Source organism: Eublepharis macularius, chromosome 19 (assembly GCF_028583425.1).
Source record: "Eublepharis macularius isolate TG4126 chromosome 19, MPM_Emac_v1.0, whole genome shotgun sequence".
Lineage (NCBI taxonomy): Eukaryota > Metazoa > Chordata > Lepidosauria > Squamata > Eublepharidae > Eublepharis > Eublepharis macularius.
In genome coordinates, this window is record NC_072808.1 from 17,597,988 (window position 1) to 17,656,857 (window position 58,870).

The 58,870-nt window shown below is 47.3% G+C and overlaps 4 protein-coding genes across 6 annotated transcripts; 2 read left to right on the forward strand and 2 right to left on the reverse strand.

Moving 5' to 3' along the window:
* Positions 1–10,683: 10,683 nt before the first annotated feature.
* Positions 10,684–13,108, forward strand: LOC129346522 (chemokine-like protein TAFA-1). The gene is made up of 4 exons (XM_055003865.1): positions 10,684–10,831; positions 11,691–11,831; positions 12,728–12,852; positions 13,036–13,108. Exons 1-4 carry the CDS (start codon positions 10,684–10,686, stop codon positions 13,051–13,053), a joined length of 432 nt encoding a protein of 143 aa, XP_054859840.1. The 3' UTR covers positions 13,054–13,108.
* Positions 13,109–14,360: 1,252 nt separating this feature from the next.
* Positions 14,361–26,620, reverse strand: TIMM17B (translocase of inner mitochondrial membrane 17B). The gene is made up of 6 exons (XM_055003515.1): positions 26,533–26,620; positions 21,341–21,440; positions 18,988–19,051; positions 17,187–17,315; positions 16,967–17,077; positions 14,361–14,556 (listed from the first exon to the last, which is right to left on the reverse strand). Exons 1-6 carry the CDS (start codon positions 26,556–26,558, stop codon positions 14,468–14,470), a joined length of 519 nt encoding a protein of 172 aa, XP_054859490.1. The 5' UTR covers positions 26,559–26,620; the 3' UTR covers positions 14,361–14,467.
* Positions 26,621–26,834: 214 nt separating this feature from the next.
* PQBP1 (polyglutamine binding protein 1) lies at positions 26,835–34,425 on the forward strand. Of its 3 annotated transcripts, none has more exons than XM_055003623.1 (7): positions 26,835–26,923; positions 28,703–28,824; positions 29,394–29,505; positions 30,941–31,050; positions 32,124–32,234; positions 32,414–32,474; positions 34,216–34,425. In XM_055003623.1, exons 2-7 carry the CDS (start codon positions 28,758–28,760, stop codon positions 34,370–34,372), a joined length of 618 nt encoding a protein of 205 aa, XP_054859598.1. In that variant the 5' UTR covers positions 26,835–26,923; positions 28,703–28,757; the 3' UTR covers positions 34,373–34,425. The 3 variants fall into 3 exon arrangements, with proteins under 3 accessions (XP_054859598.1, XP_054859599.1, XP_054859597.1); XM_055003624.1 differs by lacking the exon at positions 26,835–26,923 and adding an exon at positions 27,190–27,278; XM_055003622.1 differs by lacking the exon at positions 26,835–26,923 and adding an exon at positions 27,913–27,933.
* A 1,164-nt stretch (positions 34,426–35,589) lies between these two features.
* On the reverse strand, positions 35,590–57,488 carry SLC35A2 (solute carrier family 35 member A2). The gene is made up of 5 exons (XM_055003511.1): positions 57,371–57,488; positions 53,758–53,940; positions 52,187–52,338; positions 50,026–50,747; positions 35,590–36,624 (listed from the first exon to the last, which is right to left on the reverse strand). Exons 1-5 carry the CDS (start codon positions 57,423–57,425, stop codon positions 36,597–36,599), a joined length of 1,140 nt encoding a protein of 379 aa, XP_054859486.1. The 5' UTR covers positions 57,426–57,488; the 3' UTR covers positions 35,590–36,596.
* Between the last annotated feature and the right edge of the window lie 1,382 nt (positions 57,489–58,870).

The window sequence follows — 58,870 nt, forward strand, 5'->3', positions numbered from 1 at the left end:
GGAAATGTTATTTTAAATTATGCAGGATGGAGAGTAACAGGGACCCCTTGTCTAGCTCAGCAGTCTCGCCCCACTAAGGAAAGACGCCAGGCAGAACCCGAAGTGTCAGCTGCGTGGAACTTTTCATACCTCTTTGACTAACGGCAGGCCCGCCCCTGTTGCCTAGGAAACCAACCAAACGGCTTCGGGGAAGCGGCGACGGGCTCCTGTCACGTGACAGAGAAAGCGCCCTTCCCTTTAAAGAGACAGTAATGAATAAGCCAAGAGCAAGACGATTCATGTTTGCAAAGCTGGTGGCTGTAAAAAGAGTTCATGTTGGAAGGATGCTTCGAGGTCCTCTAGTCCGACCCCCCTCCATACACCTTTTTGCCCTCCTCCTGTTCACGAGACACAAAAGCTCAGTGAGTGTCTGAAGCTTCCATTGTGTTGCCAACTTCCCGGGGGGACCTTGCTATCCCCCGGAATTATAACTGATCTCCAGGCTACAGAGGTCGGTTCCCCTGGAGAAAATGCCTGCTTTGGAGGAGAGACACTATAATATTATACCCTGCTGAGGGTCCCTCTCCTCCACTCACCCTCCCAGGCTCCGCCTCCCCAAATCTCCAGGAATTTCCCAACCCGGAGATGGCAACCCTAAAACTGAACATGCAACATCTGCCTGTCTTGCAGCAGTTAAAAGCACAGAAACCCCTTTAGAAAGAAAGGTGGCAATGCTGTTAGCCTTGGCTTGGGGATCTTGGTTTGGGGCTATTTGTCACAGACCCTTCCCCAGAGATCTGTCACTGGTCTCCAGGGCTGGATGAAGCCATGTTGAGGCCCTGAACTATGTCAAATTTAACAGACCCCCATGGTATTTATTTAGTAAATCTTAGGCGAGTGTACTACCTAGAGGCCCTTTGTATTCTGAAGTCCTAAACTGCATTTTACTCGATTTGTGTGTACATCCAGTTCTTCTCGTGTGCAGTCTGTAGCCTCTGAAATTTTCCTGCTTGACCTGGCATTTAATAAGAATGGGATATAATTTTAATTTCTCCATAATTTCTAGACTAATCTGGATTTCTACTCCCCTCTCCATTATTATTAGCTGCTCCACAGCCTTCAAAAAGAACAGCAGGGTGATGCAAATGGCTAAATAAATGACAGGGGTGCATGATGGAGTAATATTGTCTACTCCAGCTGGAGATTTAGGGGCAGAGCCTTGGAAGGGGGCTTAGATGCCAGAGTACCCCCTCCAAAACAGCCAAGGCAAGCCAGGTTCAAGGCAGGCCTCCACAAACACGGTGCCAGGATCAAGTCAGCCTCCAAATAAGTAAAAAGCATTTTCAAGCTTAGGGTGATTGGAGGATTGGCAACATTTCCCCCCTTAAAATTCAGTCATTTAATACATTTCTATCCCACCACCGCACCTAGTTTGAATCAACAAAGCAGCGCACAGCCACAAACTTTCATCCAAAGAACCCTGTAAAATCACCGTCTTGTCACTCCCCAGTTAAATTTCTCGGGTGTAACTGCACTTGGATGGATTCACATCATTGTTTTGCTAAGGGAAATTTGGGGAGATTTGGGGGGGTGGAGCCTGGAGAGGGTGGGGTTTGGGGACAAGAGGGTCCTCATTAAGGTCCAACCTCCAAAGACACTATTTTCTCCAGGGGAACCAATTGCTATGGCCTGGAGATCAGTTGTAATCCCAGGAGATCTCCAGCCACCACCTGGAGGCTGGCAAGCCTAGTTGCTCCACCATGCAGTGACTATTTACTATCCTGCCTTGCAATACAGTGCCACATCCTGCTATTGCACATGCATGGATTGCAGGCTAGCATCACTGGAGTTCAGCTTGCTAAAAGTCACCACTTCATCATGGAGAAAACCCAAAGGAGAGGAATATATAACATTCCTTGAAATAATAAAAATACTACATGGATCTGGGAAATAGTAGGAGATAATGTCTCATGAAAGGAATACAGGCTGATTGATTTAAGTATACACACATTCCCTGAAAAAATATAACATCTGGGGTTTCTAAGGGTCCCGTGGAGACAGAGCTGGGCAGCCCCTTGGGGCTTAATCTGAAACAGATTGATTCTCTCGGTCCAATAATGTATTTTTAAACATGTGATGCAATGGTAAACTGTGCCTCTGAGACTGTACAGACTGCATGTAGTCACGACCAGTCCTCTTCTGTCCTCCACACCCCAAGACAGAAGTTCTATCTTCCAAATCCAGACGGATGGGAAACCGGCCGAGTTTACTCGCTGAAGTCTGCACATCTTCAGAGGCGTTATCATTATATTTCATGGGTCCTAAAACAGATTCAGGGGCTGAGAGATTCGGCTTGAAATGAAGCCCTGCTTAGCACACAACTCAGTCTCCTTTCTGAAGTTTATTTCTGGCCCAAAAGACCTGCAAGGATTGGTGGTTTTCAGCCGTCACATAACATTTCCCAAGAGGCTACCAGATACATGCTTCGCATGACCTCGTTAAGCAAACCTGCTGCCGCTGCCTTTTCATTTTAGGCCTAATTAATAAACTGTGCTTTCCACTCCACCCCCTTTCTATCACAGCTCTCGCTTCAGAAATGACGGGTCAGGAGCAGATCTGGATTTAAGCTCGGAAGACTCTGTCACATTTGTTCCCCCGTGCCCTAATTTTTGATACCAGATCCTCCACTGATTAGGAGTGCTTTTAAAGCTCCGTCAATATGTATGACACTTAGTAGCAAAAAGAGACAGAGAGAGCTCTTGCCCCAAGAAGCTTACAATTGGAACAGACCGAGATGAAGGCAGGGAAAAGAGGAAAAAACAATGTGCGTTAGGCTAAATAGATCAGATTCACTAGTGCCCATCAGCAGCTTCTGTACTCCATGTAGATCTGATTGGCAGTAGAACTGCTCCAAAGAAAGCATGAGGTCAGGACTAGAGATGGGCATGAAATACGAACCAAAGTTCGGCACAACCTGGGCAATTTTTTGGTTCGCAAACTGGCGGTTTGTTGGAGCTCATTTCGGGTGAACTGCGACAAACCGCTAATTTTTAGAGCGGTTCATATAGTTCGTTTTTCAGTTCATCAGTGCAGACAGCCTGGCGCCAATCAATCTGTTACCTAGGCAACGGGGGGATGGGCTTTTTGCAGACCTTCTGTAGCCCTGGAAGTGATGGACCAATGAACCAAATGAACCAGTTCACGAACCAGGCAAGTTCATGACGGTTCGTGGTTCATGATATGCGACGAACCACGAATCACCATTTTCCTGGTCTGTGCCTGCCTCTAGTCAGGACTGTTTGGAAAGTTTTATTTTATTTTGAGTGTGCCCAATGCAGACTCACAGCAGTTTACAGCATGCAAAAATAGCAACTACAAACAATTATCAGTCCCACCCCTCCAAAATTAAATACAAGTTACCAAACACCAAATCTACCTGCAGTCAACAGACTAATCCACAGGGTGGATTGAAAGAAACAGTCCTATAGGGAAACATTTTGTACCCACATAGGCACTCCTATAGGAAGGGCATTGTAGAGTGCAGTAAGTAGGGGTCTGCACCCTATGGCACAGAGGCAAATACAGCTCTATAAAAAAAGAAAATCAAATCTTTACGTTATGGGATAAGTGGAGGGACAGGGCTTTTTTTCTGGGGAAAGAGGTGGTGGAACTCAGTGATGGAACTCAGGACCGCACAATGATGTCACTTTGGGTCAGCTGGAACAAGGGGGGAGCTTTTTAAAGTTTCAATCGCCCTTGGCAGAAATGGTCACATGGCTGGTGACTCCACCCCCTGATCTCCAGACAGAGGGGAGTTTAGATTGCCCTCCTAAACTCCCCTCTGTCTGGAGATCAAGGGGCGGGGCCACTGGCCATGTGACCATTTTCAAGAGGTACCAGAACTCCGTTCCACTGCTTTTCTGCTGAAAAAAAGCCCTGTGGAGGGGTATTTTATTTATCTAAAACATTTCTTAGGTTCCTTTCCACCCAAATAAGGTCCCCACAGTGGCAACTTTTCAAAATTACAACTTTTCAAAAATAAAACATACAAAATCAAGTGTATATAAAATAATTCAATACGAATATAGGAGTTCACATAACGCCATACCAGGGAAGAGGGCTAAACGGTCATTGGGGGTTAAACAAACAAAACAAAAAGTTTTGTTACTTTCATCTAAAAAAAAAAAACTGCTTCAGATACGGAGGGTAGATGGGAAGCCAGAACAAACACTATGTGAAAGGAATGGCAAGCAAATCCAATACAGAGTTGAAAAAATGCAGAAACTGAACATAAGCAATTCCAGGGCTGACATTAGACCACATGAAGCACGAGTAGCTCATAGGAGCACATGTTTAAGACAACAGGTAGTACGTAAGGCAACATAGTGGTGAAGTCTATGGTTCTTAACTCATTAGCGAAGCATCTGAGAGCCCCTCCCTACAATACAAAAGCCTTTTTGAATAATTTGGTTTTGCATTGTTTGCAGAAAGCTAGGAGAGTGGGGGCTCTCCTGACCTCCTAAGGCAGGCTGTTCCACAGGGTAGGGGCCACCACAGAGAAAGCCCGTGTATGGGCTGCTGTTGATTTCGCCTGTGTGCAGGGTGGCATTTGCAGGAGACCCTGTTCAGATGAGTGAAGCTCTTTGTTGACCTCGTGCTCTAAATGTTGACTTAGTTTGGCTCTTTAATTATAAAAGGTTGCTGACCTATGAAATAAAGGAATGTGCAGCAGCGCTAGCCACAAAGTCCTGGGATAATAGAATCAAAAGGATATGGGGAAGAGATGCATTAGGAATGTTCTAGACTCAAGTTTGCTTTAAAGCATGCATGTATGTACATGCACACCACCTTTACATAATATGCTCCGTAACAAACCAAAGGAATGTCATATTTCCTTTTAAAATAAAAAGTGGATTCTTAGCCTAGAAAGAACAATGTAACTTTTTTAAAAAAGTACACCCCTCTGGGACAGTCAAATAGCTGCCTGTTCAGACTAGAAGCCTTTAGGGGCAGTGCAAAGTACCCAAATGCATTCTGTTGGCTTCCAGCAGAAGCTGCACTCTTCAATGGGAGAACAAAAGGAAGCTGTATTCACCACTCTGTATTCACAATATCGTCCTTCAAGGATCCAACTTTTAATGCTTCACCCCAAAGTGAGAAGCAGTGAAGACAAAGAGAAAAAAAACCTGGTGAAGATCTATCCTGGGCTCATCTCCCAGAGAGAATGGGGCTTGTTTGCCAAAAACTGTAGGAGGAGGCCATGCGTGGGTGTGTTAGGAAGGCTGTCTGGGCAGGAGTAGAAGGGGGCGGCCTCAAGAGAGACAGTCTGGATCTCTCTCTCTCTCACACATACACACACACTCACACAATCATTCAAGTTCAAAGCTGAAGAATAGACAGATTCAAAAACTCACACAGATACAGTGACATCTGCCAGGCTACAAAGGGAAGGCTGGGAGCCAGGACGTTTGGTTCTTTCCCCAGATTTGGGTAGGAGACCAGATTAGTAGCTAAATTCCAAGGGGGCTGTGATCAGGGCAGATCAAAGCGACAAGAACAGCTCTTTGGTTCCAGGACGTTGTGCTCAGGGCTCTTTTCTTTTTTCTTTCCTCTGAGCCGGGGGAATAGAAAGTCAGAACACCGAGGAAGATGCTTAAGGGGTCAAGGAACCCCTCCGTGGCTGGGACAGAGAGGTGAGAAAACTTCAGCACCAAGGACAGAAGCAGAGGTAAGCTCAACGTTGACGTGCACATCAGTTACTTTATGCCTTGAGGAACCCAGGGCTTGAGAAAGTGAGCAATTGGCTCCAAAGAAATGGGACGGGATTGGGGGGGGGCATTATTCAAGTTTCTTAAGCATTTTGCAGCTTGGGGGAGCTGTAGATGTCTTGACAACACAAAAGCAGAGAAAGAAGTTATCATGTGTATCTGGTAACTAAATGAACTGGCTGTTTTTAAACGAGGCAAGCTTTCAGACAAAATTAAGATGCAAGATTATTTTACTCCCAGGCTGTTATGCTCGCTCCCAGTATATGTACATGATGAACCTCTTGGAAGTTTTCAAAGCATACAGCATGTTTTAAAGAACTACTGATTCAAACTGAATCTTTCATCTATTCAAGTCTTTTTGCACCTAATTTCTCCTGTTGGATGTGAAACCACCAGAGCATAATAATAGACAGGGAACAAAGAGATTCAGGACAAAACTCTTGTGTAAACATAAAGCTTCTTGAGTGGGTTTTAGCATCGTGATCTTGCCACTTCACCTGCTTTGGAAGGAATGAGAAGAGAAAGCCATTCTGCAATATCCCCCAGGACAGACAGTAGTTGTGCAGCTTGACTGCAAGCCAGTTTCTACATGCAGGCTGCAAACCTAGGTTTGTTTATCTGAATACAGGTCCTATTGAAATGAGTAAAACTTGTACAGGAAAATTGTGCCAGGGGGAGAAATGACAGGAGGCAGGTAAGGAGGCGAAGGAGAGGCAAAGGCGAGAGGGGGAACAAAGATTTCTTCCAGAATATTTGCATAAGATCTCACTGTCACAGTAAACCATTTGCTCCCCTCCCCTTTCCCTCCCATGTTGTTCTTGCAGCCGTTTGGTGCCAACCGACTGGCAGCGAATGGAAGGCAGGCAAAAAGGCAGTTCTGTGTCTCACGGTGGAGAGCTATCTTGTGGAACTCACTGCCACATGAATGTGGTGATGGGCCGGTGGGAGCTGGGAAAACTTGCGGTTAGGTCTGTCGTAAGTTACTTAACAATCACAGCCCAACGGGACCTCACGAGTTCAGAGGCAAAAACACCTTTGATTGTCAGACAACAGGGAGCAATCAGCAGGTGAGAGGCACTGCCACGCAGGCTCTGCTAGCATGCTACCCTGTAGGGAACGTGAGTCAGTGGTAGAGCCTCCGCTTTGCTTGCAGAAGGTCCCAAGTTCAATTCCCAGCATCTCCAGTTAAAAGGAACAGGCAGGTGTGATATGAAGGACCTCTGCCTGAGACCCTGGAAAGCAGCTGCCAGTCTGAGTAGGTAATACTTGGATGGACCGATGGTCTGCAGCTTCAGGCGTGTGTTCATGTGACCATCTGACTGGCCACTGTTGGAAAAGATGTGCTGGGTTATATAGGACCTGGGTCAGATCCAACAGGACTGCTCTATGCTCAGCAGCTGCATATCATGCAAGGAATGGCCCTCCCATAAGCCCTTGCCGAGAGAACAAGGGCAACATGACATCATTATAACAACAGGCAAGTTCCTCCACATTTCCCGAATGGTTGCATCCTATAGCAGCGACAGGTTGACTTCAATCTGGACAGGCGATTTTTCTTTTTAAAATCAAAATCCTCAGGGCTCACCACGGTGTTTTCAATCGACAAAGCAAGAACTCAAGCTCAGGTTCTCACCAAATCTGCATTAAGTGAACCTGGAGACACATTTTGGCAATAAGAACATTTGACATGTTCAGAACAAAGGATCTATTGGCAAGAAACCAAGCGACTGGAAGTGTACCACAGGCTACCTTTGAGAAGCTTGAGCTTAGCACAGGCTAGGTAATCCTGAACTACCACTGAAGCGCGGACATTTCAACAGTAGTTTCTGAGCTGGGACAGTGCAAACATACCCACTGATTGATGGTTGTTGTGGGTTTTCCGGCTGTATGGCCGTGGTCTTGGCATTGTAGTTCTTGACGTTTCGCCAGCAGCTGTGGCTGGCATCTTCAGAGGTGTAGCACCAAAAGACAGAGATCTCTCCGTGACACGGAGAAAACCCACAACAACCATCGTTCTCCGGCCGTGAAAGCCTTCGACAATATACCCACTGATTCACTACCAGATTGGAAAGGACTGAAGGATTGGCAACTGACTTGCTTTGGCTTGTTGATGTGCAGATATCCTTTTTGAGTAAAACAGATTTGCATTTAGCAGCAGTACAAAACACAAAATGCTCCCCCCTCTAGTCTGCTGGAGGTAAAAATAGGTTACAGAGATTCAAACTTGCTTGGCCTTGGAGTTATCTTCTGAGCATCGCTGTATCTGTGGAACCTCAATTGAGGACTTACCACACTGTGTTTTAAACTGTCCCTTATACCAGGAACCAAGGGGAAAATTTCTCGTGAATATTTTATCTGGTCTCCATCTTCTGCCCGACTTTGATGAATTAAATTTTATACTTTCAGATACAGACCCTTTTATTTCGGATAGGGTGGCCCTCTACACCCTGGCTGCTAGGAAAATAAGGGCAAATGTGGTAACCAGGAGAGTAAACACCCGATATTGTTGTCTTGTAAGCTGCTAGAAACTATTCGGTTTTAATGTTGTTTAATGTTTACAGTTTAGGTAAAATGCATTTTATAGTGATTTTATTTATATGCATGTAATTATATCTGTATTCTTGTATTTTTTTGTTTTTTAATGAACAGTTTTGGATTGTGAAGGCCTATGGCCACATACAATAAATTCATTCATTCGTTCATTCATTCTGAGCATCTCTGACTGAACCTTGAGAAACGAGTGGTTTCCAAAACATCCACAGCCAACTTGGCTGAAAGGGTTTGCTCCAAGATGTGTGGACTGCCCACAGCTAAGAAAGTGAGGAATCACCAGGAACCACTCTGAAAAGTTTTGGTGCAGAGAGGACTGATATTCCAGAATGGAAATGCGCCCCCCCCCCTCACACACACAATGGATTCTGCAATCCAACCTGAGCAAGCAGAGGGACTTAGCATCTCCAATTGGGGTACGTCTGGTGTGGTCTGCTCTGAGGCCTCTGGTGTGCTGACGTGACTACCACCTCATTGCCCCACAGGCAGTGGGAGCAGAACATAGCGCCCTCTAGATGTGTCCCAGAGTTTGCTGTTCCCACATTTTCAAAAGCAGGCCCTGAACATGCAGGAGGCTTTAACTCCTCTCTAGAAATGCTCCTCCCCAATTGGAAGTTGACAGGTTCCAGTTTTGATTCTGTTTGGAGCAAAAGTTCCTCATCTCTCTATTCACCTCCTGCCTGATGGAACCTAATTTCAGGGGTTATGGGCCGGGGGCGGGGGGGGGGGGGGAGACAGAAAGTCACTCAACCTTCATCTTTCCGAGATTACTCCTCAAAGCAGTAGCCATACTTAGGGGCAGCTTGAACGGTCCTCTCTGCAATCATGGGGCTGTGGGACCTCTTTGCAGACAACATCACCGTAATATTTTGACCTTGCTACTTCGTTTGGGGTTTTCCCCACTTGTCTTAAGTAGCTTTTGAGGGCCGTTCCACAACCCACCAACCGTGTTAAGAGGAAATGGGAAGTTGGTATATTGGCATTCGAGTTCTGGAAGGAAAGGGAGAAACCATTAAGCACTCAGAAACCGTGGTTTCCTGGCTCCAACCACACTCGGGCAGCTAAAACGTTCTCAGGTACAGTTCCACGCTACTGAAAATGTTTTAGCTCTAGACTTGAGGACTGCATCGCGTGCAACCAGTTCCCTGCTTGGATATTGTACAAACCACTTTATCAAGTCAGACAAAAGCACATTCTTTTAGCTGCCCAGCAGCTGCCTCGGCATGGAAAGTTTAGGGTCTCTTTCACCATTATTTCTGGAATTAAGAGGAACACAGAAGCCCCATTTAGGTCTTTGACCTAATACCTTCACTTCTTAAAAATCAAACATACCCCATGACATACTTCATTGCACATGATATACAAACACTGAGCAGCCACAGCAAACCTCAGTTTCCCACACTGTGCACAAAAAAAGCAGCATGAATGTGGTCATTTAACAGACAAAATGGTGGAAGGAACACAAAAAGTGTTTTTTCTCCTATATCCATATAGGAAAGCATGGGATGGGATGCCCCCACATTTTTTGTCTTTCAGAGCAGTTGTCTCCAGCCATGTTCCCTCTTTCTCTTTCCATTCATATTAAATTCCCAGGAATGCAAGACATTTATAAGATTCGTCCTCCAGCCTCATTAGGCAGCCCATTCTTATGTTCAGAACATGCACATGGGACATAGCTTAAGGGGCTTTAGAATGCAGGCAGAGGAAATAGCATGCTCAAAAACTCCCTGCTCACAGAAAGTTAGCTCATCAAGAAGGCTAGGCTGGGACCTCGCTCTATCTCTCTCTAAGGGGTGGGGTGGTAGAACATCTGCAGAATGTCCCAGTTTCAAACTATGGTGTCTCCAGTTGAAAGAATCAGGCAAATACATTTCTCTCACCATTCAATTTTATAACATCATGTGATCCTTTGCAGATACTAGAAGGATGTTATAAAATCGGATGTCAGATATTTATTTGGATGGGAACATTGTTTAACTTTGATTGTGTATGATTTGATTACTCAGTGGCTAGAGTATTAGGCAGACACTTCTCTGAATTTAGTATTTATTGCTGCATTTATTGACCTTAAAGCACAGTACACTTCCAACAGTAACGTGTGAAGTTCTTGTGTCTACAGAGTGAAAGTTTTGTAGCATGGTGCACTTTAATTATAAAATGGTTAAAGATCAGCAAATTTCTCTGCGGGAGATCTTGTGTCTTTCCACTGCTATGGCAGAAACGACGGACAGAGACGGACGAAGGATCTGACTCCGTACAAAGCAGCGTCTCGTGTACATATAACAGGCCAACTTCCACAGAACAGAGAACCAACGAGCATTACCAAACGAATCCTTAACAGAATCTGATCTCCATCTCTCTCCCTTCCTTCTACAGCCCTACCACAATGTGCCATTCCATGCCAGTAATCTTAGTAGTCTGGGCCTCCCTTCTGTACCAAGGCATCTGTGCTCAGGAGTTCCCCGTACACACTCCGCGGCACCATCACGATCAGTACTGGTACCAGTCTGCAGTGGATCGAATCCCTGTGATCAGTAAGTAGCTTTATAAAAAAAAAAGTTTAAAAACATTTTGGTAGTATGGGGGGCTATCCGCTTGTGAAAGCACACACACACACAAACAGGCAAACACGGTCTCTGAATCTGCAGTGGTGGTGGAAAGTGTCATCGAACCACAGCTGACTTATGGCGACCTCTGAATAACAGGGGTGGTTTGCCATTGCCCGTCTCTGCTTAGCAACCCCCCCCCCCATCTTCAGAGATCTCTCATCCAATTACTAACCAAGGCCACCCCTGCTTAGTTTCTTAGACCTGATGAGATTGGGCCTCACTAACTTTAATGTACCTTTTTTCGCTCTGACATGCCAATAAAGGTTTTGTGTGTGAGCGTGTGTGAGATTGGGCCTGTCTGAGATATGCAAGTCAGGGCATAAATCTGCAGAGGCCCAATTAAAAGCAGGGGGATAAGGGAGAGAGAAAATGTATGTTTCTTTTCAGTACCTCCAAGCAAACCACCCCTGTTAGTCTCTTGCCGTGAAAACTCCACCGGGGGGGGGGGGGTCACCATAACTACGACTTGAGGGCAGGACTTCATTTCCCAAGCTTTCTGCAGTTCTTTTGGCTCGAAGCCTTCCCTGTTAAGTTTCAGCAAACAGAAAGCAAATCTGTTCCAGCAAGCAGCCAAGAGGAGAGAGAGAGACGCGCCAACTGGCACATGCCGAAGGGGAGGCATATGTTTAGAAGATACCATTTCAGAACAGAGGCTAGACACCTGTCCTTTTCAGGCTGGGTGGGAAAAGCAGGCCAGAGCGCAGAGCTGCATTTGGGAGGGGGGGCAAGAAGGGATGTTGATGACGTTGCCTTCTTTGACTCGCTGCTTCCTCGCCCCTCAAAGGTGGAGGCACCTGCAAGGTGATTGCCATCCGCCGCTGCTGTAACCGCAATCACATCGAGGAGCGGTCCCAAACCATCCAGTGCTCCTGCCTGCCCGGGAAAGTGGCCGGGACGACCCGTGGCAAGCCATCTTGCGTGGACAGTAAGTGCATTTGCTTGACAGCCAGGACACTCTTCTCCGGGTGGAAGGAAACCCGAGAGGATAAGGAAAAAGCTAGAAAACCCCAGAATCTGTCTTCTGTGGGAAGGCAAAATGTCCTGACTTGAAGTTGCCTGACAAGACTGAAGGCCCCAATGTCAGCCATTTTCTTTCAGGGAAGAAATCAAGGTGCAGCTAGATGTCAACCCCCTGAGTGACACAAGATTGCCTTTGAGGGCTTGCTCCACCTTCTCTATCCTCAGCAGATCCACAGAGGTCTATTTCCCCCTGTGGACCCTGTGAGGAATTTTTTTTAACTACCCCACTGCTGATTTTAATTTATTTATACCTCACGCTTCTCCAGAAGCTTACAGCAGTCTCCTCGCCTTCATTTTATCCTCAGAACAACCCTGTAAGTAGGCTAGGCTGACAGCGTGCGACTGGCCCAAGGTCACCCGGCAAGCTGCCGTGGCAGAGGGGATTCGAACCTGGGTCTCCTAGATCCTAGTCCAACCTTTACACCGCACTGGCCAGGAGAGCTGCTCAGTCTGGCCCAGCTAAAGAGAAGCCCCACTTCCTAGAAAGAGGCACATCCAAGGCAGTTTGGCAGCAGACACCTGGGGGAGGAAAGGGAAGCAGCGTCTCTGACTTAGCCTGTTCCAAACATCCTAGGAGATCATTTGATCAAAAGGTGAAGCAGGAATCTTTTCAATAACTAAAGGTGGATGGACCCCCGAGACCCTTCACACAGAAACATAAAACCTTAAATGACATAAACTTGACAGTCACAGCCTTTGGGCAGTGGGGTTTTTTTTGGCGGGGGGGGAGGTAAGCAGAGAAAGCAAATATCCCTCATGACAAGCAGCGATGGGGACAAATGTCTGCTATCCACCCTGCAGCCTCCATCGTGGCGGGGAAGTGGTGGTGCGACATGCAGCCCTGCCTCGCCGATGAAGAGTGCAAGGCGCTGCCTGACAATTCGGGCTGGATGTGCCTGCTGGGAAACCGCATCAAAACCACTAAGGTATGAGTCTCTCACATGCTGCCCCGGGATGCGGCAAAGTCCAGGGCCTGCCAAATTTGCACACTGCTGCTTCCGCTAACCTATCTCAGAGGCCAGGGGGGAGGGCAGGGGGAGACTGTCCTGTGGATGGACTTGGAGAGGCTTGGAGATTAGTCCGACAACATGCCCTATCGTGCTTTCCAGATCCATCCGAGATACTGAGGCCTGAAGGACTAAAGCTTTCAAATGACCAAGACTAATGCCTGATGATGGTCACAGCTACTGGGGCAATGAATTTCCTCGCACAACCACTGGGAAGAAAGAAGCAGCAGTTGAAACATGCAGAGGAAACGATGCTACCAAGCTGTCTATCGGGGAAAGATCAAGTTCAGGGGGCTGGCACTGACTGATTTTGAGCAACTTCTGAGGGATTCCACTGCTGCTGGGTAGCTGGTGGAGACAAAGACTTTTTCACCCACAGCTAGGAACGGGTTCAAACTTTTCCACTTTCAGCAGCCACACTGCTACAAGGGAAACTCAAAGCGACGCCACCTCTGGGAATGCCTACATGTGTTCTTTTCCTCCCTTCTCCCCACCCCGTTTTGGCAGACGCCTAATTAAACACTCCAGGACAGAAACCAAACAAGTCCATTTGTATTTACACCTGGGACAGAATACGTACAGTCTCTTTTTTTTTTTTAAGGATTTTTCAATACAAATATAACCAAGAAGGCAGGGGATTTGCAGTCAAAGACGGGCTGCTGGAACTGGGTACTGGCTAAGCTCGAGTCAGCACCCCATTCTAATGAGTATCACAGATAAAGTGTTTCTTTAAAAAAAAAAAAGTTCCCTAGCTGTAAAAATATGCCCTGGAAACCAGACTTTTAAAACCAGAAAACTGCAGCCTTTGGGAGATCAGAGGCAGTTTGGGTTAGATGTGGCGTGTCATGTTGTGTCAACCGGCATCATTTGGCATCTAAAACTGGGTGAAGGGCTTGTTATATTTGCTGGATGTGAACTGTGGGTTAGATGTGGCGGATCCAAAAGGCTTGCGGTCCCAGGCAAGCAGAGAGAAAAAAAGACCGAACACCAGGTGGGTGGGTTGAGCTGGACCGATTCTTGCTGCAGTCTTGCTGGAGGAGACTCGCAAAGGTGTGGCTCTCGAGAAAAACAAGGCACAGAATGTGTTGCCTGCAAACGTTTCTGAGCCGAGCTGGGAGGTGCTCCCCAACACACAGAGCAGACCCCCCCCCACCCAAATCTAAAAGCCAGGAAAACATCCCTTGCCAAATAATTCGTCGCTGCCAATTAATTTTTACCAGACCCCCAAAATCTAACAAACTAAGATCAGCCTGCAGTTGTCAGTTGCTTTCTTCTATGGAGGCCATGGCTCCTTCAGTATACATGGAACAATTCCCGAATTCCAGCACCCCACGGGCTTGCAGAGGTAGATCTCATGCTGTTCGAGCTCCCCTATCCCCCCCCCCAGTTTATTTTCCCTCTGAAGAAGACTCTAGAAATCCCATCCATCCAATGCATTTTTGTGTTATTGAGTAACGGCCTGGAGTATCTTCCAAAGGAAGCTTCTGCCCTGCCCCTACAAAAAAACCTGAAGGAAATCCAGCCCCACACAGCTTCATTGATAGTGTCCATAGCCTGGGTATCCTGTGGTTGAGGAGCCATCCTTGGGAGGCAGCTGACCGGGGTCTTCTCCAAAGGGATTGGCTGGGAAGTGAAAAAAAAAAAAAGAAAGCTTAGTACACCAATAGGGTGCAACCATTTATTTGGGGGTGGGAGGGACACAGTCAAGAACTACTCTTCTTTGGAATGGAAAATAACGGAGACTGCCACAGTGGAGCGAGAAGCACGGATTCGGACGAGGGTGATTCACTGACAAAGGAGCGACAGACATGCCGCCAAAACATTCAAAACAGTTTGAAGTTTACAGCTACGAAAGCGTGGAGGAGGGTGTCAGACACTGTGGGAACAGAGTGCAACTTTGGCGTGCATTTGCAAAACCCTGGGCAAGACACCCACTATTATGATGAGCCGAGTAGGTGCAGAGAAGGTTCTACACCTTGTAAAGACCCCCAAGTAGAATTGCAATGACCCCCTCGGCAGTGCACCCCCCCCATCTTTGTGGGGCGCTCATCAGTAGATGCCACACACTGGTGGGCATATTTTGTCTCTGCAGCAATGCTGTCATCAAGAGCAGCATTTCGTCTCTCCCCCCCAGCCCCCACCGCCTGTAACTGCAGCTGTTCACTCACAAGGGAGAAAGCAAAGGGGGGGCTCTCAGAGATGTTAATCATTGAGGAAACCAGACATGATCCCTGCCCACAGCAACATTGGTATCCAGTAAGGATTAGATCTTGCCTTCTTTCAACCAACGCCAAGATTTCAGCACCCTCCCCAAACACAGCAGAATTCACCGGGAACTTCGCAAGGTGGGGAAAGAGGTGGTTTGGCTTCCAATGGGGACAGGGTGGACTATACTACATCCAAAAGAGGTGGGTAGGCAATCACATTCATTCATTTTTATGTTAGTAGAATACTGGTGGCCTGCCTTTCGCCAAAGCCCCAAGATTGCCAACAAATTTCAAACCCAACAGTCCCCGACAAACACACACACAGCAAAAACAGCAACGCCCGCGTCCAAAATAATATAAAGAGCCAAGATCAATAATTAAAGCCAGAGAGCCAATTTGAGCAAGGTACAAATCTAGGAAGCAGAAATCAACGGAGTGATGTATGAGAACGTCAGGCGCCCATCAAATCGTTAATCAAATGCTTGGCCACAAAACCAGCTTTTGACGAGGGCCTTCGGGCACTGAATAGGGGCCGCGCAAATTTCCCTGCTTCCATAATTTCCAGCGTTCCCTTGTAAAAAGAGCTCCCTACAAAACTAGCACAGCATTGAGCAGACTTGGCTAAAATCTCTGCTATTTTTAAAAAAAACTGTAATGTGGGGAACATTCAAAACACAGCACCTGCAAACCTACCGCCCCATCCTGCCGCGTGGGCCTGAGCGACAGCTTCACACCTTCCCCCACATATCACCCCCCTGGGCTGTATTTCTTTGGATGCTGTGACATTAGTACACAACAGAATATGGGAACGATTCTTTTCATATAGGCGAGGAATGAGAGCGTATGAAGCTCTTTTTTACCGAAACAGACCCTTGAACTGTCAAGGTCAGTACTGTCTATTCTGACCTGCAGCGGCTCTCCAGGATCTCAGAGAAAGGTGCCTTGCGCTACCCAATCCTTTTAAATGGAGATGGCAGGGATTGAACTTGGGAACGGTCAGTGTGCAAAACAGATGCCTGCCAGTGAGCCACGGCCCCTCCCCAAACCTTCTACACCAAGGCAGAATCTTGGTCCGGAATACCCAGAGGACCGCTTCTTTCCCTCTGTTCCTCCACAGCAGCTTTGCTCATCTGAACAGGGTCTTCTGCAGGCACCAGCCTGCACATGGGCAAAATCAACAGCTGCCTGTACACGGGCTTTCTTTGTGGTGGCCCCTGTCGTACAGCCTGCCTAAGGAAGTCAGGAGAGCCCCCACTCTCCTGGCTTCCTGCAAACGATGCAAAACTGAATTATTCAAAAGGGCTTTCGACTCAGAGAGGAGGGCTGTATCGTAGGGAGGGGGGCTCAAGATGCTTCACTAACAAGTTAGGGACCACAGACCTCACCACTATGTTGCCTTATGTTCGATCTGCTGTTTTAAGGGCGTGCTCCTATGTGCTACCTGTGCTTCAAGTACGATCCTACTGGACATTCTGTGTTGTTGAATGTCAGTCCTCGAATTGCTTATGCTCTGTCTCGGCATTTCTTCAACTCTGCATTGGATTCCTGCTAATGCCATGTCTTTGTAATCTTGCATTTATTTACCCTATGGCATTGTGAACTATCCTTGATACTGATTGCACTAATCTCACACTACGTAATCTGCCTCGAGTCTCAGTGAGAAAGATGGACTATAAATAAATAAATAAATGCTGTCATCAGCCCCCGAAAGAATGCCCCACACAGCCTTCCCTTCACAGCTGAATACAGACCTCTTAGTTTGCTACACCCGTCTGCCCCCTTGTAAGAGGAATTCTCTTTGCCAACATCCCGCAGCCCCAACTTACGGTTCTGGAACTGCTGGGCTGTGTATCTTGTTAATAAAATCCCAACGCCTTCTATTAGGGCAAGCAGGATTCCGCCCATCATAGCTGAACCGACCATGGCCAGTGGCCCACCTGAGGGAGAGAACAACGGGTATAAAAGCCCGGGCTTAACTTTCCACCGCAGAAGCCAGAGGGAAGGGGCAGCGACGTTGTGTTTGCACCACCAAAGGCCGCCACTTACTGCGTGAGGCCAGCACAGCCCCAGTGAGTGCCCCGCTGGTGATGGAGTTCCAAGGGTCCTCCTTGCCCCGCATCTTCACCAGGCCGCAGTCGATGGTGGAGAAAAGCCCGCCCCACACTGCAAAGCTGCCTGCGAGGAAGAACAGGGAGAGCATGTGGAGTCACCAGCTGGACGCAATGCTGTTCGTAACTGGCACTGACACAGAGTCGAGTTCTGTGCCAAGCCTAGCCAAATGTTCAGCTTTGATCATATCCATTTGCTTCGGGCAGCGTGCCAAACTGGGCTGAGACAGGGCAGAATTTGAGGCTCGCGGGCAAAGAAACAGGCAGCATCAGAAAAAAAAATTAGACAGGTAATGAACAGGCATCAGGGAATAGCAGGGAAAGGGACCATGCCTGGAGCTCCCTAACAGCAAACCTATGGGGCAAAGAACAGCCTTCTACAGACTCCACCTACAGAACTTCAGGTGTAACTCCGGAACTATAAAGAACAGAAACATATTTTCATTCTGATTGGGTGGGGTTTAAACTGACTGTCAGATCGAAGTTTCGTGCCTGATCAGTAATTCTCAGAGGTCCAGGATATTTCCAGTTTGAGACCACCAGCTACAATAAATGACGACACTTGATGCACATAAAAACAAGCTGTGAAACACATTCAATGCCAATAAATATGTGTGCGTCTAAGTTCAAGGCCCCTCTTGAGCTGGAGGCCCAGGCCGAATGACTCCCTTGCACTGCCCACCCATCCACCCCCCGCCACTCCCACACGGCCTGAAACTTAGAATTCTACATAAGCACGATCATACTGGCTCACACACACTGCTACCTGTGCGTCTTATGTTTAGACAGACAGGGTGTGAAGAAGGGGCCTTCTGAACAGCTGTCTTCTTCAACCAACTACTGAAGAATCACTAAGTCCCATCACCTTCCTGAAGCACTGAAGACCAACTTGTCTGCACTGATTTTTGCAACAAAGAGTTAAGCCAGAAATGGGTGGAAATGAAGCTTCAGTTGGATGACGTTATTCTGTCTTGCTGGGATTTATTTTCACCCACTCTCAGCCTCTATGATCCAGAGGAGTTAGCCGTGTTAGTCTGTAGTAGCAAAATCAAAAAGAGTCCAGTAGCACCTTTAAGACTAACCAATTTTATTTTATTGTAGCATAAGCTTTCGAGAATGAAGAGAACTTGATTCTCGAAAGCTTATGCTACAATAAAATAAAATTGGTTAGTCTTAAAGGTGCTACTGGACTCTTTTTGATTTTGTCTCAGCCTCTATGAATCTAAATGCCCCCCCAACCTTTTTGAGCCTGTGGCCTTCCTTGGGAACTCTTGACACAGGGTGGTGGGTGCAAACGGCTGCCGCAGGAGGCTACACACACACATAAAGGAAGCCCAGGTGCAGGGGAAAAGAGGGGTAATTTTTAAAAATGCAATGGGAAAGAATAAAACCGACACTGTGACAGCAGCTGCCTCTGACACAATGTTATTTTAACCTGCCCAGCCAATTGGCTCTCCAGAAGCCCTGCAGGGCAAATGTCCAATGTGGCCCCACTCACTTTCTAAAAACATTTGAGGGGCACCAGGAAATAAGTTGGAGACCCCTCATCTAAATAAAAGACCCAGCCACTCTGCATACCCGCTTAAGCCTGCTACCTCACTTGGCCGGCAAGCTCTACGTTGCTCCCTTCGCTTGCCCTACACTTGCAACTGTTAGAGCCATCTGTTGAGTGACAATGCCTGTGTCACGCGTACACACATGAACCCTGCCGCACAGCACAGCCACACCCTTCTCCTCACCTCCGATCTGTGGCGCCCTGACTCTGATAGCGTTGACGCTGCCTTTGAACCGATGCCGGACACCCTATAAGAAAAGAAGAAATCAATCCCACAGCTCTTCTAAGATGGGGGTCTTCACAAAAAACAGGGAGGAAAACTGTGTTTTAAAGGGCTGCCACTTCAGGATGCAGAAAGCAGCCGAGGGAGAGCAAGAGAAGGAATCCACGGCTGCCCCAAACCCTAAGAGCAGGACTCTCAAGCCCCACACCCCAATACTGTTGTGGACCCAGAAGCCACGATTCTCAATCCAAGAAAGGCAGAGGGAAGCACGCCCTGAAAGCAAATTAGCATGTTGTTCTGCTTGAAAACTTAGAACGGCTTGACTACAGCTTCGGCAGCCCAGGATAAGTCCTGCCCCTCCCCATACACACAGCGAGTTCTCTTTTCTGCATTTCTTGGGAGACAGAAGTGCCCCTACTGCTCTGCAGGGAGCAGAAAGGTGTGGAGGAAAGCCACAGCTGACCAGGACCGATCTCTTGTTTTCCAGGATGCTGAAAAAGAAGTACAACAAGCCAACCCCACCAAACTGGAAATCTGCGATTGAATTATCTTTACATCAACCCTTAAAAATGTAGGCTGATGGGACAAATGAACCTGCCCTGTACTGAATAAGCAGCTCTCCAGGGTCTTGGGTTGAGGTCTTTCACTTCACCTACTAGTTGATTCTCTTAACCGGAACGGACAGAGATCGAACCTGGCACATTCTGCGTGCAAAACAGAAGCTCTCCCATTAAGCCACCTCTCTCTCTAATTATTATTATGCCCAGAGCTGGTGGGTGTCATGTGGGCAGGGCTTACATGTGGTTTCAAAGCCATTTGGAGCACCTCTGAGGCTCAGTGTAATGCCACACCCAAGCCCCCTCCGCCCCTATTTCGAGTGTGGGCCAGGTTCAGCGTAAGAACAAATTTATGTTGTCAAAATACTGACACCTCTGCTTAAGAGCCTCTCTCTTCCCCCCCCCCCCTTCAAGCAAACAACTGCGGAGCTTTCCCCCCAGCTGCAGCTGCAGCTGCAGACAGCACATACTAGAAGCAGGCAACTGTCTATGTCACAGGAACAGCAGAAGCACTCAGCGAAAAAGGGAGACTATAAACAAGCAAACAAGAAATAAAGAGAACTCTGCATCTGGACCGTTAACTCTGAAGGACGTTGAGCAATGCTTACGGCGATGATGGTAGGAGTGGTAAACATGCTGGATCGGAAATGCCAGCAAGTCATTTGCACTAAAGATACAGTTGGCATCTCACCTCCTGCCCATGTCTTTTCTGATTTAGCCACAGAAAGAGGGGGAGGATCAAGGGAGCGACAGCCTTCAATGGCGTTTCGCAAATCAGCTCGCAAATCGGCTGGCAATTGACCTGTTGATCAAGACTCCCTCCTCCCTTCCAGTCCAAGGCCCCCTGGAAAGTTCGTGGCTAAGCTGAGATCTGAATCAAGAAGTCCTTGGTTTGTGGCACAGTCAATGCTCCTGCTCCACACTGGCGCTCTTTGATGTGTCCAGCTGGCAGTGCGCCACAGACATCGACTCCCACAGAAATGGGCAAACCCTGATGGAAAGCTGATCCTCAGAAGCGGGCGTGTGCAAAGCATTTACAGGCTTACCTGTAAATGTATTTCTACTGGGGGGACGGGTAGTGGGGTAGCTTTCCTCCTTCTCTGTATCTTGCTTTGCTTGGGCTGAGTGGTGTTATCAGTGCAACTGGTGTGGCGTGGGAAAAGACCTTGGGAATTTCAGCTCCGCATCTCTTTCAGGACTTTCGCGCCAACTTCAACTGACTCTTGGTTGGACTGAGGGGACTGGAGGTTTGACCTCTCGGGGAAGACTTGGCTTTGGCATTCCAGGCAATTACTCTGTACTCGTGCACTACTAGGGAGCATTATCTGATAAAGACCTTGAACTCACACAGCCGTGTTTGATGAAGTGGAGAGTCTGAGAGAGTCCCCCAGCCAGGCCTGACGAACGAGCCTGTGATTTAGCACATGCGGCGACCACCTTAGCCGGCCGCACAGCGATACGGTCACAGGGCCTGCAGAAAGGCTGCAGCCTAGATCACCCTCCCCTTTCAAACTAACGAGCCCAGCTACAAGAAAGGCATCGTTCTCCAGGGTCATTTCTCATTTTCACGACTGTTACTATTATTATCCTGAACATGCTGCCAAAGCAAAGCTACACAGAGAAGTCTATTGTGGAGTTAATTCCACAATAGGAAGGGAAATATTTTAAGACAGGCACCAAAATAAACCCGGATTCCTCTGTGCCCTTCCAGCCCAGTCAACTGCAGAAAAACGGGAAAGAGGAAAGTTAAGACTCACCACTGGGGCATTGCGGAAGCCTTTCACCGCCTGGAAGACTCCCCCACCTATCAACCCCATCGTGAAGGCACCACCGCAGTCATCCACAATTCGCCAAGGGCTGCCAGGAGGAAGGAGAAATTAGCATTGGTCATGTCTGCAAAAGGCTCTGAAAAAAGGAGTCCAGGACAGACTCTGTAATAATACCAGGCAAGAGGAAACCTTCCAGTAAAGAGGCTGCATGGCAACGAACAAAAATAAAAGAATTAAGGCAGCATGTGCCTCATCTTAAAGACTAAAAGAGGTATTGTGACCAGAGTACACTTCATCCAGTGCATGAAATGTTACCCTCAGTTGGTAGATATATACATACAAAGGTCAAACAGAAGAAGGGGGAGGGATGTTACTGCAAAGGTAGGACAGAAGGCTCAGCAACAACAACAACAACAACAACAACAACAACAACAACAACAACAACAACAACATTCAATTTCAATCAATCAATCAATTACTTTATTGGCATTAGAAATAATAATTCGATTTATATGCCGCCCTTCAGGACAATTTAATGCCCACTCAGAGTGGTTTACAAAGTACGTCATTATTATCCCCACAAAAAAACACCATGTGAGGTGGGTAGGGCTGAGAGAGCTCTGAGAGAGCTGTGACTGACCCAAGGTCACCCAGCTGGTTTCAAGGAGTGAGGAATCAAACCTGGCTCTCCAGATTAGAGTCCTGCCACTCTTCACCACTACACCAAACTGGCTCTCAATGCAAGAGACTGGCGTGTGGCATAATGATAAAGAGCACAACTCAAAATGAGAACCAGACAAAAGAACAAAGGAACCAGCATGGGTGCAATCCACACCTAACTGGTGACAAATTGATAAAGCAAGAGTGAATATACACATCCAACAGAAAACAATAGTTTTGTGTTGTGAACTAACCACTCCCAATCTCTATTATGACCAAAGATGATAGAATTCACACACCAAGCTGATACAAACTCAGCACTTTTAAACTGCGGGGATTTTTTTTTTGCAGAAGTGTGTCAGCATCTAATAGTGCAATGCTAAGAAGAGTTACTCCAGTCTAAGCCCATTGAAATCAATGGGCTTAGACTGGAGTAACTCTTCTTAGCATTGCACTGTAAGTCTGTTACTTAACAGCTTCTCTTTCCATCAGAGATACAGGGATGGATCTGCTCAGCTTTTCTGTGGGCAAAAGGAGGCACGGCTCAACAAAAAAACCGCTCTGCCTAGGATAAAAGCTACATAGGGTGGAAGCTGCAGAGAGAAGAGATTCTGTCAGATTCTTAACTAGAGATTCCTTGTTGGTTTGCAGTAACAAAATATCATTACTGGCCTCAAACCATTTCTAAAAAGAAAGGCCAAACGATACCGGTATTAAGGGGAAAGGAAGCCAACAAAGAAAAGGCTCTGAAGGGTAAGCTCTGTGGCACGCGTGAGGGGCTGTTAGAGAAGAAAATGGCAGCGTCTAGTTCAGCATCCTCTCTCACACAGTGGCCAACCAGTTGCTCTAGAAAGAGAACAATGGGGCACAGAGACTGAGGCCTTCCCCTGATGTTGCCTTCTGGCACTGGGTTACTACCTCTGAATGTGTGTATTATGTGCCATTAAGTCGCCTCCGACCTATGGCGATCCTACGAAGGAAAGACCTCCAGAACGTCCTATCGTCAACAGACTTGCTCAGATCCTGCAAACTGGAGGACGTGGCTTCTTTTAACGAGTCGAGCCATCTCTTTTTGGGTTTTCCTACTGCCTTTCACTTTTCCTAGCATTATTGACTTTTCCAGAGAATCTTGTCTTCTCATGATGCGACCAAAGCACGAGAGCCTTAGTCTGGTCATTTTAACGTCTAGGGAGAATTCAGGCTTGATTTGATCTTGTGCCCATTTATTTGTCTTTTTGGACGTCCATGGTATTGGCCAAACTCTCCTCCAGCACCACATTTCAAATGAATCAGTTTCCTTCCCGTCAGCTATCTTCAATTTCCAACTTTCACATCCATACATAGTAATGGAGGATACCATAGTTTGGATTATCTTGGTCTTGGTCCCCAGAGAGACATCTTTATCTTTAAGGAGGTTCCCTTTACTATCCACGGCTAGTAGCTGCTGACAGACCAGTCCTCCATGAATGTGTCTAATCCCCTTTTAAAGCTGTCTGCGCCTGTGGCCATAACTACATCCTCTGGCAGGGAGTTCCACATTTTAATCACTCTTTGTGTAAAGAAGTATTTCTTCTTGTGTGTCCTAAATCTACTACCCATCAACTTCATTGGATGCTGGTGAGTTCTAGTAGTTTGGGAGAGAAAGAAAAAAAATCTATCTACTCTCTACCCTATGCATATTTTTATAAAACTTTATCATACCCTGCTTAGCTGTCCCTTCTCTAAACTGAAAAGGTCCAAGCTCTTCAGTCTTTCCTTATAGGAAGTCAAAGTCAAAAGAGTTTATTGTCTATAGCCATAGGCCGTCACATTTCACCAAACATTGACTAATAAACAATTAAGTCCCTTATCACAGTTCATACAGGTTACTAAAATTAATTAAAACAATACAGTATGCCAAACTATCCCAGTTTTTGTTATCTGACACTGATAATCATGTGTCCTATAGAGTCTCTCAGTTTGCACTCGCAGCCAAAAAGATAAGATAGGAAAGATAAGATAGGAAAGGCACTCTAATGCCTTAATCATCTTGGTTTCCCTCTTCTATACTTCTGTATCCAACCCACACTTGCCTCCCTGGAAGCTCGAAACATATTTTAAATACTCAGCCAAGTGAAGCCGATAATGTTTGTACAAATTACCCCAGACACCAAAGCTTGCCTGCACTTGAAATAATCATTGTGAGTATACAAGCATGCATTACACAGGTGGTTTCAGGTATAGGTACATTAATGTTGGATGAACAGTGAGAATTCATGCTTCACACACTTGCTGCAAGAACTGCTGCCATATGAAGTGAGGAAAGAGTCACTCCAAGGGAAGCCAGCCGGGACTGCTGGTATAGACAAAACCAGCTATGGTCAGAGATAACCAAGTGACATCATCTAGCAGTGAACTCCTGACAGAGTTTGAATGGACACAGAATGGACACAGAAGCTTGGAAACGCAATGCCAACGATGCTCAGGAAAGATCTCTCATTTATTTACACCCTGCCTGCCTCTGCAATGAGAACCCAAAGCAGATTACGTCGCTCTTCCCTTCTCCATTTATCCTCACAACAACCCTGTGAAATAGCTTAGGCTGAAAGTGTGCGACTGGCCCAAGGTCATCCATGGCAGACTGGGAATTCCATGACAAAGAAGAAAAGGGGGTGGAGGAAGAACCTCCACAAACTCAACCCAAAGAAGACTGGGAATTCAGACCTGGGTCTCCCAGGTCCTAGTCTGATATCCTAATCACTGTACTACACTGGCTCTGTCTCTCATAGCAGAGCACTACAGGTGAGAAGACAGCAGAAATCCAGATATGAAAAATGTGGAGGGCCCCCAGGACTAGCAGCTAAACTTGGTTCAGAGAGTGCCGAGTTTGCATTCTCACTCAGTCTTGAAGCTCACAGGGGGACACTGGGCTAGTCAATATCTCTCAGCCTAACTTACCTCGCAAGCTGGTTGCAAGGATGAAACTGGATAAGCCCAGGCACAGTGTCCAAAATTTCTCATAGGAAAAGCACAAGGCAGACAACAATACACAAAAAAGGTGTGTATTTATTTGGAAGGACTACAAACTAAAATTTGCCTGTTGTAAGCAAGATTAAGTATGGGAATTTACTAAACACAGTTAACATGTGAAGCAGCCCACCTAGGAAGGGGAAAAAATCTTGGGGACTAGTAACTTCAGAGGATTTAGCTGCAAGCGCCACTGAAGTGTTTGATGTTCAGGATTAGTTTAGCAAAAGAGCAAATAAGATAGTAACCTTGTGCATAGCTATATAGCACATCAGAGTACAGATAGACTGAGCGCTCCCCTCTCAAACTACCAGCAGTTCAAAGAAAAGAAACCCATACATCCTGGACTAACATCTCTCAAAAAAAGATTAGGCTGGAACTTTTGGCATTTTTCTATTTGAGGATGTGGGGAGGAGCATCCAAGCACACAGCTGCCAAGTGGCACAGCCCAGAAGCAAACCTGCCACTTCACCTGTCCTCATAGCTCCAGGTTGGGAAATTCCTGGAGATTAGAGTGGTTGAGCCTGTGGAGGGGAGAGTTTGAGGAAGAGAAGGGCTTCAGCGGGGTATAATGTTGTCCACCCTCCAAAGCAGCTATTTTCTCCAGAGCATCTTGAAGCCCCAATTAGATTTCCAAGGTGAGCTTTGGCTCTCAAAACTGACAGCCAGTTTGGCTTAGTGGTTAAGAGTGGCAGGGCTCTAATCTGGAGAACCGGGTTTGATCCCCCACTCTTCCACTTGAAGCCAGCTGGGTGACCTTGGGTCAGTCACAGCTCTCTCAGAGCTCTCTCAGCCCCACCCACCTCACAGGATGATTGTTGTAGGGATAACAACATACTTTGTAAACCACTCTGAAGGGTGGTGTATAAATCAAATGTTGCTATTATTATTATTATTATTATATTATTATTATTAAAGCTGGTAGCTGGTCTCTAAGACACTCCTGGACCCAGATCTCGCTCTTTAGCTGCAGACCAACACGGCCACCCACCTGAAACCATTTCGTCCAAAGGAACTGGTCTCTGTTCCCTGGAAATCCGTGGCAATTTCAGATCTCCAGACCCCACCTGGAGGTTTGCAACCCTACATTGTCCAAGGCAGCCCAGGATTAAGGTCAAAACTGGGGCAAACCAAGAGTCCCGGGAGAACGGCTGCTAGTCAGCCCGGATCCCAGCAGCCCGGCCTCGGGGAGCTCCTTTTCCCCGCGCTGGAGAGACCAGCCCTCGGCCCCGCGGCTTAAAGAGACGCCGAATCCTCAACAAGGGGCATTGTCATCTCCTCCCCCCGCCCTTTCCTAATGGACTCGACCGGCAAAGCAGCCCATGCGACGGAAAGTACCAAATACCCCAGCCGGGGGGAGAGGGGCAGAAAAGGGAGCCTGAGGGAAGAAACCACGTCCCCGAAGGGCGGCCAAAGGAAGCTCGAACCCTCCCGGCTTCGAGGAAGACCGGAGGGCAGAGACCGCGGGCCCCACCGCTCCCCCTTCCCAAGGCGCGCCCGTCGCTCGCGGTTACCAAGGTTCCCGGGCATATTCCTCCATCTCCCCCGGCTGTAACTTCCACGGATCACGTGATCAGGAGCATTGGTTGGAGCGTCGCGTTTGAATTGCGTCGCGGCGCGACTACTGGCCGGCTAGGATCACGTGAAAGGGTTTCCTCCCCATGTTCATCTCTGATTGGCTAGATTGGAGCGGGGGCGGGGAACAGAACCCGAGGAAAAACCCGAACGATAATCTCTCCCATGAAGGGAAAAAGGTCAAGAGATATCATGTGACAAGGGTGCTGCAGAATGTGCCTGCGGATTGGTTGAAGGGTGTCACGTGCAGAGCGATGACCGGTTTCCTGATCGGGACGGTGGCTTTCTAGGGACAAAAAGAATCGGGAGGCCCGGTTGAAGCGGGGAAAGGTGCGTTAGTGGGGAGAGAAGGCGGGGAGGGAACGGTCAGGGGGCTCCTTGCCTGAGGAGAGACTCGGTTTTCACTGAGCTGGTAAACCTCGTATCTGTGTAGACTGTAGCTGGTGTTTCACGTGCTGGGTTATTCCTGCCTGCAGAGAGAGAGAAAAAAATCCTTGTCTGTAGAAAGCTAGCATGTCACGGTCTCAGGGACAGGATACTAATTAAGCCTTTAAATAACCTTGTTCTTCCTTCTGCGCTGGTAGTCCAAAGTGGCGCAGGTTTGCCCTCTCCCCTAGGAACTATGCTTAGGAAATCTGGAAGCAGCCAGTAAAGTTAACCAGAACTAAGGATATCAACAGACTAGGTTAGTGTTTGCTCTCTCTGTTCCAAATTTTCTCCCTGGTTCTAGTTGTTCCAGAAGGGCCGTGACACAGCCTCTTATTATTTATTTATTTTATTTGTGTCATTTATAGTCCGCCTTTCTCACTGAGACTCAAGGTAGATTACACATTGTGAGATTAGTACAGTTAATATCACGGACATTTCCATAAGCAATGCCATAGGGTAAATAAGTACAAGTTTACAAAGATGTAACATTAACAAAAAATTCCATACAGAATTGAAGAAATGCTGAAACAGAGCATAAGCAATTCTAGGATTGACATTAGACGACATGAAGCAAAGGTAGCACATAGGAGCACATATTTAAAGCAATAGATAGTATGTTACTAGCCTTAGAATGGCGTCTCTAAGGTTTCAAACCACACCCTCAGCTATTCTGTATGGTCATTACACAAAATAACGATTGCTGCCCATTTTTGTATTTGGAGCTTCCGTCCCAGAAGACCTTCCCCGTTATCTTTTATCTGCCCTTTGTATACAGAGCCCAGAAATAAATTTCTTGGGGAAATCTTTAAAAATATTGATTCATTCCTTTTCTGTGGTGGAAAAACTAAGTCTCCTTCTTTCGGATTTGCATCTGTACCACTCTTAGAGAGTAGAACAGTTTGCTGTGACAGGTAAGAAAATCTGGGCTTGAGCTGCACTTAATGGTTGAGACTCATTCACCTGCATATATTGATGGTGCTAATGTACTTTTATGTAGTCTTATCAATATAATTTTATAGTTAATTTTTCATGCTTTACTTACGTAGTTTATTGCTTTGGTCTCATTCAATAAACATTCTGATTCTAGCATTGTTTACTGTCTACTTGGGTATCTTCTTAACTTTTAATGAATTCATTTGCCTTTTGAAAATCCAGAGTGGTTTAAAACATCTGATGGGTGGTAAATGCAGAGAGAGAATTCTTCAAACAGTATTGTGGCAAATAGTATTAGCGCATCTTTAAATAGATCCCACTTAAAGTTTGGTTCCTGGAAAAGTTTTAACAAGACTTCTGGAAGAATATATCTTGTTTGTGAGTGTTGTAAGACAGGACATGGAGATGATACACTGCGAAGGCATGATGGATGGGGAAGAAGCTGGAGTTTTGATAAATGAGTTGTGACAAGTTAGTGAAAACTGAATGGTGAAGGTGACTAGGCTGGTTCCAAAAAGGCAAGCAGGTCTGCAGCTGGAACTGCAGGAACTGGAATCAGAAGTGCCTTTAAAGGCTGCAGATGGTCCTGGAACCAGATAATGGTTCTTCCAGGAAATGCATGTAGTTGTGCAGGAGAATAAGGAAAGGGTGTGAATTTCTTTCAGAAAGCAGGGAGGGAGGAAGCAATGATGACTTCAGTGCCAGAGATGAAATGTAATGAGGTCTCCTTTGTGTGCTTGGAAATAGGGACGCCTGTGCCGAAGAAAGACTTCTCTGCCTGCCTGCATTTGTATCGTCCCTGATGCCACTGCCTGTGGCGCTTCAGTCCCGCCTGGCAAGGCGAGGGCTGCTGAAGCATGTAGAACCAGGTAAGTACAGAAAGTTTGCTGTTAGTGGTTAAGAGCAGCAGGGCTCTAATCTGGAGAACTGGGGTTGATTCCCCAGTCCTTCTCCTGAAGCCAGCTGGGTGACCTTGGGTCTGTCACAGCTCTCTCAGAGCTCTCTCAGCCCCACCCACCTCAGGGTGATTTTCATGAGGATAATAATAACACACTTTGTAAACCGCTCTGAGTGAGTGTTAAGTTGTCCTGAAGGGCAGTATATACATTTGTTGTTGTTTTGTTGTTGTTTTGTTGTTACTTGCCAGCATCAGGGGCATTTCAGAGGATGCTTAAAATAAGAACTGTTAAACTTGTATTCTTAAAAGCAGCTCTGGGCTGCAGTCTAAAACTCTGTCCTGAAGGGTCTAATAAAGTTAGTATCTCCTCTGGCCCTTCAAATTTTTGGTGCTTACCTTTTCTAAAAGTAAGTAAGTGCCCTAAATTGCTTGGTCTGGGACACTTGGACCATTTCCTCCCCCTACTGTCCAGTTCACCATATACTTATATAATTTTCTTTTAAATAAACTGGCTACTGACTTGGCCTCTTCTCCCAACAGAGCCAGAGGAGGAAATCATCGCAGAAGACTATGATGACGACCATGTGGATTATGAAGCCACCAGGATTGAGAACCTGCCACCAAACTGGTACAAAGTAGTTGACCCGTTCTGGTAAGCGCCGTTTAAGATTTCTACCTCAAAATTGCCAGTGTTCAGTACAGTGGAGCAGCAAAGATAGCTCCAGCAGCTAATTTATCTGCTTTGCTTGACCAACAGGAGGGTTTTGGGTTACTAGGCAACTACCAAAAGATCTCTCTCCATTAGTAAGGTGAGGAACTACCTTGCAACATGTTGTGACTTGCTTGGAGGATAGGAAACCGCTGATCTTTTTTGTTGGTTTTGTGAACCCTCCATGAGAGCTCTCTAAATACTTTATTATGAAAACTGGCAGTTATTTTGTGGTGTTATCTTGTGGATATATCATGCCCTTCCAGCAACACATTTAGCAGGGCCTTGCATAAAGTTTTATTCTCACAACAGCCCTGCGAAGCAGGGGAAACGGAGGGAGAATACTCTGAGATCACCAAAGCAACGTTGTGGCTGAGCAGGCTTTTTGTACAAGGGTCCCTTCAGTCCAAGCCCAACAGTCCAGTTGTACCAAACCAGCATGATGTAGTTTGGGGGGTTTTTTTGTTTCATAAAGCTTCTGACTAATGATTTTAGTTTTGAGTGTGCATGAGTCTGTTTGTTGTCCAGTTGTCACTATGGCTATCGTCATGGACTTTGGGGGGAAAGAAAGAGGAGGTCTGGGACCCCCAGTTGCTGAATTCAGGTGGCAGTGGTACTTGAAGAGGTAGTTGCTCAGGGATTTATAAAGAAGAGAAGGATATGGGTGAACAAAATGGTCAAGTCAGAGCACTGGGTCCAACTAGGTAGCGTCCTCCCAAAGAGAACAATAGGAGGGCACCTTAAGATAAATGTGAGTGTTAATAATCAATAAAATTATTTTCATTGGTAGTCCACTGTTCTCTCTGGGAACCAAGGTGAATTGCAGGTGTGATACAAAAAATTCCTATCCATGTGAGTGTATTACAAGATACAATAACATCTGGATCTGGTGCTGAGGACCTTTGAAATCATAGGGCCTCATGTGTGCCAGACACTGGGGACACTAGACTGCCGAGAATAGCTATGGGTCTTCTTCCTTCACATATGATCTTCCCAGAAGCATCAGAGATGAGATGCTGGGTGAAACTGGCCGGGTGCCAGCAGTTCTTCTCTCCACTCCCCATCGTGGCCACTTTGTATTTCCATTCTAGTTCTTGATCTGTATGTTCTACTACACAAGGTTCAGGATGGCGTGGGTGTTTAGAGGGTTGGATCTTTGTCACAAGTGGGAGAATGAGCAGGTTCCTATGTCTCCTTCAGCCGTGTCACATCCAAAGTGCTGCTGCTCTGTCTCTTGGGAGGCAGGAGGGAACAACTGCTCCTTCCCCAGAGGCCCCCACCCTCCACAATGCATGTTGCTGTACATAACAAGGATGCTCTGGGTATGGAAATGTTGGCACTGGTGAGGAATGAAACCTTTCTTCATCTTCCTCCACAGCGGCTTCCCTTACTACTGGAACATCGACAGTGATCTGGTTTCCTGGCTTTCGCCCAATGACCCCAACTCTGTGATCACTAAAGCAGCCAAGAAACTGAAGAGCAACTTTGGTGAGACTGCCAATGGGTGGCATGAGCTGGCTTGAGCTGAACTAGAATGAGAATCCCCTGAGGCTTCTACACAGGTTGCCTGACTGAACTAGAATGAGAATCCCCTGAGGCTTCCACACAGGTTGCCTGACTGAACTAGAATGAGAGTCCCCTCAGGCTTCCACAAAGGTTGCCTGACTGAACTAGAATGAGAGTCCCCTCAGGCTTCCACACAGGTTGCCTGACTGAACTAGAATGAGAATCCCCTCAGGCTTCCACACAGGTTGCATGACTGAACTAGAATGAGAATCCCCTCAGGCTTCCACACAGGTTGCCTGACTGAACTAGAATGAGAATCCCCTCAGGCTTCCACACAGGTTGCCTGACTGAACTAGAATGAGAATCCCCTCAGGCTTCCACACAGGTTGCCTGACTGAACTAGAATGAGAATCCCCTCAGGCTTCCACACAGGTTGACTAACTAGAATGAGAATCCCCTCAGGCTTCCACACAGGTTGACTAACTAGAATGAGAATTCCCTCAGGCTTCCATACAGTTGCCTGCTCTGCCCAGACTGAATATTTTCTCTCCACTCTAACTAAAAACTGCAGTTCACTCCACCCACATGCTCAGTCATCAACCAATCATCTCACTCACTCATCCCTCTCTTTCACCCCCATTCTTCATCTGTACCACCCCAAGCATTTAAAAACACACACACACTTAAAATCATTACTGTGGGGACAGTTGGAGCGATCAATTTCTCAAACAATTCTTGGGGTGGGGGCCAGAAGGCAGAAATCCTCATTTCTCTTTCCCCCCTCAAGGAACACAGAGAGCAGGTCCGTTTTGCTACAGAACAGACATGATTTTGAAGTGGACTGGGGAGGAATGATAGCATGATTGCAGCAGGGCGCTTCAACCCAAGTGGCCTGCAGCTATCTGCATATGATTCACAGGGCTGGCTGCTAATGCCTGCCTCTTGCTGGTCTAGAGCCAAGGGCCCCTGTCAGTCCACTCCCAAGCCTGTGGAGCTGGGGCCTTGCTCTTGAGAACTGCAGCACAACACACACACACCCCACCTGTTTTCTACAGATGCTGAGGAAAAAATGGAGCGCCTGCACGAGAAGACAGAACGGGAGGAGGTGAAGGAGCGGCGACACCACCGGCGGGAGGAGCTGGCACCGTACCCCAAGAGCAAGAAGTGTAAGTGCCCTTCATCCCCGGCAGGGCTGCTCCTGAGTTGCTCACAGCCTGCCAGAGGTGCCCGGTGACATGTTGCATCCTTGAACATGTTTCTTGGGAACTGGGCGGGGGGAGGGGGCGGGGTCGTAACAGGGAAGGAGCCATACATTCCTCTGGCTTTCTTTGTCTGTGCTCCACAGCAAGCCGGAAGGACGAAGAACTTGACCCCATGGATCCCAGCGCTTATTCCGATGCCCCACGGTGAGTCTGTCGAGAATGGGAAGAGTGTGTTTGTGTTGAGCACTGCCATTCCTACAGGTCTTCTCAAACAGTAGGCATAGGCGCCTGTTTGGTGTAGTGGTTAAGAGTGGCAGGACTCTAATCTGGAGAGCCAGGTTTGATTCCCCATTCCTCTGTTTGAAGCCAGCTGGGTGACTGTGGGTCAGTCACAGCTCTCTCAGAGCTCTCTCAGCCCCACCCACCTAACAGGGTGATTGTCATGGGGATAATAATAACACACTTTGTAAACCGCTTTGAGTGGGCGTTAAGTTGTCCTGAAGGGCAGTATATAAATCGAATGTTATTAATGTTATGTTGCTCAGGTGTTCCTAGTTGTAGGGAACATTCCCAATTTCCCTTTTTTAAAAAAAAATAGCTACATGCTTTTCAGTGTTGCCAGGTCTTTGTCTGTTCTCCACTGGCCTTCCATTATGGTTTCTTTCCAGTAAACGAAGTATGCTAAGGCGGGCTGATTTTGTGGCACTTCAAACCCAAATGGGGACTTACGCAGTGGAATGTTTTCCCTCCTCCAAAGAATCAGATTCCTCTATAGAGAAAAATGAGAACGCTGGAGAGGAGTTTCTCAGGGCAGTCCAAAACAAAAAAAACCATACACGCAAAGAACTCTGGCTAATGCAGCAATTAGACAGCTGTAGTAGGCAAACCTCAGGAAGACATGAGAACTGGCCATACTGCAAAAAGCAGTGGAGTTTTGGGCTTTGCTATTAAAAGTATTTAAAAGGAAAAACCTGCACCAAGAAAAGTTGAACTTCCTATCCTGGACTAATAGTGCAAATCTCCTTAATGACTTTTATTCGTATTGTGTAATTTCACAATGTTGTTGTGCATTATTTGGCAGGCTTTGGAAGGAGCAAGGATCTTTGCAGCCCTGTTCCCATCCCTTGGAAAGTTTAGGTGGCCATCTTTCTGGCTTTTGATTTTTCAGCAGGCATTGCCCAAACATTTTAAAACATATCTTTTGCAGCCGTAAGGGCTAGAATGAAACATCTTTTTTTCCCCCTTAAATGAAAGCAGAGATTGTCAGGATAATAATAACTGTGCTTATATACTGCTCTTTTAGACAGATTAGTGCCTCACCCAGAGTGGTGAACAAGTTAGTGTTATTACTATCCCCACAATACAGCTGGGGAGTTTGGGCTAAGAGGGGTGGCTCACCCAAGGCCACCTGCTGAGCTCATGGCGCTAGTGGGATTCGAACCAGTAGAGTGCCGATTGGCAGCCCAAACACTTAACCACTGTGCTGCAGCAGCAGTCTGTGCTGTATCCTGTGCCCAAGATGACATGTAGAAGTGGTATTGTTTTGTTTCATTGGGTTAGATCCAAAGAATCGTGAGCAGAGTGAACTGGTGGAATGGGGGGCTTCTTTGTTTTCTGAAATTCAGCTGCTGGGAGGGTGAAAACCACCCTCCCCTCCTCTGCCAATTGGAGCGCTGCTCTGCTTCTCTTGCATCTAAGCTATTGCTTCTCAAGGTGTTGGCACTTTAAGGTGTTCAAGATGTTGGCACTTTAAGATGTTCAAGGTGTTGGCACTTTAAGGTGTTCAAGGTGTTGGCACTTTAATTCCTAGGGGTTGCAGGGAAAGGGGTGTTTCTCTCAAAGCAGGAGGGAGGTTGGAAGGCGCTTAAGCCCAACACTTGGGATGGGGAAAAGGCATCGTGAGGCCAAGAGTGTTTCTGACATCCTCTCCATCTCTTACTCCAAGGGGGACCTGGTCCACCGGGCTGCCCAAGAGAAACGAGGCCAAGACTGGCGCAGATACCACTGCCGCTGGCCCCCTGTTCCAGCAGCGCCCCTATCCAAGCCCTGGAGCTGTTCTGCGGGCTAATGCTGAAGCGTCCCGGGCCAAGCAGCAGGACTGAGAAACCCCCTCCTTTCTTTCCTAATATATTTCGTAATAAAGCTGGCAAAACTATGTTTCGAATGGCTTTGCTTTGACACAACAACCAATGTCCTTGGGGGACGCTCAAAGGTGATGATGGGTTACTTCCGGGTGTGACCTGCAGGAGTCACTGTTGCACCACAATAGAAAATGACGGTATCACTCTAGGGCAGTGATGGTGAAGCTTTTTGAGCCCGAGTGCCCAAACTGCAACACAAAACCAACTTATTTATTTCAAAGGGCCAACACTGCAATTAAACCTGAATACTGAGGTTTTAGTTGAGAAAAAACAACTCATACAGTTGTCCGAACTAATTAACATCTCTCTTTCTCTCTCACTCACTCATGAGCCACGAATGAAAATAAAGCAAGTTAAATGAAAGCTGCTTGCCTTTCTTTACACTAGCAGCGTCTTGCAAGCACTCTCTCTCTTACTCACTTAGGAGACACGATGCAAGTAAAGCAAGTTAAATGAAAACTGCTTGCCCTCCTTTAGAAATCCAGGCCCAGCAGCCCAGCTGCTGCCTCCGCTTCCAGCTGCTAAAGAGACTGGCAGCAGGGAGGCAGCATTGGGGAAAAGGAATCACGTGGGCAGGGCCAAAACCCACGTGATCGCTTTTCAACTATAGGGGAACTCCATTGCAGCACGTTTCCCCTCCAAATGAGCCCTGGACTTAGTGATCCGGCGACATGGCTTGCGTGCCCACAGAGAGGGCTCCGCGTGCCAGCTGTGGCACACGTGCCATAGGTTCGCCATCGCTGCTCTAGGGGGAACCTGATCTTTTCGCATCTTCACTGAAGGCACCAGCACAGCCTGTCATTTCCTTTTGCTTCCCTGCACGACGTTCCACTGTCAAAAAGCACTGGCTAGGCTGGGCCTGCTGCAGGGCTTGCTGGCAGAGAGTTCTGGGTCTTTTGGTGGAGCCCCAACCGCCCTGGCCATGCTCCCATAGCCCTCTGTTTCTCCTTGCTCTATAGTGGAGCATTGGGGGTGGGGGGGTCTCTCAAGGCAAAATCCAGCAAGCATCACATTACAATCCCTTCCAGATAGCCCTAGATGGCGAAAATGTGTCTCTCCTTCTGTACAGCCATTCAGTTCTGAATCAAGAACTCCACACTCACCCCAGTGCTTATAAATTCTGTATTAGTTTCTGCAGCAATGAGTGGAAGTAACAGAGTGAGTATTTAAAAAGATAAATATATGCTGATTCTGAGTACAGAATGCTTCAGCACCGTCTTCATAATCTATACAATTAATACTGAGCGTGATGCAGCAGCCCCATAGAGAAAAAGGGGGGCAGGACAGGGAGCATCTACGTGCATCACCCAATGGAGTGCTGCCTTTATACAATGGGAAGAGGAAAGTTAGGCACAGTGAGGGCAGGAGGAATAAGGCATCGGTTGTCTTCTGTCATACACAAGCTTTGGGTCTCTTCCCAGATTCCAAGAGGCTCATTCTTTTCAGTTGCCCTTTGGAGGCCTTAATTTGTGCTGAATAAGCACTTGATGTGCTTTCAAATATTTGCTGGGCTGTAGGAGGCAACGCAAGGGGTAATGGCTCGGCTTTGATTTTTCTGCCTGGGGAGGAGCAGCACGAAAAAGGAACTTAAGCTAAAGGATTGGGCTCTGGTAAATGTAATGTCCTCCACTCCTCTGTCTGCTCCAAAAGGTAATAAACCCATTTGCAAAGAGTCTTTATGCCCTGGCAGGGAGGAATGGTTCTCTCCCAGCAGCACAGACAGATGATGGTCCCAAACCTTGGATACTCCAAATGGAACTTTTGTAGCCTTTTGTATGCCCTTCAGGCATCCTTGATGGCTGCATTGCACTAAGCCAAAAAAAACATTGTGTTTGATATCAAAGTTGTATGCGTGGTGGAATATCAATGTCTCATTCACACAACTATGTCAACTGTTACCAAAGGGCAAATGTGCGTGTGTGAATTGGGTCTTGGGAAAGAGCAGTGTAGGATAGGAGCCATATGGCTCCAGGAATCGGGGCTGAGCTGTTATGGTGTGTAATTGATCATCTCAGGCCATGGAGGTGCCAGAGAAATCACGAAAACACAGGAGGGGTTGCACCTTCGTAAAAACAACATGGCGATGAATTCTTTGGAGTCCTACAAGCAGAATTGATACCCTTCAGGCAAAGGAAGATCCAGAATTGACCCGCTGTCATCAACTGAAAATGTGCATCTTCTGAGGTTAGGAGCCTTTTTCTTTCGGTGGCATCCTAGAAGAAAGAAAAAAAGCAGGAAATACACAGTTGAGTGAAGACAGAAATAAGTTTCAGGGGCTGTTTGCCTGCTAAGAACTACCCCCTTGACCCTAAATGCAATGGCCATATAAAGAGATCTTGTCCGGAGTTTTAAAAGGCAGCCGTGGATGGGTTAGTTGCAGCTGTTGATATAGCAGTAGATTTTTACCTTCCTTGCCCTGGATAGCTCAAGATAGCCTGCTCTTATCAGATCTTGGAAGCTAAGGAGGGCCTGCCCTGGTTAATCCTTGGATGGAAGACCACCAAGAAAGTCCAGGGTTGCGGAAGCAGGCAATGGCAAACCACCTCTGAACGTCTCTTGCCTTGAAAATCCCGGGTTAGGGGGAGCGCCATAAATTAGCTACACTTCACACATACACAGAGTGTTTGCCTAAACTTGATTTGGAATATGGAGAGACTGAGAATTCTGCCTTCCATTTATAGATCTTTCTCCTCCATCTCTCAAAATCAGGATTCCAAGCCTGGGAGAAGCTATAATGCCAAAACCCACCTCCCTGCTCCCGATGAATTAATTTAGATAAACTGCCCCTTTCACCTGTCCAGTTCCTAAATCACAAAAGTGTAGCCCTACTGTGTTACCAATAAGTCTGCAGAGCGGGAATGGAATAAACCCACATTTTCAGTCAGCCTGTGGTGTGGTTCAGACATGTTAAGGGTCCATTTGCATTTGGTAAGCGATCCTAAATATGTGCCAGTGTTAGTCTGTGAATGGAAACATGCGCTATCTTCAGAATGAAGCACTCTTGGAATTGCAGCTTTGTGATTAAAAAGAAAGGTTCTTCTGGCCAGGTGGTACCTGACTCCTCTGAAGGACTCCATCTACTGATCCATATGGCTGGAAAAACTGTGGCCAGATTGGTTCATTCTTTCATTGGTGGGAATGCCTCAGGGTTCCAGAGTTTTAGAAGAAAATATTGGAAATGATAAAATGCATTACAGGGCACGTGGTTCTGCTGCGCCCCAAAACTATTCTATTAAACTTATGGGAAGATAGAAAGATACCCAAACTGAGAAAAGATGTAATTTTGGTTATGTTCGTGGCAGCTAAAGTGATAGCAGCAGGGGTCATTTCGTAGAAAAAGAGCTGGAGGAACTCATTAGCATAACTCATTAGCATATGCCATGCCCCCTTGACATCACCAGAAATGTATCATTAGCATAACTGATTTGCATATGCCACACCCCTGCCATCACCTGTCCTGGCTGTTTTGGACCCAATCCTGGCCATTCAGGACTGATGTTGGGCCCAAAAAGGGGCTGAAAATGGCCAAAAAGGGGCCCAAAATGGTCAGGATCAGGCCACTGCTGAACAGGAGAGTGATCCACCACCTGTCAGAAGCCCAATCCGGGCTGTTTCGGCCCCAATTCAGGCTGAAACAGGCCCAAAATGGCCGAGAGTTAGGTAGTCGGGGCCACCTGACATGTGACCTCTTTGGGGAACTGCTAGAACTGCGTTCCTGCGCATTCCCCCTAGAAATGAGCCCTGGATAGCCAAAGAATCTCCCACAATAAGCCAACAGTTAAACAAAATATAGGAACATTTTATCATGGAGAAAATTTCTGATCAAATGTTAGTATCTGAGAACCCGGTATATCAGTCTGTTTTAAAGCCTGGGTCTTGATCGCAGCTGAAAATGAAGCTCAAGATAATGCATTCACCTGGACTGAATTGAGACCTGGGCTTCCTGTCTCATTACCAATACTGATTTCTCTACACCCACCACCCCTCTACATACCCCACCCCATCCAATCACGCCTGCTATTGTCATTCACCGGCTATTATTATTCGGCTTCTGTAATCTCCACTCCCCAAGATATAAGGACAGATGGACTCACATTCTAGCTGTATCTGAAGAAGTGAGCTGTGGCTCACAAAAGCTCATACCTTACCACTAATTTGGTAGTATTAGAGGTGCTACTGGACTCTTCCTCTTAACAAAAATAAAGTTATTTTTTTTAAAAGCGTCTTCTAGCCCTTATTGCTATAAAAGGTAGGCTTGGCTGTGTGATGGTGTGTGACCTTTCAGGAGCATCATTTCAGGGGTGAGAGGCAAACGGCACCGGGGGTCGGCGTTACTATTCCTGTGCAGTTCTTTGCTCTGCCCCATGGCTCAAAGAAATGGGGTGTATCGGGCACCAGAAGGAAATAAGCAATGTGATTGGAATAACATTTATAGGGAACGTGGTAAGCACAGAGGGAAACCAGTGGGGTAACTGCAGAATGCAAGAAGGTCCCTCCTGGATCAAACTAGCGGTCCATTGAGTCCAGCATCCTGCCTCACACAGTGGCCAGCTGGTTGTTCTGGAGACATAGAGCCCAAAGCTTTCCCCTAATGCTTCTTCCTAGGGCTGGGTTTCCAAGGTATACCGCCTCAATACGGAGGTTCCCTTTAGTCACCACGGCTCCTCCTCGGTTCTTGCAATAAGCAAATCTTGCAGCGTCTTTAAAAAAAACAAGTTTCATTCCAGCATACATTTTTGTTTCCTCCGCCAATCATGAAAGAAAACTGCAGTCCAGCCAGCAGTACGATCTCGGCCATAAGAAGGGCAGCAGGGATAAGATCCTCAGAGCTAAGCTACAAGTGACACCTGACCCAGGTTGGACACTTGTCAGCTTCCCTCAAGTTTGGAGAGCCAAGCTGTAAAACCAGGATGCCTACATTTCCCATCAAAACTTGAGGGAAGCTGACAAGTGTCCAACCTGCGTAAGGCGTCACTTGTAGCTTGGCTCTCAGTTGGAGAAAAAGCACAGCCCCATATTCGCCAGGAATTTCCCACGCCAAAGCTGGCAACCTTCATTGTCGGCATCATACTTGGAGCCGATGCCGCTCAAAAATGGCCTGATTTGAGGAAGGGCTTGGCACAGTGGCAGAACGTCTGTTTTTTAAGTTGAAGGGCCTGGATCCGATCCTCGGAATCTCCCGTTTGAAAAAGGATCAGGTAGCAGATGATAGGAAAGGCCTCACCCTGAGATGAAGGAGAGCCACGGCCCTTCAGGGTAGCAGACAATGCTGGCCTTAGTGGACTAAGGGACTGACTCAAGCAAAAGCAACTTCCGGTGTTCGTGAAGGGGCCACACACATCGCTTCATCTCTTAGCTAGCGGAGGGCCTGCACAGCACCTAACAGACCTCGGGGAACATTCGTGACTTTGGAATGAGAAAGGCCAGCTATCAGCCAGGCAGCCAGCCATTACTGGCAGTTCCCCTGTCAAGATGTACTGGCATCCATGATCACCAAATGGTCTGTTGCCATAAAGGCCTTGTTCTTGGCACTCCCTTGGCTTCTAGTTGGGCAATGGAAATGAAGGGGAAATGATGCAAAGGGAAGAGTCTTTAATTATTATATAACCCCTACAGGTTTTGACTTCGTGCCCCACTTATTTTCCATTGACTGTGGGCAATGGAAAGCCAGATTTGGCTCAGGGGCCTCTAGTTGCTAAACTTTAGCTTATATACCATGCCGACTAGAGAGGAGTTGGCAGAGTGGGTGGAGAAGGATTATGACACAAGCAGTTGCCAACTTTAGCTTGGGAAATTCCTGGATATTTGGAGGCAATGTCTGGAGAGGATGGAGTGTGTTTGGGGAGGGGGGAGGCTGAGTGGGTATGTGACGCCATAGAATGTATCCATTTCCTCCAGGGAATCTGATCTCTGTAGTTTGGAAATCAGTACTGATTCTAGGGAAACCGCAGGCCTCGCCTGGAGATTGGTAACCTCACATGCAATACTGGCCGTTCTGAATATTCTGTACAAAAATAGATCGAGTTTTAGCGTCTATCAATGATGCAGTTAAAATTTAAATCCATCAAATGGAAAGCGCCCACCGGTGTTTTTAAAACGGTGATACATAACGACTAAAATTAATAGGCCGATTAAGCAAATTTGCAAAGCTTTCCTTATTTCGGCCTAATTTATTCGCTTTCTATTTGGCGTCATGAGGAGAAGGGCAAGATGTTGTAGATCAGTGAGGCTATTGGAAATCCTGCTCAGACCCTTTCTGAGTTTCTGAAATTTTATCTCGCATTGCCTATTGCCTTTCAAGCCAGTCATAAGGACCGGAACCTTGCTTTCCCCTTTTCAAAAAGAGCTGGGATGGTTAGGATACTAAACTATGCAGCAAGTAGCAAATTTCTCCCCTTACCAACAGCATGGAAACTCCAGAATAGACAAAGCCATTCTTGCTGGATAAGCTGTTTTGTAACACAACAAACCATTTCTGGACCTTGAGATTGGACTATGTGTACTCTCTGCCCAAAATGTCTATGCTACAGATGGGCACAAACCAAAATACAAACCAAAGTTCGTCACAAACCGGGTCAGGTTTTTTGGTTCGTGAACTGGTGGTTTATGGGAGCTCATTTCTGAAAAACCACGACGAACTGCTATGATTTTTAGAGCGGTTTGTATGGTTCTTTCAGTTTGTCACTGCAGACAGCCTGGTGCCGATCAATCTGTTACCTAGGCAATGGGGGGATAGGTTTTTTGCAGACCTTCTGCAACCCCGGAAGTGATGAACCAACAAACCAAATGAACCGGTTCATGAACTGGGCAAGTTCATGGCAGTTCATGGTTCGTTAAATGCGACGAACCACGAACGGCGACAAACCGCCATTTTCCTGGTTCATGTCTGCCTCTACTCTATGCTCAAAACTAGGATATCCAAAATGCTGTGTTCAGCTATACCACTTTGCATTTCTCCCCCTTTGCAGAATTCATCTCACTTTTGAGTCCAATGTTAGCAAAAAAATCACTTTTGGCAAGGGCTGTGGCCATAGTAAGCAAGGCAGGATGAGACAGCTGGTTATGAAGAGCAATGGAGCTGCATCTAGGGAAACTGAGGCCACCACAGATCTAATGACCAGAAGCCCTCTTTTGGTTCCTGCCTTCATTGCTTACTCCATATTTCCCATTTTCTCCTCCACCATGAGAGCTAGGAATGTGGACTTTTTTTAAAAAAAAGGCCGAGGGTCATACAATCAAATTCTCCACAAGTTTTCATGCCCATTCAGTTAAATACACACTGAAGCAGCCAGGTTGGACAAAGGAGCTACAAAGCGGACAATCGATTCATCTTACACACACAGGACTAGTCCAATACTGTTTACCAACTGTATTACCACTGCAGGTAGAAAACTAGCATTTGAAGGGGACCCTGACTCTCCTACCTGCGGTTTGAAGTTCTACTGCCACAGATGCTCACCGTATCAACTGGATGTACTCTTGCCAATCTAAAAGTTACCATTCTCCAGCAAAAGAACTTCAAATGCAAACTCCGCGAAACTGCTAAATTAGAATTCACCAAGAGGTTTGGCACCACCAGGGTGGAACAGGGCTGGTTATTATAGGAGTTAGTTTCCTTAGTAAACTCAGGGACTCAGCGCTCACAGGTGTTAAGCAAAGCAATTACAGCAACTGGGAACGCCCCCTGTACTTTTCTTGGTTGCATTTACATAACAACATTTCCTATTGTGCTTTCTGCATTTTGCAGCCCCTTGACTGGACTTTTTAAAAAATAACCTCATGTACAGGCTTGGATACTGTAGAACGTTTCCGCAAATGGAAGAGATTGCCATTAGCTGTCACAGCAACCTTCCCTTGCCTCGCCTCTCTGGCTACGGTCTAAAATACTGCTCTTGGGGGACAGGGGTCCCCAGAAACAGCAGGGGGGGTGGAGTAGGGTTGCCAGCTCCACGTTGGGAAATTCCTGGAGATTTGAGGGGTGAAACCTGGAGAAAGTGGGATTTGGGGAGGAAAAGGACCTCAGCATGGCATAATTCCATAGAGTCCACCCCCCAAAGTAGCCATTTTCTCCAGGTGAACTGATCTCTGTGGCCTGGAGACCAGTTGTAATTCCAGGAGATCTCCAGCCACTACCTGGGGGCTGGCAACCCTAGGGTGGAGGGGTCAGAGGTCTGCAGCAAACCTGCAAAAATTCCTTGCAAATCCTCTGTGGGGTCCAAGTTCTAAATGCCTGCCTACTGAGGTCCCACTCTATGCATCTGATGAAATGAGTTCTAGTCCGGCTAGAATAAAATCTGGTAGGCCTTTAAGGGGAGCATTAGACTCAATTTATTTGGGTCTGGAATGTGATTTATATCCAGCCCCTACACTTCTGAGTATGCAGTCTCTAGCTAACAATCTCTCCAACCTCTCATTCTTTGACCAAGAACTGGACAGGGTTCACCCCTGTAACTCCCCCCAACATTTCCCAGATGAAAACAGAGTAAGGTTGCCAGCTCCATGTTGGGAAATTCCTGGAGATCTGGGGGGTGAAACCTGGAGAAAGTGGGGTTTGGGGAGGGAAAGGACCTTGGCGTGGCATAATTTCATAGAGTCCACCCCCCCAAAGTAGCCATTTTCTCCAGGTGAACTGATCTCTGTGGCCTGGAGACCAGTTGTAATTCCAGGAGATCTCCAGCCACTACCTGGAGGCTGGCAACCCTAAAACAGAGCTACCATCAGCAACACAGCTGTGATTTCATTCCAACTCGAATGCCACCTCTCGCAATCACAACACATTGCCAAGGTTACCTGTTGGTGCTGTCTGCTCATCCCCTACATGTCAGTCGCCCTTCGGCTCCTGCACTAAGATGTTATTTAACCCAACAATTTCCTCTAATGGCTTTTAATTTTGTTTAACCTCATTTATACACCCCCTTTTCTCCCCAACGGAGACCCAAAGTGGATTACAATATTCTCCCCTCCTCCACTTTATCTTCGCGACAACCTTGTTAGGTTGGTTAGGTGGTCAGAGGTAACCCAAGGTAATCCAGCAAGCTTCTATGGCAGAGTAGGGAATCAAACCTGGGTTGCCCAGATAAGCTATACCCCACTAGAATTCAAGAAGATTAAGCCGTATTAGCTATCTGGAGAGAAGGTTATGGGGCCGGGTGGGGAGTATGGTAAGAAAGAAGTCGTGGGGCGTTGTGCTTTTTTGTGTGTGTCTTTTGCATGGTGCAACCTCTGCCCCAAGAGCACTTCTGAAGATCTAGGAGGAAGAAGTTAAAATCTAAACAATGGCCACTCGTTTTTTTTAAATCAACAGAAAAATCACCCTATCTGATCTACTGCTGGAACTGTCTTCCATTAGCAAAAAACCCAAAACCCTTTGGATCCAACTAATTTCATTATTTTTTTTCCAAAAACTGTATTTTTAATATTTGGAAAAGCCACAGCAGGTAGGCACCACACCTCAGAAGGCCAGTTCATAGAACAGAGTTGGAAGGGGTCTTACAGACCATCTAGTCCAACCCCCTGCCCAATGCAGGAACAGCCTAAAGCATCCCTGACAAGTCTTCGTCCAGCCGCTCCTTGAAGACTGCCAAGGGGGGCGGGGGGGGGGGAAGCACCACACCCCTAGGCAGCCAATTCCACTGCTGAATTGCTCTTAATGTGAAAAGTTCTTCCTAATGTCTGGACGGGACCTTCCCTCCTGTAGTATAAACCCATTGTTTTGAGTCCTGTCCTCAGTTGCCAACAGGAACAGCTCGCTTCCCTCCTCTAAATGACAGCCTTTTAAATGCTTAAAGTCATGTCTCCCCTCAATCTCATCTCCAAATTGAACATTCTCAGGCCCCTGTCTTCCCTCGTAGGTCTTCAAGCCCCTAATTATCCTGGTTGCTTTCCTCTGCTGCCCCCCCCCCGCCCCCCACGTTCCAGTTTCTCCACATCCTTTTTGAAGTGAAGCCTGCACAAAATACTCCAGGTGGGGCCAAACCAACACAGTATATAGTGGGGCGACATCCTGATTTGGATGTTATGTCTGTTTGCCTTTTTTGCTACCGCATTACACTGACTGCTCATATTTAGTTTCCCATCCACCCATCTCTCAAGTTCTTGTCCACACTCACTGCTACCCAGAAGTGTATCCCTCATCCAGTATGCACACTTTGCGTTTTTGTTACCCAAGTGGGGAACCTGGCACTTATCCATGTTAAATTGCATCTTATTCCAATCGACCCACTCTTGCAGTGCGTTCAGATCTCGTTGAATTCTACCCTATCGAAGGGTGTTTTCTACTCCTCCCAGTTTCGTATTATCTGCAAATTTAACGAGTAATCTCTTCATAGCCTCGTTCAGATCATTTATAAAAATATTGAAAAGCACTGGGCCCCGAACCGAGCACTATGGCCCTCCACTGGACACCTCTTTCCAATCAGAATTGATGCCACAGAGAACTACTTTTGGTATATTTATCCAGCCAGTTCCCTATAAATCTAACCGTCCTACAGTCCAGTCTACAGTTGATCAGTTTACCCATTAGAACATCATGAGGAACCTTGTCAAAATCTTTATGAAATCCAGAAAAACTACATTGACAGCATTCCCGTGATCCAGTAAGCCTGTGACTTGATGATAGAAGATGAGGTTGGTCTGGCAGGACCTGTTGGGGACAAATCCATGCTGACTTCCCTGTATCACACACTTGCGGACTGATGCCTTTAGTATCTGTTCCACTATCTTCCCTGAGTCAGAGGACAGGCTGAGTGGCCTGTAATTCCTACGACTGTCCTTCTTCCCTTTCTTGACGATTGGGGTGACATCTGCCCTCCCTCCAGTCTTCCGGCACACTACCTATCTTCTAGGAGGCCTGGAAGATGGCCAACAAAGAGTCTGCAAGCTCTTTAGAAAGTTCTTCAAGCTCTCTCAAGCGAACCTCATCTGGACCAGGGGATTTGTACACACCCAGTGCAGCAAGGTGCTTCTCCACTTCTTGCCCACGTCAACCGGCAGCCCCGAAGCCATGCTTTGCCCACTACAATCTCTAGGTGGGCCCGTTCTCTCCTTCAGGCAGAAAACTGAGGCAAAGTAGGCATCGAGCCTTTCTGCCTCCTCTCCGTCCATTTTCACCCAGCAATGGGGTCATTGCCCCCTTCACCTTCCATTTGATCCTTGTATATCTGAAGAACATCTTTTTGTTGTAGTAACCCCCCACCCCCTGTCAATTTAAGCTTCATTCTGAGCTTTGGCCTCTCTGACAGCTGTCCTAAAGTGCCTAGCTACCCCTAGATACTCTGCTTTGGATTGAACATCTTTTTCCTTCCAAGATCATCACAGAGCTCTCTGTTCATCCGCACTGGCTTCTTAGATCCTCTACGGCCTCTCTGTTTTGCTGGAATGGTGATAGCTTGAGCCTGCGTGAGCTCTTCTTTTAGGAGAGCCTGCCTTTCTCTCACTCCTTTCCCTTCCAGCATTCTTGTTCATGGAATAAGTCTCAGCATATCTCTAAGTCTGATGTATTGTCGAAGGCTTTCACGGCCGGAGAACGATGGTTGTTGTGGGTTTTCCGGGCTGTATTGCCGTGGTCTTGGCATTGTAGTTCCTGACGTTTCGCCAACAGCTGTGGCTGGCATCTTCAGAGGTGTAGCACCAAAAGACAGAGATCTCTCAGTGTCACAGTGTGGAAAAGGTGTTGGCAGGTCATTTGTATCTACTCAGGAGGGGTGGGGTTGAGCTGAGTCATCCTGTAAGAGTTTCCCAGGGTGTGGAATGCTAATGGCGGGAGGCTTCACTGTATCCTGAGGAGGTTCTTTTGCATATGGATTGGTGCTTGATGTGCTAATCTTCTCTGCAGGGCTATTGTCGGGTATAGAGTGTTTTGTTAGCCTGGTGTTTTTCAGAACTGGAAACCATGCTCTGGTTCCAGGACACCAAAATACTGGACAACACTTCCAACTACTTTGTCAGACTGCACAGGGAAGCCATTGAAATTCACAAGCATAAGCAAAACTTCAACAGGAAAGAAGAAACCTTAAGAATGAACAGAGCATGGTTTCCAGTTCTGAAAAACACCAGGCTAACGAAACACTCTATACTCGACAATAGCCCTGCAGAGAAGATTAGCACATCAAGCACCAATCCATATGCAAAAGAACCTCCTCAGGATACAGTGAAGCCTCCCGCCATTAGCATTCCACACCCTGGGAAACTCTTACAGGATGACTCAGCTCAACCCCACCCCTCCTGAGTAGATACAAATGACCTGCCAACATCTTTTCCACACTGTGACACTGAGAGATCTCTGTCTTTTGGTGCTACACCTCTGAAGATGCCAGCTACAGCTGCTGGCGAAACGTCAGGAACTACAATGCCAAGACCACGGCAATACAGCCCGGAAAACCCACAACAACTATCTCTAAGTTTATTCAAGTTTGCCTTCTACCACCGTTACCCTGTCAACCAACTCTTTCTCCATGTTCTTCCATTTACCAAGCACTCAAACGAATACTCATTAAAACAAAGAATGGCTTTTGGCTGCAAATTTATGTTGATGTGTTTATTCAATCAACTAAGATGCTTTTAATCAGCAGATTGCTGTCTTTATTCCTCTAAATAGGGAGGCTGGCTGCTCCACGCAACGAAGTAAAAGCAGCGTGACTCCACCAGTGCCTCCCCCCTCGTTCTTGTGTTCCACCCCCATTAAGTCCCGCCAGTAAAAAGGGAATCCAGGCTAGACCTCAAATATTAAGCCCTGCCTACCTGCCTAAGTCATGGATGTGCCAACCCCCAAGCTACGAAACACCCCTCATGCACAACCCAGCCGCCTGCCAGTGTTAATAGTGTTAGACATGCAGTGAGTGAAGCAAAGTCTTGCTCTGTCCAATGCTTCCTTAATCATTAAGCAGTAAGGCTAAATAAATACACTCTCTTTATTCATCTGTGGTTTATGTACATTGGCAAATAGTACAGGCTCTTTTTTTTCTCCCGCCCCCGCAAAATCTTAAAAAAGCAGGAATCATAGAAAATGATCAGCAGTCTAAAAACCTTATATACACACAGTGTGACTGATGGATTATTCCTTGCCCCATCCCCGTTTCCATCCCAGTCCAAACAGAACACAAAACCCACTCCTAGCCCCATCCACCCCCGCCCTTGGGTTTAGCCTTTCCCAAGTCGGCTCGGTATGCATAAATCTTAAGACCCGTGAAGCCACCGGAAGAATTGGGGAACTGAGGCACGATGTTGGCCACTACCCCCCGACATTCCAAATGACCTGCAATTCGATTACTGACACATACGCATACCCTCAGCCAAATCCATCTATGGGTGACTCACAAGGGATACAAGAAGCTTCCTTTTGCAGCCTGGGACTGCACAAACTGGTGTTTACCCGGTCCCCAGCAGGCCACAACGCAAGGCGGGTAGAGGATGGGGCAGGCCGCATTCAATCTGGATTGCCCGTACCCTGTGGGGGGGTCTGCAAAGTGAAGCCATGGAACGGGATTGCAATTTATACCCCACAGTGTACTGAGAGTGTTCCTGCCTCACAGGCACCCCCACCAAATGTCATTCGGTTTCAGAGAGGCAGGAACAAGCTTTGGGAGGCTCAGTTCCAAACTATCCCCCCTCCCTGCACACACACACAGAGTAAGCAGCAGCATACAGTAGTGTTTCAATGTTTCCTGCCCTGCTTCAACCTCCAGCTGCCATCTTAAGTCTCATCCACACCTGGCATCCCTGCCCAAACACCTTTTTCTCCCCTAACATGATTGTTGCAATTTCCAGCCAAAGGTACGTTACATCCAACGGAGCCGACCAGCTTGCAATTCAGTGACGCCTTCGCTAGCAGCTAGTGAGGACACATGCTCCCCTGCCCCGCCCCACCCCGTGCCTGGTGATCCTCGGAACGCTACAGAAACTGAATGCGTGCTGGTGGCAGAGAAGAATGAAACGTATCCAGATCCCAGCGGTCTTCCTACTATGACCCACGAGTCTCACCCCGGCAACCCAGTCTGCTCCCCTCCCCTTTTCCTGCTTCCTTTTGATATAAATTGATTTGGCTGTGTCACTGGACGTCCCAGACCCGACCCAAAAGATACCCTGGACTAAATAACGAGAAGCTACCACGGTACAAAGCACAAGCACAGAGGGAAATCCCCTGGGGAACACGATAAAGAACCTTCCAAAAAGTCAAAATGAACTCATGTCACAAAGTGCAACAGTGTTAAGTGTGCAAAAGTGCTTCAGTTACAATGAATAAATACCATAAATATTATATAAATATCAATAAACAGAAAGACAAAACGGTTAGGACAACATGAATAATACAAAGTAACAATTTTCTCCTACTGCAGATGACCAAGGTTTTAAATGATATGACGCTTCTTGGATCTGAGGTAAGCGATAAGCTGTAAAGTCTCAAAGTAATAATCTTATTGTTACTTCTTTGTTTTTCAGATATTGTCATCTGCAGTAGGAGAAAATGGTATTGTTCATGTTGATTTAACTAGCTAATATTGTAAAGCTGGAACGTTGACAATTTTGTATCATTGTGTTTATTTTGTATCTCTTGCTCGTCGTCATTCTTGTTATTAATTGTCTTTCTATTTATTGATATTTATATAATATTTATGGTATTTATTCATTGCAACGGAAGCACTTTTGCACACTAGCATGATTGCACTTTATGAAATGAGTTCATTTTGAATTTCTGGAAGGTTCTTTATTGTGTACCACGGGGGGGGGGGGGCGGGGGGGTTCCCCTCTGTACTTGTCCAAACGATACCCTGCCTGGAAAGGACTTGACAGACTGGTTCTAAGGAAGGTTTGCCGAAAAGGTCACAGAAATTTTGGAGGCTGTTGATTCCTCAAGGGGCCAGTGTCTCTTTCCACCTCTCTCATAAACATGATCTTGCCACTCAACCCCCCGCTTGTGTTTCACTTTCACCTGTCACAGTAGTTATGCTTTTGAAAATTCCCCAATTAGCAGCCATAAATAAATACATTCCTACCACTTCCCCAATGGTGGCACTTAAGAAGGAAAAAAAACCCAAACAATTGGTATGCTCCAAAATGGCCGGTATGGGTGCCTCCACGGCAACACGCACACCCCTGGCCTTCTGCGACTGTATCTGATCTTTGTTTGGTGTTTGTACAAAAATACACTTCTTTGTAAATTTGTTTCCTCTTGATGAAACAAGAGGGAATTTGTGGATCTTGGGGGCAAAGGACACAGGTGACACCTCCCCCAAAGGGAACGGGTGGTGTCCTTAAACAATGAGCTTCGAAAGCCAGGGAGGAAGTTGGGAGTGTTTGAGCTGGCGTGAGAAAAGCAAGTGGGAAAAAAGTTTCACACTGCAGGGCCAGTCAATGAAAGGAGGCCAACTAATGGGATGGGACGGAACAAATTTGAGGGGGAGGGAAGTGGGCAGTGTGCTAGGTGCAGCACAGAAGTAAAAAACAGAGAGATAGTAAGGTGGGGAAGGAGTAGAGATGGCCACAGGCCAGAGAGAATCAGAAGAGGATGGAGAAGATGTCCAGGAAAGGGGTATCTGTTGCATAAACTTCACAAGAAACCGGAGTCAGCCAGGAAGGGGGTGTGTGTGCTCTCTTCTCCTCAATTGACCAGCACTGACTTGGTCAGGAAGCCTTGCGTGGCGATGGAAGGGAGTTCCTTGCTCTGCGCTGTGTGGCCCGGCTGCTGCCCAGTTGTTCCAGGGGAAGGCCGGCCAGCCAAAGGTCCCTTGGGCAAGCTGTACAGATAGACGGCCCCTATTACCAGCCCCGCTCCGAGAGCGAAGAGCAGGTTGAGGTGGAAGTCAAAGAGGTAGATGGACGCCACGGTGGACACCACGATGGAGAAGGAGGTGGCAAAGCCCTTGAGGATGTTGTCGGCGTACTTCACAACCAAGGCCACCAGCAAACCGCCGAAGGCCTGGTTCAGGATCACTCCCCACACCAGCGGGGTGTAGCCAAAGAAGAATCCGTGCTGAGCCACAGCCGCCCCCTCTGCGGACCACAGCCCCAGCAGCCCCAGCAAAGTCCCGAAAATGCCCAGCTGGACATTACGCAGCCAGACCGAGGCGGCGCTACCCTTGAGGATCTTTTCAAAATAGACCCCGGCAAAGCCAGACGAGAGGCACGACACCACCACGGCCACCAGCCCCACCAGGTAGCTCTGCTGCACTTCCAGGCTCCCAGGAGTTGATTTGCTTCCTGCCTGTTGCTGCTCCACCTGGACAATGGCGACGCCGGCAAACAGGAGCACAAGGGAGAGCCACTGGAGACGAGAAAGGCTCTTGCGGAGCATCAACACGGAGAAGACGGCGGTGGTGAGGATCTTCAGTTGGTAGGTGACCTATGAAAGGCAGTGTGATTTAGTGGACAGACTGATATGCCAGGGAGCAGAAGAGCTGGCTGTTGGGGAGGGAACAGGGACAAGGACGTCGGTCAGTCACAACTCCATTGCTGGAGATAGCTATGGAGGCTCGAGTCCCATCGCCGAAACAGGAGGACACACCGCATCGGTGGGTGCAGTCGAGTGCCCCAGGCTCAGTTCAGACACTGGGCAAAACCCTGGTTTAATTAAACTAACCAGGGTTAATATGCCACTCTACTAACTATGGTCAGCCACAGTCTGTCAGGCCAGGATGTGAATTTAGTTTGTTAACCACCGTTAGCCTTAGCTACAGTTTTGTGTGATGTACGACTGGCTTAGTCCTGACTTGTATTCCAGAGATGCCCTCCCAAGGTACAGCAAGAAGTTACAGCAATGAAACCACATTTGTCAAAGCACACCACAAACTGAGTGAATGAAAGCAAAAAATGAATCAATAAAACAAAAAATAAACAACTACATCTTGGGCTGGTCCCTAGATGTCATGGGCCAGTTTATTCAAGGTCACCAGCCGCAGGTTAAAAGCCTGTTGGCTTGTGCCTCCAGCCCTGTGAAACAGAAGCACAGCTTAAGGTGTTGCGGATGGCAACGTTCTTCCTCCCAATCTGCCCTTCCCACTCACCATAGTTAAAACACCTAACAACCAACCAGTGTTCAAATAAACCGGGGGTAATGCCCTGCCTGAACTGAGCCCGCCGTTTCGTTTCAGATCATCCCACTGCCAAACTCTCAAACACAAACTAACTTTGACCTCTCCAACCACAGGAGGAGACCAAAGCAGCAAAGACAACCAGAAGCACATACCCAGGTTGTGTTGATGTGGCAGTTCCAGAAAAGGGGTGCTGCGCACTGAGTCTAAGCCTGGCCTTGCCGGATTAAAAACAACGGTCCCTCCACTCTCTTTCCAACAGTGGCCAGCCAGTTCCTTCCATGAAGATTACAAGTCTGGCAGGAAGGCCTGAGAGTCAGAGGCACAGTGCTTCCATACATGGAGGCTGCACTGAGCTACCATGGCTACTGACTTTTTGATGTAACCGTTGGCCAAACAAGGGAGGGGAAGGGAAAGAAGACACAGAATGTGGACCGCTCAGCTTCCTGAGAATCTCAGCTCTCTCTTTAATAAGGAAGCAAGTTCCTAGCGTTATGACTGTGCAGACGATGTCTGAAAATGCACACGCAGTGCTTACTGAAGTCTCCAAGAATGGTGGTTTATGCTTTCCTCTGTCTAACAGAACCAGAATGAAGGTGGATATTTTTTTAACTGCAGAATTATGCAATGGGGGGGGGGAGGTGCAGATCGGTGGACACTGAAGCATGACAGGTGAAGGTGCCATATCTGTGAGAACCTTGCACAAGAGCCTGAGGGAATGATGCCTAAAAAGAACAGTCCTGCCTCTCACCTGGAAGGTGGCTGCAGGCAGGTTGGAAATGGCCACGTACTGGAGGTTGTTTTGGAGGGTGTAAATGAGAGAAGGCACTGCTAGTTTGAGCGTGTCCACGTACTGTACCACCACAGAGTCATACAGGAACAAGGCAAACTGCTTCAGGTTACCTGATAAAGGAGAGAGGGAGAAAGAGAGTGACTGTTGGCAAACACAACACAAGCCTTGTTGTTTTTTTATCAAGTCGAGGTTCGAAATAAAAACACAGGCCAAGGACTCACTTCCCTTTCCCTTCCTACATGACCAGTAATGGAAACCGTAGGAGATCCTCCACCTTACACGCCTCCACTGCTCTTTCCTTACACACCTGCGCGCACATACACACACAAGACAGAGCACCTAATGGGCATATGAAAACAATTCTAACACACTGCCAGCATAGTGCAGTGATTAAATTGTTGAATTAGAATTGGGGCAATTTAGGTTCAAATCTCTCTACGCCATGAAGCTTCCTGGGAGATCTTGGGAACGAGGCATTCTTTCCCTGCCAGAGACTCAAGTGCTGTCCACACTGCAGGAGTAAGGGTAAAGGGGGTCCCCTGTGCAAGCACCGAGTCATTACTGACCCATGGGGGGACGTCGCATCACGACGTTTTCTTGGCAGACTTCTGTTACAGGGTGCTGCGCCATTGCCTTCCCTGGTCATCTACACTTTACCCCCAGGAAACTGGGTACTCATTTTACTGACCTCAGAAGGATGGAAGTCAACCCTGAGCTGGCTACCTGAACCCGGCTTCCACCAGGATCGAACTCAGGTCGTGAGCAGAACTTGGGCTGCAGTACTGCAGCTTTACCACTCTGCGCCACGGGGCTCTAGGGACACTGCGGGGAGGGGAGGATAAAATGCTTCACGAAAAAGGAAAGTCTTAGGGACAATGTTAAAGGCCAGATAGGCAGGTGGTGGCCCCAAGCTTCCCCTCTCCCTAGATTGCTGAGTATAGGACGGACTGGGCTTTGGAACAAGGATTTCCACATGACATATTCATCTAGCTATAACATTCTGCCTACCAAGAGGGGCCAAATAGCAGGCCATGAAGGTCATATCCTTATCCTAACGTCAATCCCCTCTGATCGTCAAGGACAAGCCAGTCTCCAAACAGAAATCCTGCTTCTGGCCAGAACAGTCGGCAGCCACTTAACAGGCTTCTCCTCCCTTTAAGGCCATTTACATCACCGACCACTACATCCTCTTACAACAGCAACACGTATGTGGCGCTTTGCGTGGCCAGGACGTCCATTTGGTTTCAGCTGGAAGCCTGTTTGTTTCAATGGTTGATGGATTTTTTGCATTTTGATGGGAGGGGTGTGTGGACATTTCTCCCTACTTTTTCTGACCGCTGACAGCCACGATGAGCCAAAGTAAGACATGATACAGGAGAACGACAATAAAGACAGAGGTTAAAGAAAGGTCACGATTAGAATTTTTAAAAAATATAAAAATCAAGTCGTTCAAACTAACCACCCCAGGCAAAAAGTCAAAGTTTAACCCCCTTGAGCAATGCAGGGAGCGTACAGCCTAGAATCCTCACCTTGTTTCTGAATGAAGATGAGCAGTAAGCAAGTGGCTCCCTTGAGGACTTCGGCCATGACCACAGCCGTGGTGGCAAAGAACCGGTCCCCAGGCAGCGTGCGCACGTACCGGATGCTGAGGATGAGAGAGGCATTCTGCACCACCAGGACTGCTAAGCTGATGTACTTCAACTGCCGGTTACCTAGGAAAGGAAGCGCAGGAATCTGCTCAGCACCCTCCCCTGGACAGCGCTGCAGTTCTTTAGATAAGTCAGTTGCCACAACCCAGTCTCAGAGACAGTGGGCCTATATAAGGGGACTTGTTCCGCAGCTCCCATTTCAACCACCAGGGATGGAGGTGTTTGAGGAAGAACGTAGACAATCCCACCGAATGGGAACTCTCTGCATCAGGAGACACTAGGAAAGGGTCAGGCCAGGAGGCCAAATTCAGCATCCTAGGTACCATCCGTTGGTTCGCCCCCTCATCCCACCCACAGCTGCTCAGCAAGAGCAACCACTGAAGGTACATCTCGATCCTAAACAACTGTTTCTCAAAGCTTCCTCCCAATCCAATTAGCAAAAGGGAGGTATATCCAGGCTGACCCATGACAAGTGCAGACCAAAATTCCCACATGAACCCTCTCCTCTGCTCATTCATGCGTCTCAAGAGCTACCGGGGGTGGGGGGTGGGGAGAGTCAAGGAAACGGTTCCTCCACCCAGCCGTCATGACGCTGAAGCTAGATCCTTCTCCTAGCCGGCTGCCAGCTCTGCAAACTATTCCTCGCAGCTGCCAAGGCACACCTAACAGGAACTGGGGACAGAAAATTGGCAGCACCACATCTTGCCATACCACACTCCACTCACTAGCACAGTAGCCTCCTGCTGCGGCTGGAAGGGAAAGCCAAGTACGTGAGGAGGAAGCAGTTACAGCAAACGGCTACAGGACATAACTGCCCAGCCCACAATCAAGTTTCTGTTATACTGCTATATTCACAAAGGACTCTCACAGAGTGAAGATTCGGATTGCAAGAGAAACTGTTCAAATCAGTTTTTTCTGAATTAGACCAAAGATTGACTGAGTGCATTACGCTCTTTCCCACAATGCTAACCAAGTACTTAGGGAACTCGGATGAGAATGACTGCCAACTGTCTAACCACCTCATTTGCTCGTCAAATATAGATTGCCTTTTAGTATAAGAGCTTTATCTTTAAATATCACAAGAAATTATTAGTAGGCCTGTTTCTAATTTTTTGAAAAGTGTGTAAACTACCAGGTATCACCCTATCATAAGAAAGATTCCCACATGGTAGTTCATCCTTACACTAGAACATTATCACCTAAATTAGAGCAAAATGTCCTCCAATAAATCACAATATTTAATGATTTCTTCCTAGTGTTTTTCCAGGGAAGCAGAGACAAGATGCAGACATGTTGATACTTTGATGATCCCACTATATGCACACAGTAACATTCAATTTGGATACTGCCCTTCAGGGCAACCTAACACTCACTCAGGGCGGTTTATAAAGTGTGTTATTATCATCCTCATGATAATTATCCTGTGAGGTGGGTGGGGCTGAGAGAGCTCCTAGAAGCTGTGACTGAGCCAAGGTCACCCAGCTGGCTGCAAGCAGAGGAGTGGGGAATCAAACCTGGCTCTCCAGATGAAAGTCCTGCCACTCTTAACCACTACACCCAAAGATTCCCTCCCTTTCTCCCTCGGAGGCCAAGTCATGTGGTAACACGTGCCACTACAGTTCCCCTGTGCATTTTCCTTCTGTGTGCATCATAACATTGGCAGCTTCACATGACTTGCCAGAAAAGACATGCCTATATTGTACAATGATTTCCCTCCTGTTTGAAACACTGGCATAGAGAAGAAAGCCAATGGCATAGAGATTAGCTGTGTATCCTATGGGGAGTGCATTTGACAGGAGAAGGACAAAGGGTTATGTGTAATCTGGGGTCCTTGAGGGGTCTGGACTACTCACTTTGTTTTTTTACATCAGCAGCGGCCACTTTTTACACCTGCTAACAAAGAGACAAGCAACCACTGGCACATACGCCAAAGGGCGGCATGCCAGGCCATCTTGCTAGGGATGCCGGGCCAACTTTTTGCTCCAGCAACCAAGGCAAGCCCCTGAGGTTTATGTCCACTGCCTCCCAGGTCTACACAGCTCCTGCTAGGCCTGAGGCTCGCTGAGACTGACAAGCATTTGCCCCTAGTGTGTACAATTTAGTACAACCTCTTCTCCCTTTTTTTTAACCCAGCACCTCCACAGGCAGGGAACACTGAGCCCCAAAGTTTAGCCAACCCCCTCAAACAAGCATAACAACATTTGCATCAAATTTATTTTTTTAACTGCATAGACATTTTTCTAGATCAAGATGGGTAGCCGTGTCAGTCTGTCTGTAGCTGTAGAAAAGAACAAGAGTCCAGTAGCAGCCCTAAGACTAACAAAATTTGTGGTAGGGTATGAGCTTTCATAACCACTGCAGTGCTTACCGCAATTTTTTTTAATCTTACAGATACTTTTCTGACATAGCATATTCAAATGGGAAGAGCCCCTCAGCCACACTTCCCCTGCCGAAGTTACCAGTTACCCCAACATTCCCCCCGACCCCTTTGGGAAGCAGGAGCACATAGAAGGGGGTGGAAGAGAAGCAGCCAAGCAGATTCCAACCACAGCAGTCCAAGTTTTGTTCCAATGGTTAAAATGCAAGAATAAGGAATGCAGTGGGCTGGTGGGTTCAGGGGGACTGGCGAGAAGGCAACGTGGGGCGGAGATGGGACCTTGGTTTGGTGGCAGAGTGCCAGCTTTGCGTGCAGATAGAGTTGCCAGCCTCCAGGTGGTGACTGGAGATCTCCTGGAATTACAACTGATCTCCAAGCCACAAAGATCAGTTACCCTGAAGAAAACAGTAAAGAGTCAAGTAGCACCTTTAAGACTAACCAACTTTATTGTAGCATAAGCTTTCGAGAACCACAGCTCTCTTCGTCAGATGCAACTTTATTGTAGCATAAGCTTTCGATCGTCAGATGCAACTTCATTGTAGCATAAGCTTTCGAGAATCACAGCTCGGTTGCATCTGACGAAGAGAGCTGTGGTTCTCGAAAGCTTATGCTACAATAAAGTTGGTTAGTCTTAAAGGTGCTACTGGACTCTTTACTATTTTGCAACTACAGAATAACACGGCTAACTCCCTCTGGATCTATGACCCTGGAGAAAATGGCTGCTTTGGGGGGGGGGGGTGAAAATATACCCTGCTGTGGTCCCTCCCTTTCCCACACCCTGCCCTCTCCAGGCTCCACCCCCCAAATCTCCAGGAATTTCCAAACCTGGACGTGGCAACCCTAAGATGCAGAAGGTCCCAAATTCGACCCCAGCCGTTTCAAACGGTCCCAAGCGCAGGGGATGGGAAAGGCCTCCGCCTGAGACCCTGCAGAGCCGCTGCCCGGCAGAGGAGGCCGGCCTCACCGCGAGAGGCTCAACCCAAGGCCACTTCAGGCGCTCCCGCGATGGGGGGAGGCAGTTCCGGCCACCCGCTCAATGGGACGCCCCGAATTCCCAGCCACGGAAGCCTCTTCTAGGCCCCGCCTGGCTCTTGCCTCGCCCCGGCCGCCTCTCACCTCCCGCGGCCCCCGGGCTCCCGCCGTCGCCTCCCGGGCCCTCAGCCGCTGCCATGGTGGCAACCGCGGGGCCGCCCAGCTTCCCCGCCGCGGCTGGCACTTCCGCATCCCCAGCCGCGCCCCACTTCCGCCTCCGGGCGAAGACCGGAGGGGGAGGACCATAGAGATAAAAGCGAAAGGGCCGAAAGAGTTAACGGCTAGAGCGGCCCACCACCGGCACTTCCGGCGTTTCTCTAGGCGTGGCCGGATGGCATCGCCTTGACTCGTCATCACCATGGTGACGCCCTTCTAGGCTTCTCATTGGGTGTTACAGAGGGAGGGGCGGATCCAGTGCTGAGAGGGTGTGTCTCTTTTGAGTCTCTGGTCTGTCCATAGTGAATTGCCTTGGGCTCGCTGGTTCAGGGCATTCCCTCCCAGTCCCAACCCAAATTATTTATTTTACTTGTTTCTAGCCTGCCTTTCTCACTAGGACTCAGGGCGTATTCCACAGCGTGAGTCAGTAGAGTCAACTGACTCACCTACCTGTTTATCAAAAAGAGTCCAGTCTTAAAGGTGCCGCTGGACTCTTTTTGATTTTGCTACTACAGACTAACACGGCTAACTCCACTGGATCTACCTGTTTATGTCAAAATCAAAAAGAGTCCAGTAGCACCTTTAAGACTAACCAATTTTATTGTAGCATAAGCTTTCGAGAATCACAGTTCTCTTCGTCAGACTCTAACTCCTTTGTTTATGTCAGTTATAGAACGCCTTTCTGAGACTCAAGGCAGATTTCATAGAGTGAGATTAGCACAGTTAATATCAAGGGCATTTCCATAAACAATGCCATAGGGTAAATAAATGCAAGTTTACAAAGACAGAGCATTAGCAAGGATCCAGTACAAACAGCGCTAGCGTTGCCAGCCTCCAGGTAGTGCCAAGTGCTCAATTTCTCATGTGCAACAACAATTCATAGTCAATACATATTGTGTAATAAACTCTACAGGTAAAGACAAGGTACAAGGTAAGTCAGTTCAGCAAATAGCCTTGAAATATATCCACGGTACAAGGTAAGTCAGTTCAGCGAAAATCCTTGAGATACAAACTTTTTTTCCTTCCTTCTATCATTTGCAATGTGACCAGTAGATTGATGGTGATTGAATCCAGACGCCCAAAACCGGGGACGAAAATCTGTGTAAGAAAGAGCTGTTTGCTGAACTGATTTACCTTGTACCTTGGAGTCTTTACCTGTGGAGTTTATTACACAATATGTATTGACTATGAATTGTTGTTGCACATGAGAAATTGAGCACATGCCACTTTAAATTGTTCTAGTAAATTTTGGATACACTTTAGACTTGGCGGGGGGGGGGGGGTGTTTCCCTCTCTCGTTTCTGTGCAATTTAGCTGGGTCTTTTCTTTTGTTACGAATGAGCCTCCAGGTAGTGTCTGGAGAACTGGAATTACAACTGGTCTCCAGGCCACAGAGATCAGTTCGCCTGGACTTTTTTTGGGCGGGGG

What these genes read in the sequence shown, in the direction of transcription:
- LOC129346522 (XM_055003865.1), top strand. Translation starts at nt 10,684, where the DNA reads ATGTGCCATTCCATGCCAGTAATCTTAGTAGTCTGGGCCTCCCTTCTG. An exon ending in GGATCGAATCCCTGTGATCA is followed by an intron (nt 10,832 to 11,690) that starts GTAAGTAGCTTT and finishes CGCCCCTCAAAG; the next exon opens with GTGGAGGCACCTGCAAGGTG. An exon ending in CAAGCCATCTTGCGTGGACA is followed by an intron (nt 11,832 to 12,727) that starts GTAAGTGCATTT and finishes TCCACCCTGCAG; the next exon opens with CCTCCATCGTGGCGGGGAAG.
- TIMM17B (XM_055003515.1), bottom strand. Translation starts at nt 26,558, where the DNA reads ATGGAGGAATATGCCCGGGAACCTTG. An exon ending in GCTTCCGCAATGCCCCAGTG is followed by an intron (nt 19,052 to 21,340) that starts GTGAGTCTTAAC and finishes CTTTTCTTATAG; the next exon opens with GGTGTCCGGCATCGGTTCAA. An exon ending in CAGGGCGCCACAGATCGGAG is followed by an intron (nt 17,316 to 18,987) that starts GTGAGGAGAAGG and finishes TCTTCCTCGCAG; the next exon opens with GCAGCTTTGCAGTGTGGGGC.
- PQBP1 (XM_055003623.1), top strand. Translation starts at nt 28,758, where the DNA reads ATGCCACTGCCTGTGGCGCTTCAGTCCCGCCTGGCAAGGCGAGGGCTG. An exon ending in GCTGAAGCATGTAGAACCAG is followed by an intron (nt 28,825 to 29,393) that starts GTAAGTACAGAA and finishes TTCTCCCAACAG; the next exon opens with AGCCAGAGGAGGAAATCATC. An exon ending in GCTTATTCCGATGCCCCACG is followed by an intron (nt 32,475 to 34,215) that starts GTGAGTCTGTCG and finishes TCTTACTCCAAG; the next exon opens with GGGGACCTGGTCCACCGGGC.
- SLC35A2 (XM_055003511.1), bottom strand. Translation starts at nt 57,425, where the DNA reads ATGGCAGCGGCTGAGGGCCCGGGAGGCGACGGCGGGAGCCCGGGGGCC. An exon ending in GAGCCCGGGGGCCGCGGGAG is followed by an intron (nt 53,941 to 57,370) that starts GTGAGAGGCGGC and finishes TTCCTTTCCTAG; the next exon opens with GTAACCGGCAGTTGAAGTAC. An exon ending in TGCCTGCAGCCACCTTCCAG is followed by an intron (nt 50,748 to 52,186) that starts GTGAGAGGCAGG and finishes TGCCTTTCATAG; the next exon opens with GTCACCTACCAACTGAAGAT.